The sequence below is a fragment of the Anas acuta genome, chromosome 2 (assembly GCF_963932015.1).
Source record: "Anas acuta chromosome 2, bAnaAcu1.1, whole genome shotgun sequence".
Classification (NCBI taxonomy): Eukaryota; Metazoa; Chordata; class Aves; order Anseriformes; family Anatidae; genus Anas; species Anas acuta.
This window is the reverse complement of record NC_088980.1, coordinates 47,382,882-47,441,154: the sequence shown is the minus strand read 5'-3', so window position 1 is coordinate 47,441,154 and position 58,273 is coordinate 47,382,882. Positions and strand designations below refer to the sequence as shown.

Sequence of the window (58,273 nt, the reverse complement as noted above, 5' to 3'; positions counted from 1 at the left end):
GAGTGGCCTGCCCTCTTTTCCAAAGATTGTAAACCCTCTTTTTTCTCCTAAGCTCAAGCCACAATTCTCTGTTCAGCCAGGCCGGCCTTCTTCCCTGCCAGCTCGTCTCTGGGCACATGGGGACAGACTGCTCCTGCGCCATTAAGATTTCCTTCTTGAAAGGTGCCCAGCCTTCCTGGACTCCTCTGCCCTTCAGAACCGCCTCCCAAGGGACTCTGCCAACCAGTGTCCTGAATTGTTCAAAGTAGGCCCTCTGGAAGTCCAATACAGAGGTTTTACTGGTCCCCTTCCTGGCTTCTCCAAGAATAGAGAACTCCACCATTTCGTGGTCACTCTGCCCAAGACAGATTCCAACCACTACATCTTCCACCAGTCCTTCTCTGTTTGTGAAGAGAAGGTCTAGCGGGGCACCTCCCCTGGTAGGCTCACTAACCAGCTGCATCAGGAAGCTATCTTCCATGCTGTCCAGAAACCTCCTAGACTGCTTTCTCTGGGCTGTGTTGTGCTTCCAGGATATATCTGGGAAGTTGAAGTCCCCCACAAGAACAAGCACTGACGATTTCACAACTTTTGTCAGCTGCCTGTAGAACTCCTCATCAGTCTCCTCATCCTGGTTCAGTGGTCCATAACAGACCCCCACCAGGATGCTTCCCTTGTTGGCCTTCCCGCTGATCCTAACCCACAGGGACTCAACCTTGTCATTCCCAGCCTCAAGTTCCACGACATCAAAACTCTCTCTGATATAGGGAGTCACACCACCACCCCTTCCATGCTGCCTGTCCCTTCTGAAGAGCCTATAGCCAGACACTGCAGCACTCCAGTCATGAGAGTGGTCCCACCACGTTTCCGTGATGGCAACCAAGTCGTAGCCTGCCTGCCGCACAATGGCTTCCAGCTCCTCCTGTTTGTTACCCATGCTGCGTGCATTAGTGTAGATGCACTTCAGTTGGGCCATTGCCTTCTCTCCCAGCCTTGCCATTGTTCCCCCTGGCACAGCTCTAACAAGCCTTTTTTCAGCCCCGTCCCCCTTCTTACCTAGTTTAAAGTCCTCTCACTGAGCCCTGCCAGCTGCTGGCCCAGGATCCGTTTTCCCCTTAGAGACAGGGACCCGTCTGTGGCATCAGGCTGGGTGCTGAGTAAAGCGCCCCATGCTCAAAAAAAAAAACAACAAAATTTCTGTGTTGGCACCAGCCTCTGAGCCACGTGTTTATCAGGTGGGCTTTCCGTATCCTCTCCGTACCCCTCCCTGCCACTGTAGGGATGGACAAAAACACCACCTGCACTCCCACTCCATCCACTAACCGTCCCAGTCCCCTAAAGTCCTGTTTGATAGCCTTCAGGCTTCTCTCTTCAATGTCATCACTGCCAGCCTGGACTATTAAAAGAGGATAATAGTCAGAGGGGCGAACCAGATTGGGAAGCTTTCTGGCAGTGTCCCTGACCTTGGCCCCAGGGAGGCAGCAGACTTCCCTATGGATAGGGTCAGGCCGACAAACAGGGCCCTGTGTTCCCCTGAGAAGGGAGTCGCCCACAGCAATCACCCTTCTTTCTTTCTTAGTGGAGGCAGTCCTGAGGCGGGGAGTTGACTTCCTTGCCCTAGGCATCCTCCTGGGTAGACTTTCCACCTCTTCCTCAGCTACCAGTCTCTCAAGCTCCAGGGCCTCAAACCTGTTGTGCAGGGGCACCTGGGAAGGTGGGGCCAGTGGGTGGGGGCATCGCCTGCGATGTCGAGCAGGGACCTGTCTCCATTCCTCCTCAACTCTCAGGTCCCCTCCCTCTGCCCAACAGCAGCAGGGCAGGGGGTCCACCCCCATTTGGGGTGTCTCACCCCGGTACCTGTCCTTCAGGCCCTGCAGGGAGTTGCTCCACCAGTCTGTCTCCCGCTCACACTCCCTGATATCCCCCAACCTCTCGACCTCCTCCTTGAGTTCTGCCACCAGGCGGACCAGGTCGTCCACCTGCTCACACCTCACGCACACAGTCTCTCTGCCCCCCGCAGGTGGTAGCAGCAGGCTCAGGCACTCCCCGCACCCAGAGACCTGAACTGCTGCAGTTTTGAGCGGGCAGTCGGTCTGGGTGTGTACAGACTTCCTGGAGAGCACTGTGCCCGGTGTACACCATTGCAGCTAAGCTAGCGGCAGACCGCCATTAGAGGAGGTGTTCGTATGGGCGGGGGGGAGCGCTCAGCTGCATCCTTTGACCTCTTTGTGCAGTTTGCCTGACATGGTTTTGTTTGCTTGTGTATTTTTTGTTTGTTTGTTTGTTTGTTTTTAATCTACATAGTAATCTCTTGGTAATTTGTTTTTACCATGAACATCACAACCGTACAAGAGGGTAGGTTAAAAAAAGATAGTTAAGTTTGCCCCAGAATGTATGAAAGAGCTGAGGACAGATATGCACAATTCCTGCCATCCTCTATCACCACTTCCTGACAAACTACACCTTGTGCTTACCCACTCATCAGGAGGAAAAACACTGCTAATTATTTCGATGGATGATGCTCTGTACAGGATGAATTACAGTAACAGTTACAAAACATGTATCTTATATCCGAACAAAACACAGCAATGCTGCAGTTTATGTATAACAGGTTTCTTTTATTTAAAAAGCATTACAACTGACAGAAAATAAACTCGTGAAATGTGCCATACATTCAAAGAGTTATTTAAAGTAATTGATTTATATTTCTCCGAGGTGATCATTGATACAGATACTTCATGACAACTAAGGAACAAAGTTCTGTAACATCTTCTCTGTAAAGTATCTTGCAAGGTGATGTTCAACAGTTCCCAGCCGAGTCCTACCTTATTAAATGCCACATACAGAAGATGACTTTAGATGTGTTTTTACTGGCTTCTCTTCCAATATTTGCACCTCTAGTGTGAATGAGACTGCACACTGGTTTGGGTACTGGTGGCAGGCTCAAGAAACTGCCCACGGGAGAGTCCCATTTGGAAAAAACAAGTTATTTTATCAATAATACCTGTAGATTAAAGCCAAAGGGGTGGCCAAAAGTGTGCACTCCCAGGTGAAGCTGTAACATACAGAAGCGTATTTCTTAACAGCCATTTAATTTTTATATCCCCTTTTCATAGATTAGAAAAGACCACCATATACAAAAATCTTATCATTACAAGGTATTAAAAAAATCAGACCATTAAAACACACAGGAAAGTGTTCATTTGCATACAGTAGAAATACAATCCTCATTAAAGCAGCATACCAGAGAAGCCAGTTGTTAAATAAGTCTTCGATTAAAAAAGACAAAAGCCCAGATGTTCATTTAACATAACCAGAACACTGGAAAAAAAAAAAAGAAAAAAAAAAAAGAGAGAGGAACAAAACATTCATAGTCTGCCATGCCGGGTACATTGTCATTGTAAGGTCACTTCAGGCCTAAAAGAGAAGGGTATCGAACAAGGAGCGTGGAGGCAGTGCCCAGGCAGAGCATCTGTGCCCACCCCCCGGAAAGAGCAGCCGCCCTCCCTCCTGGTCTGCTGCATCTGCCTGGGCAGGAGGGACTTTGTGAGGATGCCCCTTACCTCCACCTCCAGCAGTGTCCCACAGAAGGGAAGGGTGGCCCAGCCTCAAGGGACAACCTCTGCTCACAGGTTTGGGGCTCAGTGCTCTGCCACCGACATAGCAGTGCCAAAACCAAATGGCACGTGCGGCGGGAGCCCCAACGTCAGCCTGGGCTGCCTGGGGAGCAGCAGGGTCACGGGTCTGCAAAGCAGCACAGACCGCGGGGCCAGCCCACTGCCCCCTGTCCTACAAGGGACATTCCCAACCAGGCGTCATGCAACTGCTGCTGTGGCCTGCTGCTTCTTTCCCAACAGAAGGGAGTTTGCCACCAGTGAAGACAGTCCAGACTCAGGTCATGAGATTCCCAAATAACATAGGGTAGGGAAAGTACCTGATTTACTCACTGAAGTTATTAAACCTCAGACTTGCTCCCGTTGATAAGAAAACAAGCTCTTGTGCTAATCTTGGAGAAAAAAAAAAAAAAGTGATTCTCAGAAATCTATCCTAGCTCCAATGCCTTGCCTGCAGTCACACAGGGCTCATCCCGCAGCGGGGAGGGAGGTTCACAAAGAAGAAAGCAGCACAGGCATAAATGCTCCTGGGGCTCTGCATCTTGCTGTAGTTGTCTCAGCCCAACCGTGGTGGCTTCCTCATGGCAACTGGCAGAAGAAGCCCATGGGCTTGGGCACAGCTCCGTGAGGGTCTCACACCATCCACAGCTGCTAGACGTGCAGTGCTCAGAAAGGGCGCAGTGACCTATGCTGGCAAGCAGCCAGTACAGCCAACATCTGTGTTTATAAATATACTCTCTGCCCTATCAGCTTTCTCAGTCCCTCTGTCCAACTACAGACTTTTGATTCTCCAAAGAGCTTGGAAGATCTTAAGCAACAGAAAAAGGAAAAATGTGGACTCCTTCCTTGTTGGGTCAGCACAAGAAACACCCCCAAATACAAACTGCTTCTTGTTTGGCATTAAACAGCGTGAACATGACTCTCAGCTTCGACAAATCAAGTGGTCAGATGCTAGTCCTATTCCATAGGACATGACTTTGTCTCAAACTTTTTCACTTCTCCCTCTAGGGCAATGGAAGTGGACTCACTTCCACCTGTGTGGCTCTGATTTGCTGCCTAGAAGTACCTGCCTGGCAATGCACGTCTACTGGCCCCTGGGACAGGCATCTTCCAGCCCAGTCCTATCCTGTGCATGGCTGCAGCAGTCAGCCCCTCAGCAGTTAGAGCCCCTCACACAATCTCCTGTTCGCTTCTCCTTTTGTCTGACCGCTTGATCGACTGTGCCTGCTTTACACATGGCGCCTGTGCTCAGCCACCATTCCTCACGCTGACATTTCTGCCTGCTGCACTGATTCTGCAGCAGGCACATGTTACAGTTCACTCTTCGGCATGCTGACACTTCATACTGTGTATGACTTGCTCATTTTTGGTTGTTCGCCTCTTTGCAGGGCTTCTCTCCCTTTCTGCCTACCCTTCTTCAACAAAAAAAGAGAAAGCTCCTACATTTGCTCTCCAATACTTCTTCCTACGTCATGGAGATACTGAATGCTAACGTATGCCACAACCTTCCTGCCAATATACAGACTTCATATTATATAAATAGGTAAAAGTCTCAGACAAAATATCCTATCATTTCTGTGGTGTAACATTTTTAAATAGCATTAAAAACACAAAACATCCAGCCCTTGTGATTAATATACAAACCTATGTGAATTGATAAGGCTCATAGGTACATATGCAAAAATAAAGTGTCCCTCCCCCCACCAGGAACCAGTTCTGTACAGCAAAGCCTGAGAACAGAGAGAGCAAGTTATTTAAAATAAAAACCCCAGAGCTGGAAGTGCAGCCAGGCTTTCGATCCTTGTTCTCTTTTCTGCTTTCAGCTCAGCAATGCAGGAGTATTTACAAGTGGAAGAGGAGGTGCCGTGGCTGACCCCACAGCGCCACTGACCTGCAGCCTGTCCTGCCCAGCGCCTCACAGGGCCTTGGTGCTGGCAGGGTGCGCCGTGTGGGAGGTGGGCTTCTGAGGGTAGGAGCTGTACAAGTAAACCTGCAGCAGGATAGCGATGTCCACGAAGACCTGCAGGAGTCCACAGATGGAGAACTGTAAAGGGGCCTGGTTCAAGATAAAGTAAACAGTCTTGAAGGTGTCCCCGCTCGTCCACATCAGCACCATCTTGACACTAAAAGACAGAGAAGAAGGGTATTGGTATTTATGGCAAGGAAGAACTCAGCGTGTGATTAGATCAGCTGTACCAGAGGATCCACCTACATCAGCCAGGGTTTATACTCTACGGTAGGCTGAGGTTCCTCTCTGCTAGGACACACAGCTTAGCCTCGCCATGAGGTGTGGTGCTGTACTTGGAAATTCTCCACCCCACAACCTCCGTTACTCTTACCTCAGCAACTATAGCTTCAAATGCCATGGCTGTGAAGGCACATTTTAGACATCCAACGTTTTAAAATGCCCAGCTAGGATATTTGACTCAGGAGTGCTCTGTAAACACGACTGACACGCTGACAGCACTGACCATGAAACAAAGTAATCCAGTGCATGCAAAAAAATCAGTTAATCCCAGCTTCTTCTTGTCTGTACAATTTTGTGCTCACACCATGTGAAGTAACAAGATATACCTGCTCCCTCATGCATGCACACTTTTTTAGCATCTTGGAGAAACAGAATAGCATCATGTTATTTTAGCATCAGGGAGAAACACATTTCCGATAGATGCAAGAAATCTTTTCTTACTGAAGAAAATAAAAACCTAAAACCCAGAAAGACAGACTGTCCAGCAATAGAGAAAGAGGGGAAATCACGTGTCTGCTGTTTACCAGAAGGCTGAATATCAACAGGGATTTTCATCAAGGACACAGAATAAGACCAATGCCCACCCAGACTTCCTTTTAATTAGCCATCTTTGCTTTTATCTTGCTGTCTCACCAAGACACCTCCTGTCCTGCAACCCAGCTCATGCATCACAAGAACTCTGGGGAACAGAAGCAAGTTCTTCAAACTTCACACAAACTATTTTTTTCTATGCCTTCAACAAAACATGAACAGCTAGCTCCTGAAGGCTGTTTCTGAGGTTAATGTGCTTTAACCACAGAGTTTACAGAGCAGCTGGATAAGCGGCAGTAGACAAAGCTTTGTAGTTCACAGTATGAGCATTGTGCATGATTTGTCGTAATTAGGAACAATTATGTTTTGCCAGCACTGACTTCAATTCATCAAATGCAGTCACGCACGCACAGCAGGTTAGGAGAATGTTCGCTTCCCTAACATTCAGCCAGGGAGCTAGCACAATTTTTGTTTTGGACACAAGTACACAACGCTGTTTTGCAAGCCAAATGCTGCAGCCCACTCTGTCCCCAGATGGGAATGGTGGTCAAGAGCATCAGCTTATATTGACTCAGGGCACTACAGAAACATCAGCTTTTGTGACTCATGTCACCCGACTGACAGCATAAAACAAGGAGTCTGCGATGCTACAGACCTTCCAAAGAGAGGCAGTGTGTGGAAGTGCAAGCAATGACATGGGGCTGAGTGAGCAGTCACTCCCCACTCAAGGTAATTCTAAAAATGTACATAAATGATCAGAGAAGAAGGAAAACAACTGCTGAACCCACAGCATCATCTGTGCTCAGCGCAAATAGCTTGCGCCACCTGCCTTGCATCCATCCCCAGTCTCAACAGATCGCGTTATGTCCCACTTACAGGAGGTTTATACATGTAGGGGGTGGTGGGGATTGTGTGGGATTTTAATTAGGTTGGATGGCGAACTGTGAGGGTAAGAAAACTGCCAATTTGCTTGCAGGCAGCCAAGATTCCTCCTCTTCTGCTTTTAAGCTTGTCAGTGATTGCTGGGCAGCTGATCACCATTGAAAAGCATGGCTGGGGACCAGCACTAGAGGTGCAGTACGTGCTAACCTTGGCAGGCCAGACAAACTGTTATATCACCAACATAAAGTTAATTTAGGCATGCCACCAAAGATTTGAATAGGAATTTAACATACATGGGATGTTTGGCCTATATTCCACACGGAGAAAGCTAGCCAGGTTTTAAAAATGACCCCACAGTGCAGTGAAGACGTGGAAAAAATGCGCTGTCAGGAGGTTTATAGTTTTAACAGTTTCAACACCCAAAGAAGGAATAATCACTGGGTGAAACCTTGCGGATACCTGCAGTTCAGCAGTGCCTTAGGAACTAAACTCTAGACACAGACTTCTAGTTGTGTCACGCATTGTGCTGAGTTTTGTATTGGGCTCACATGGCAAGGTTTTGTTAGCAGAGGGGGCTGCAGGGGTGGCCTCCATGAGAAGAGTCCAAAAGTTGCCCCATCTTAGATCAGAGGTAGCTCCAGCTGGCTCCAAAGGGGACCTGCCACTGGCCAGAGCTGAGCCAACGAGCAATGCTGACTTTACCTCAGTGAGAGCGCATTTAAGAAAGGCTAAAAAACACTACACAACAGCAGCTGGGAGAGAGAGGAGTGAGAAGACGTGAAGAGAAGCAGCCCTGTAGCCACAAGGTCAAAGCAGCAGGAGGGCAGGAGGTGCTCCAGGCAGGCAGCAGCAGTTCCCCTGCGGGCTGTGGAGAGGCCCCTGGTGGAGCAGGCTGTCCCCCTGCAGCCCATGGGTCCCACATGGAGCAGATCTCCACGCTGCAGCCCCCCCATGGGTGGAGGAGCCCCCGGTGGAGCAGGTGGAGGTGGCCTGGAGGAGGCTGCAGCCCATGGAGAGCCCCCGCAGGAGCAGGCCCCGGGCCGGAGCTGCAGCCCATGGAGAGGAGCCCACGCAGGAGCAGGAGGCTGGGAGGAGCTGCCGCCCACCCGTGGGGGACCCGTGCTGGAGCAGTTTGCTCCTGGGGAATGGACCCCATGGTATGGAGCCGTGTGGGAGCAGTGCTTGAAGAGCTGCTGCTTGTGGGCAGCCCCTGCAGTCTCAGTTCGGGAAGGACGGCATCCCATGGGAGGGACCCCATGGGGAGTAGGGGCAGAGAGTGACAGTGAAGGAGAGGCAGAGATGAAGTGTTAGGGGCTGACCGCAGCCCCCAGTCCCCATTCCCTTGTGTCACTTCAGGAATGTAGAAGAGGGTGGATGGAGTGAAGGTGTTTTTAGTTTGGTTATAGTTCTCACTGCTCTAGCCTGTTATCAGTAGGCAATAAATTACCTTCATTTTCCTTACACTGAATCTGTTTTCCCCATAATGATAACTGGTGAGCAATCTCTCTGTCCCTATTTCAATCCATGAGCTCTTTTCATCATTTTCTCCCCGTCTTTTTGAGGAGGGGGAGTGAGAGCATGTTGTGGTGGTACTGAGCTAGCCATCAGTGTTAAATCACCAGAGTTTACTAAAGCAAACTCAGGGTTTTGCTGGAAAACCACCTGTGAACTCAGCAGCTCACAGTACCAACGGGGCAACTTGGTAGGTATTTCATGAGCCTTTGCATGTTCTCGAGTCCCTCTCTTCAGCTGGCGTATCAGATGCTCAAGGAAAGCAGCAACATGCCGGGGATGTTCACCGAGATCTGGCAAAATGCTCTATACACAGGAACATCTCAATTTGTCCTTTTCAAAAATGATTTTAGAAACATCACAGACAGTTTAAAACTCTAACAACAACAATCAAAAAATGTACATCCTTCCTCTGTTGAATAGCTTGAACAAAACCTGCAAATCCAAAGGACTGTAAAAATACAAAATAAAAACACATAAAATATTAGGTGTTCCTCAAACATTTTGTATTGCAGCTGCACCTAGCTTGCCAGAACCCAGGGTTAATGCAGCACAGTGACAGGGAGTGCTGGCTGCTCGCTCCCCTCTGCTTCCCTCAAGTAGAGACTCGGTCTGGATGAAAGGAGCATGTACAGCACGCACCTGAAGGTGTGGGGGGTAACCCAAAACAGCTTGGCAAGGAAACGGGGATGAACAAGAAGTGAGAGGAAATGAAAAGCCCTGGAGGAAAGCTGGTAAGATACCAGAGGTTGGTTGCATGAGAAGGGGAAAAAGAGGCTACAACAGTGCAGGGGATGACATCAAATGGAAGAAAAAGGCGAACTTGTGGTACAAGTCTTTGGGAAGAATGCAATAGTCATGGTCCCGCCCCCATACTTAGGCTGTGCAGTTGCTTTGTCCTTGCTGCATACGCCATTCACAGTAATGCAAAGGTGTGTGCATGATTGTGCATGACCAACTGCACGGTTATTCCATCACTGCTCTCTAATTTCCAGCTACCGTTTCACTTCCAGACTGTGTGGAAAAGCCAGTTTTTGCCTGCAGCTTCTCAACACTGCCCACTTGTTCAGGAAAGGGAAGTAATTTGTGAATTTTTTCTTACTTTTGGAGTAGAAAACAAAGAAAGCAACGAACTCTAGTCAGATCAGCTGCCATCCTACCTGCCTCAGAGGAGAAAAGAGCAGAGTGTCTGTGCAGAAACGTGGTTTTGTTGACCAAATAAATGTTTTTTGTTTTTTTTTTTTCATTTGGTTGTGGGGAAGGAACAGGAAAAAATGGGGAGTACACTTGAGCCTTTCCTCCAGTGTTCTGCTGTAACCTCCACTCCGCTTGCTCCAGTCCCTTCCTGTAAGATGTCTGCAGCTCATTTTTAAAAAGCCACCAATATTCTAAAGGGGACAACCCACAAGTCCCTCAGCTTTCTTTCCCTGCAGGACTCCACATGCCACATGACAGATGTGCAGGATCACAGTAACAGCCTGAGCTGTTACACAGAGCCACGTAATGCAGCAGCAGCTCTAGTGCAGGCTGTCAACAGTGGTGAGCAAGCCCTCTGCCTGGCTCTGCATCTCCAAAACACCATGCACCAGGTGCCACCAGCTGCCAGATCACAGCATCACAGGGCAAGAGGAGCTGCTATGCTGTTAACACAGATGAGTTTTGCTGCAAGAGGCAGGCAGGCCCCACCATCACCACTGGACAGCTCAGCACATGGAAGCTGCACACAGCAAAGCAGGATTTAGGAGTAAACAAACTGGTATCCCTCCAGGAACAGCCTAAAGCCACACCAGAGAGGCATGGAAGGCAGGAAATGTTCACTTTGTTGATATGAAGGATGTAATCATTAGGAGAGCACAATGTCCATTCTGCTCTTGGCACAAAGGAGTGAGTAGGTTACAGGAGTGCAGAACCACAGAGCAATTTGAGGAGGCAGAAAGAAACAAATGGTAGCATTGGGTTCTGCAATAACAGAAGTGCCAACTGGAGGGGCAGGAGGAAGGAACTGCACAGAAATAGATGGTGTTGCCAGAGGCCAAAGCAGATGTGAAGTAAAAATAGCACTTACCTGTAATGTAACGTAACGTAAAAGTAGTAAGTACTGCAGTGCCCAGTGACAACAAACCTCCTAAAAGCAAGCACCTTCCTTAGATCATCATTTCTGATGACGACTAGGGGTGCGTTGCTAAATTCTATTGTTTAATATGGCAATATAAAAATGCCCTACAGTGCTTCTGTACTGTGCCACTGATAGCACGTATCATAAGGACACTGCACCCATATCATTTTCTAAACAAATAAATGGCATGCTGGAAAACAGCATTCATTTTTCTCAAGAAACGAACTTGCCTCATTCAGGTTCCTTGTACTTTATGTATTAATTCTGAGGTGACAGCAACTCGAGATAATGTCAATGAGTACACCATTATCTACAGTCAGCCAATGAATCATGGTTTTTAAAGACTACTCACCAAATTATTCATGTGTAGAGTTTGTAAAGTGTATTAAAAAAAAAAAAAAAACTCGTGTTTATTCTCTGTGAATAACTGTACTAAAGTCTGTGTAATTTACAAAACAGTGAGATTAGCCAGATATTTAGGCTCAACACCCACCCCAGCCCCATTATCCAGGATTAATTCTGCTGGAATCAGAAAAGCTTTTAATTTTTTTTTCATTCCTTCTGCTGAAAACCTGACTGTCACAATCTCAGAGCTTTGATTTTCTGGTGGAGTCTGTTGAGCATACTCTGCTCAACATCAGCCACTTCTTGGTCATTATACCTTTCTTCTGTCTTCATCTGGAAGAGCAAAATTGCGAAGAAGATCTTGTAGAAAAAAATACACAAGAAGCCTCCTCCCTTCCCTCCCTGCTAAACCACTCTGTCTTAAGACTACTTGCAACCACCTATCACAATAACTTACGAACTGTGACACATTAGCAGAGCTGCAGAACAGCACTTTGCAGAACATGGGCTGATATTGGCACCAACCTACACAAAAACAGAAACATGGCAGTGCTCGCTTCCTGTTTGCTCTGTAGATTTTCTTACATCAATGTTATGACTGCATGTTTGTAGCTTAACACACAAACCCAAAAATACGCTGCATTCTGGAAGGCACAAAGAGAATCAGACATTAGACGGTGACTTCTGCTGTGAAATTCTGTAGTGGTTTGAGCAGACATACCGGCACAAATAGCAACAGGAGGTACATGTTGCCCTGATGTAATTGCATCCTGTGACAGCCACCAACTTGGTGCCAACTGTGCTCAGGCAGTCAATGATCACAAAAATCCCAACAGTTATGTTCAATAACAGAAAAACAAATAAGATTTATTAATCTTCATCTACTTCACAAGCTGTTTTTTTCCTTCTGTCTCAGGCAAATGGACCTAAAAAAAGGAGAATTAGCTTAGATTCCTTTTGTTCAAGACTTTTTATTGGAAGGTGACCAAAACTTCCCCAAATCATGGCCAAGAGCTAGACCAAGACACAAGCAATGCTGGATTCAAAGTCTGATTTTTTTAGATTGCCACAGTTTCAGGCATTTACTCATATACTGGCAGCTGGCTTCCATATATGTTAAAAAATGCAATAGTTCTTGGGATATAAAAGCAGAATAAAGTCATTTGAGAGGTGACAAGCAAGTATCCCCTTTGGGGAATAAGGTCCACGTGAAAACAGCTTTTCAATTAATGTTCTGAACACTGCATTTGCTCTTGGGAAGTGAGGGAAAGGGGACAGAAAGTCTCTCTCTTGCAACCTTTTAAGCCATTAGCTCCCCCAAACCATTTGCATGGGAATGTTTGGAAGAGAAAGCAGATTCTGTTACAATACCCTGACTCTGGAAAACTTTCAGCTCCCATCTGCAGCTCCAAAATAAGCTGCTTAGAGAAGACAACAAGTATCCCGAACACTGTACTTCAATCAGAGGCTGGCCTGCCTTCAACAGTGAAATGCAAAACCGGAAAACATGAAATCCTAATGGCGTGGTATTTTTAACACTGCACAAAACAAACAAAAATCAGTAAACACAGCATTTGTTCCTAACAAAACAAACAAACAAAAAGGCTTAACAAAGAAGGAGCTTTCCTGATGCTAGGCAAATCATTCAGCATGCCAAAAGTTGGGGGGGGGTAAGCAACTTTGGGATCAGCTATACAAAGGCTGGAGTTTGAAATTCTGGGAACTAAATGTGTATACTGGTCCTTCTATGTATGCAAGCATAGATTTCTAATGCTCTACAGTCTTAGGCTACATGATGCTGCAGGAAGAAGGGCAGCAGATCTGAACAGCCTCAAACACCCTCAGTCTGCACAGCAGGTGTTAAAATAAATCTCTTCTGTGGATCAGAGGAAAAGACCTGAACCACATCTCACACCAGTGCCCTCCTTGCAGGAAATGGAGAAATGGGCACCAGCCAGGCTGTGAAGCCCAGGGCTGCTCAGACAAGTGGCACAAACATGCGTCAGAAGGACTTTGAGTTCTGCTCCTGATGGGTTTGGAAGTTGCAAGAATTGTCGAGACAGGGAGCTGCTATCCTCAGGTCAAGGGGCTGGGATACAAACCGCACCTTGCACTGCTCACAGCACAGTGTGCAGCATTGTCTGCTACCACCACAGGGCCCAGCAGTGTCAGTTCAGTGGAGATGGTCTAGAGCACACCTGAATTACAGCATCCTTTAGGATCTCCCTCATGAATTTGTTCTAGAGCATTTGTCCCCCTTTACCTCTCTCTCTTTCATTTTATACTTGTAAGTAAGTTGGGACACAATCAATTTAAAGAGGGATGAAATCCAAACGCAATCCAAAAGGGATAGACATCCCCTAGGATAACTTCATCCCCAAACTCTTTCCCATCTCCTCCTTTGCCCAGTATGAATCCTGCTTTAGGAAAATCTCTAGCACAGCATTTAGTATCTGAAGGGACAGTTCTTCCACCACTACTGTGAAAGCTTACATGAAAATGCCAGGACGCCTTTCTTGTCATTTGATTCCATTCCCTTATGTTCACATATACCATTTCCAGCCATCCTCCCTGGAACAAATTATAACCCTACCTTTGAGCACCACCGAAACAGCTTTTTTTTGACAGCAAGTTTCATTTCTTTCATCATCCCACTCATGAATGTTACAAGCACTTCTTTCCCTCTTTTAGCTTTTGGGCAGACCATCCAGCACATCAGACACACTGCTGGCTCTTCTTCTCTTTGTTTTTCCCTCAGTATCTGAAGAGCAGGGACCAGATGCACCATTGCAGGTCAACTGGAAACAGAAAATCCCATCTTTCTGGACCATTCTGCAAAGTCACTTCCCAGCCTAAATTCCACTAACCCGTTTTTTCTGCTACTCAACTATTTACCACTTAAATCACTCGCATTTCACAAATCTTCATCACAATTAATATCACCACTCTGGATATTTGCATGCTCACATCTCAATTTACATTCATCCCAAGCAGAATCCCATTCTTCTTCCCTTCCAGTTTCCTTATCCAGCTTGGTCCTACTGCATGGAGGGGGGCAATTTTGTTGCCACATAAGCAGACAAATCATCCTTCTTATACAACTGGCTGCTGTGAACAACAGCAGAATCATCCAGGTGCTGGAATTCCAAGTATCAAAGCATTTTTGCTCCCAGATTTGTTAGGTGTCAAAGGAACAACGCATTTTTTAGAAAAGTTTCCTCTCTCAGGTTCCTGTAATAAGACCAACTCTGACCTTATGTGATTTGGCAAGACCGGGCCTTAATTATGCAAATAACTTGCATGAAACTTCCTTGCCAGCAGAAAACAGTGTGACCAGATTTAATGGAATGCTTTTGTTACAGAAGTACAAAAATTTTTCTCTTGTATTTCAAATTTTCAGGGCACAGACAAAAGCACTAACCGAAGAGAGCATTGCTTGGACATGCAGGCAGTGCTTTATTCCCTTTAATGTGATGAAGCCTTGAACTATTTGTAAAAGATGAATGCTTTTGGTTTGAAGTCATTTTCTTTGAATTTGCTTTTTGAGCTGATGGGATTAGGTGCCAGGGGAAGGGAAAAGAGAAAGAGGTTCAATATGTACACGAGCTTTAGCAATCCATACCACGCTACAATCTGGATGATGCATAAGGAAGCTGATACTGCTGCTCATACACTGTCAGAAGTGCTGGAAGGGCGAGGGAAGGAAGGTCTCACACTCCCTCCTGTGTTTTTTTTCAACCCGCCTCTTCCTTCAGTTCCTGAAATTCCTATGTGTTGGGTACACAGGGCACAAAGAACTGTCTTTGGAGCCTCACACTGAGTGACTGCAAGTCTCGAGAGAACAGCTCTGGGGAGACATGCCAGGCAAAAACAGAGATGAACATGGTGCTGGCCTCAGCACAGCAACCTGCAGGTAACGTGTCCACAGAAATTCTGCAGACACTGAAGAACAGAAGAGGGAAGGGCAAGGACACAGGACCAAGGGCAGAGAGATCACAGGTTTGCTGGAACTGAAAAGAAGGGGTGGGAAAATAGGAGAGAAGCCCTTTACTTCCAGGGATTGGAACAAAATGGTTTTCATGCTATCTGTTTACCTGCTGAGAGAGGACTCCATGCCATTCTGAGGGCACTTCAGAGAGACCAAGCCCGTTTATTTTCCTGATGTAGTAACTCTTAGAAGAGGCTAGCAATCTTCTGAGGACTTACACTTGCTTTACCCACTTAACTCTAAAGAAGGCAGACTCAGAAAGGGAATCTGATGTTTCTGGTGCTCTTTAGAAACTCAAATAAAGAGGTGAAGAGAGAAGAGGTAAAGAGAGAAGTGCTAAGCCTTCCAAAATATTGTCCATCTTGTCATGAAAACTCTTTACTGGTTGCTCCATAAATTTCTGCAAACCTGGATGTATATACAAAGACCAAAAGCGATAATCCCCAAAGAATAGTTTTTATAAAGGTCACTATAAAGGACAATAGTCACCAGCTAACCGGTGCTATAGTAGTGAAAGAAGAAAAGTCAGCAAAGCAAGATGATGAAAGAACTAAAACCCCCAAAAAAATCATGTGAATTATACAAGTGAACCATACAATTACAATTAACTCTCTTTGTACTTTCATTGGTGAAAGCACCAGATGAGACACAAGGCATTACCAACTCAGGTAACCATCATATTCAACAGTGTCTACTTCAAAATTTTGATACAGGCATCCTTTATTCCTACTCCTATTCTTTTTGATTTTGCTATCATCCATACAAGTTCTGGCAATGAGAAACAAGAGCTGGGGTAAAAATAAACAAACAAACAAACCACAATACTGCCATTGACTGCATTCTCTACTCTTAATTTTCCTTCTTTTCAGCACTTTTTAAATCCTTTTCCGGCTTATTTCTCTTCCTCCTTTACTGAACTGCCCCAAGGAACCACAGATATTAACAAAATTGCTGTAACAGATGTTTATGGTATCTGACATCTCTTTTCAATGGAACTAAATTTATTTATTAGTTAAGATGCTAATGTGTAGTTCATGCCTTAGTGGAAACATCCACAACTTTTGCCAGTTCTCTCTAATTTAGGGTTTTGTTTTCTTTTAAATACCAGAACTCCAAAGATAATAACTGGCTTGAGTTGTTTTACCTACTTGCTATTCAAAAACTCCCTCAGCCTAACTCAGCAGTACCATTTTTAGAGCACTTGCCCAAAATGCCTAAATACAAAATCTCACTAGTGTAGGTGACCGGATACTGGTTAACCAGTCCTAAATAAAGCCTTCTACATGTGTTTATGATGGCAGCTGACCAACCCTAGTGCAAGCAGAAAAGTCTAGCAGCTTTCATTAACCTTCAAGGAATTTGGATAAAGCGAGAACTTGTCTTTGGGACAACCCAAAGAAAAGACTTCCTCAGAAGCCAAAAGCTTACCTTCAAAATGATATAGAACTGCGCGTGTTATAAAGGAAAAAGCTATAGAGCAGTTCTGAATAAAAGCAGCCTACAACAAAATTCTGTCTCCCCCAAAAATACCAACTTGTGTTTTTTTAAACTTGCTAATCACAGCGACCTACATCGCACTCTAATCTGACTGAATGCCATACCGAATTTTTCCTCGTTCAGCCTTTTCAGGTCAGCTTTCTCAAGACAGATTGAAAGGAACAGAAAAGCAGGCTAACCAATTGTGCCAGCTGTCCCTGAGTATCAAAGCTTTGAGCCTTTCACCCAATGTCGGCCAAACTTGGCAAAGGATGTACAGAAAGATCTACCTCTCAGGCAGACTCCAAGATACACAGCCCAGCTCAGTCCTACTGCCAGATCCCCTTCCTGAACCTGGGGAGTTTCTACAATGCAGCAGCTTTGAAACTCCAAGCACTGCCTGGAAAGAAACCACAGCTCCATGGGGCTTGAGCAGCAGTTGACAGGCAAAGAGGGTCACTGCCAAGTGATTTTTATGAGCTTCTGTGAAAAACCTTTAATGGTGGTCAATTATTGTCCCAGAACAGGGCAGGACAGCGGACAGGAATGCAAAAAAAAAAAGACTGCCCTGAAGCAATCCCACGCCTTGTGCAGTACCAGGGTTAACACAGCCCTGCGTAGGACAGCACACCTACAGCTTTTTCGTAGTATACAAAGAGGAACACCCTCCACACTCCTCCTTCAGTACAGGCAGGTCTAATGAGATTATGAAGGGTGCATAATAATAACACCAGTGCCTGCATGAGCCTGAGCCTCCGCAAAGATGAGATTCTTCCCACCAAAAAGCACACAACTCCCACTGCAGGAGTTCTGCAAAAGCTGCTTTCCCCATAAGGGTGGGATTCTCTGTCCTATCGTCCTGTCCAGGAGGTCCCTACCTTTGTGTGCAGCAGTGCTAGACCTAGAACCTCCTTCTCTGGTGCCTCACGTTGAACACTGCCTTTTCTCTAAAATACAGCTTATTAGAAGGGGAAAGCAACTACAAGTCAAGTATGTCAGGAGAGGGGACACAAAAATAAATAAGCAGGGAAATTCTTGTCTGTATGGTTTTTGTCCCAAAGCAAAAGCATTGAGTAATACCAGGAGCATCTGATTGCAACTGTAGCAGAGTTGGCATCGCTGCCTCTATTTTGTTGGTTTACACTTAGGAAAGTATTTTTTTGCTAAAATAGAAATATATTTAACATATCAGCTGCTGTGTCCTATTCTACCCTAATTTAGTGACAGATGCATGTTGCTGTTTCCCTCAGCCAAGCCATGAGGATGTTCAAGGAACCTCTTCTCTGACCTCAGTAAATTTTGTGATGCAAATCAGGGACATGGGCTCCACTTATGCAATGCGGGTGACAAAATTGCTGTGGTTTAAAAAGTTATCATCTCTAACCAAGACATAATTGTCCAGAAGGTCACTAAATACAATAAATAGACTAAACAGAGCAGCTTAATTCTCATTGCCCTCCCCATTGAGTTTAAAGCCACAAAGATATTTGAAGCTCATCTATTTTACTTTGCCACTGAGGACTGCTACGAGAATATCTGGCAGCCAGCCATTATGGCCCAACTGACAGGCAAAGGCTCACCAGCTCAATTCCTTTTGACAGTGTAAACATCCACATGCACACTATTTCTGCATGGAGTGGTAAATAAATCCCCATGGGCATCAGCAAGTTCGGAAATTCAGTCCTGTGAGTAGCGTGGCTGGACTGCTGCATGCTCAATTCTGTCCTTCCAGGACTGGTGTATCTTCTCTGACATGCTTTTAGACAGAGAAGTAGGCACAGGAAAGCAAGTTGAGAAAAAAAATTTCCAACAGCTTCTTCGACAACTGTTAAAATAGTAGCAGAAGTCCTTCTAACAGTAGGAACAGCCTGGTAATGCTTATCATTAAGTCAACTCAGTATTGCATACAGCTAGAAAGTATATGTGGTTCCGGCAAGATATATAAAACTACAGTATAACCTGAGAAAAGAAAGATATGAACATCCGCATTGGCACAAACATAAGTACATGTACACTAAGTGGTATACAGACTCATCAGTACCCAATGTCATACAAAGTACTGCTTTGGGAGTAGAACCCACAGCAAACCCATTGGCACAGCTGATAAGGAGGATGGCTACCTTTGGACCCAGTTCTGTTTGATGGCAAGGGAATGAGAACTTTTATGCTGTTTTCTCTTGACTAAACACAGCATTCTTTTCTGAAGCAGTTTTAGACGAGAATTCTGCAATTCTTTGCTTAATGCTTTACATGAAAACACAAAGATTTTTTTCCTTCTTTTACGGAATAGCATATACAGGAGACTAGAAAACTAAGCTCAGATCTCCAGAGAGGAACTAAGGAAAAGCAAAACACTACCTGGCAGCAACTATTATAATATGGCATGTTGTTACAACTCATAGGTAAAAAACATACAGGGAAAAATCAAACCAGCGTATGAACAAGGTCTAGCAGGTAAATTGTTGTCTGGGTATCATGAGTACAGGCAATACCAAGGCATTGTGTGCATGCAAAATAATCAAATATTTTGGAAGAAAATCCTGACTCTGTGCCAAAGGTTCTCCCAACCAAAAAATGCCTTGAGCATCAAAGCAGATTTCTAAACATTCCCTCAAAAACATTTCAAGCTGGAAAAGAACTTAAGTAGCTAACATAAGTGTTTCCAAGCCAAACAAGCAAGGGAAACAATATCAACACACAAAAAACATAATTACTTTGAACTGAGAGAGGTGGGGGGTGGTTATTTGTTGTGACCAAAGTAAAAATTAGGCTAGAGAGCTTAAAATCAATGAAAGAGAAAGTGTTTCAAAACAAGGAAACAGAAGTCAATCACAAATGACCAAAGCACTTAGTGAATTGAATTTGCAGCTGAACTGTTTCTACAGACCTGTGCAGTGATGCACCACAGTGAATCTTTCCTCTCTTAAAGATTTTACAAGTTGCCTTTGCAATTTGGAAACCTTAGTGTTAATACTGACATAACCAATAAACCATATGAAACAAAAACCTAGTTTACTGCCCCAACAGTCGGCACAAGATTAAAATTTTCTGTCCCACACTTGTTTATGTGACTGTAAACTTCTCATGTTTGAGCTTTTTAAAATATCAGTATTTTTAAATACACTATTACATAAAAGTGATGAATAAATTTGTGAGAAAAAAGTGACGAGCAAACATGTGAGTTACACTTGACAGTGACAAGCTGCAGACTCAAAATACTTTCTCTTTAGTCCATTCCTAATCAAAAGCATGGCACAGCTTGAGTTGAACTGCAATATGTTGCTAATGGCAAAAGCAGTAGTTTTACACATTTATTTTAATAAAACACATTCCACCTTTGAACTGCCCAGCTGGACTTGAACAATGGGTCCAACCTCAGAGGTCTAAGTGAGGTTAGCACCAGCGTGTGCTGACAGAGGACCTACTCCAACAACTGCTGTATTTTCAAGCAAAATTTAAAAAGACGATGTCGCCCCACACAGAAAGTATTATACCCACACTATACAAAAGTTTACCTACACACACATGCACACACTTTATTGTTTTATTTAAGACAAACACCATACCTCATTCCTTCTGTAGACCTGTTCTGGTAGTTACGGTAGAGCTGGGGAACACCTAACATAGCCTCAGTGAACACTGCAAGGAAGCCCAGTGTTTCCACGAACAGAGATGAGTCAAGCCAGAGGTAAGTGATGTAACCGGTGACACCAGTGAAAGTCAGGACACACTGCACGTAGTCTGTAAACTTGCTCCAATGCCAAAAATAGTTCAAGTCAAAATCTGTAACAGAACAGGAATGGAGGAATTAAAACAGGTTTTTCCAACCTAACTCGAAGTTTATCAGGGTGGAATTGAGAACCAGTACAACTGTCAGCCTTTGGGAAGAAGCAGAAATAAGAGGAAATGTATTTATTTTAAAATAAATAGATAAATAAATAAAAATTCAATACATATATATAAACAGAAAAAAAATGAAAAACATGATTTGCAAAATATTTTTTTTGGTGGGGATGTTCAATACGGGAACAATAAAACAAAGACCTGCAAAACCTTTATTTTTAATTTAAATATTACTTTTTTTTAAAAAAAAGTCATTTTTGTTAAGACAAACCTTTGACCTTCAGGTATGAAACATAAACTCTGGAGATGAATATAACAGAGTTGGCACAGGAATTGCTCCACAAAAAACTTCACAATACCAAGCATGGGTCCCAAGCACATCAATGCCAGCGTGCTTTCATTTAGTACCATTATCTTTAGCTTCAAACTGCCTGAATGCAGGCTGAAAGAAGGTCACCTGAAGTCCACAGCTGTGTACCCTGGTGTGGTACTGCTGCCTGCAGCCAAGGGCAAGCTGTGATGCACAGGCAGTACAGGTTTACTGAGGAAGATGCACAACTGTGAAGAGAATCCAACCTGGAACACGACCTCCCACAGACATCACTGTGCTCTCCAAGGGCAAAGTGTACTTTTTCACATTTGTACTTTGCCAGTACAAATGAGTGTAAGGTTTACATTTATTTTTACGCCTATGAGAACACTATGCCACAAAATACTCTCTCTCAAGAAAGAATAAGACAAAGAACAAACCAAGTGTGATGTTTGCTTACATTAACAACATGCCACTGGAAGATACACATTTATTTTATTAATGAATAATAAAATATACAAACCCATAGTCATTGACAGTATAGAAAAACAACAGCTGAATTTCCAATAATAAAAATCCTGAAATAACTGTTCATTTGCAGCTGCTGATCACGTCTTCCTTTCTAAGAGCACTTTAAGTTAAAAAAGCTATTAGTCTGGTGGACGCTCTTTATTAACTACTCTCCCTTTTTTAATACTTGGCAAAACTGTGCCTCAAGACAAGTACTGCACCCAGTTAAATCCTTTCTTTGCCATACAAAGAAGGAGGCAAAACCAGCCAGCAGCCATACCCAACCTGCAGCATAATGCATTTTTGTATGTCAGCCATCACCTACAAGAACTACACTACATTAAATAATCATTACATTGCACTGACAGAGCCACTGTCAATGTAATGTTGACCTTCAGTATTTTATGGCAGTGCCTCCTCAACCTCAGAGTTCACTTCCAGGGACATAAGACTAAATAAAATTAGCCCTGGTGCTGGCACAGCCACCCCAGCATGCGAGCATCACACACGCACTTCTGGAGCTCTGTGAAGGCTTTTGTTTGTGGGGGTGAAGAAAGAACAGAACAGAAAGCAGCAGAAAAAGGACATCACAAGACAGCCATAACCACCAAGGCAGGAAATACATTATTCATTTTACTTTACCGCATTAAGCACAGCTTAGCCAGCTGGGCAAAAGAGATGATTGCCTCAGTGTATTTAGTGATGGCATGGCCTCGCCTTGAATACTGTGTACAGCTCTGGGCTCCGCGATATAAAGTGAATGTTAAGGTACTTGAAAGCATCCAGAGGATGGCAACGAAGCTGGTAAGAGGGCTAGAAGGCATGTCCTGGGAGGAGAGGCTGAGGACACTTGGTCTCTCTAGCTTGGAGAAAGCGAGGCTGAGAGGCAAACGCGTTGCTCTTTACAGCTTCCTGAGGAGGGGAAGTGGAGAGGGAGGTGCCCATCTCTTCCCCCCGGTAATCGATGAAAGGACACGTGGAAATGGCACACAGCTATGCCAGAGCAGGTTCAGACTGGACATTAGGAAAAATTTCTTTATAATGAGAGTGGTTAAACTCTGGAGCAAGTTTCCCAGCATGGTGGTTGATGCCCCATGCCTGCCAGTGCTCAGATGTTTGGACAATGTCCTCGTCAATATAGCTTCACTTTTGGCTAGCCCTGAAGCGGTCAGGCAGCAGGAATCAATGACCACTGAATCAATGACCCTTCCAACTGAACTACTCCATCCTATGCTATCCTTAGTCTAACAACAATTAGCAAGAGGGAGAACAGAGTAAATTCACTGATTTTCCCACTATGCACTCAGCTTCTTGAGCAATCCCAAGCAAATGGCCTAACCCACCAAAAGAGACCTGACACTATGCAACTGTTAAAATAGCAAGAGACCCTCTGGGACAGAGGCATTTGGGCTTACAGCGGGGACAGAAAAATGAACAGTAGAAAAAAAGTGTGCAGAGATAAAATGTGGCAAGATTTAAAAAAGCAACCTCCATTCTAGAAGAGGAGAGCTACTAATGGCTTTGGATTAAGACATAATAGCTACTTTGACCAGATTACTTCTTTAAACCCCGTCTGAGATGTTCTCAAAGAGACTTCAGTTTGTTTGTTTGTTTTTTACAGACACCTCAAGCACCGGCTTTCATCCTTTAAAGAGGCAATTCTTTTATTATAATTCAGACCTCTTACATCCAAACACATTGGGTGGAAAACCTGCGTTTACTTTCCAGCACGGGTCATTCAACTTTATACAATGTTGATCAGATAACTGATTCGGACCAGTACCAGATTAGTAGCTAGTGGCAGCCACAGGCAACAGCACACCAGCCACTCTCCTCCAGCCTCCTAGAAGAGGCCCTCTTGGCTCTCAAGCTGGGCACATAGTTGTTACACCTCAAATCATGGACTCAACAGCTTAGTTTGGAACTTGCTTGCATGGCATCAGGACCCTTGGCCCCTCACTTACTGACCCCTCACACAGCTGCCACAGTTGCTCTGCATACCTTGTGTTTTTCCTCCTGCATTCTCCACATGCTCAAAGACCCTTTTGAAGATAATCATCACTGTACACCAAATTTTTATTTCCCCAAATTCATTATCATAACAGAAATGAACAAAGCACATCTCTAAAATAAAAGAAGCCAATGTTCATAGACCTACCATGAGGCCAGCTACATGGCCTCGTGCAAGCACTTGAACACATGATTACCTCCTACTTTGTCAGCTGTTCGTGTGCCTTTTCAGTATTGCTACCCTGAAGTTCATTTCCATTCACGTAAATACATCTCTGAACCCAGTATTAGGCAGACAGGAAATCTGGTAATGGCAGTAATTTAGCCATCATCCTTTATCTGAAAACCTTGGGTATTATTTCTGTTATAATAACACACACAGACCAGAAAACCATTGTGTGAAACAGGACTTCAGCTGAAGCAATTAATTACTAAACAAGGAAACAGACGGAGATTCTTCTGTTTCATCTTTTGCTCAAAACTATCACGATGCTATGCAGTGTCCATTTTGCTATACTAAGTTATAGGTAAATTCTAGTTTCTGAAATTTGAGTACATTTCTAGTTTATAACCAAGATTATATATTATTATTGAAAATATTTACATCTGAAGAACATTGTAAATGATAAAGAAAATATTGGCACTTCTGCTCCCCTGCAAACATCACCCTTTTTCTTTAAAAGGATGAAACAGGAAATTCCACTGCACCACAGTTTATTTCCATCAGTCATCTCAAAATCTGTCCAAGTTAAGCCCAGATGCATACCTTTCTATTCCCTGAAATAGGAAGGCACCGTTTGCACTGTTCACTCCTCTCACTAGCTCCCCCTCCTCCTCTTTATGTTTGAAAATCCTATTGATGCTAGGGGGGAGGGCAGATGCAGAAAAGCCAACATAGATTGAGGGTGAAGAAAGATGAGATTAAAAGACTCATTTGAGAGGCATGTTGCAGGCTAGATATGAAAAATGTTAAGCAGGCAGATACACTATTGCAAATAGCCGTGGTTGGCATTAGTCAAGACAAACTGACAGCAGAAAATTCAAGATTCTGGTGTGGTGCAAATGCCAACTGACATAAAAAGTCTACAGTGTTGGCTTTCAAGAGAGGGTGAGTGTGACACAGAGGTCCAAATGGTTAAATTATTTTTAGCCAAGAAGCATTTTACAACATCAGCTATGTTAGTTTCTTTTGGGAAGCAAAGGCTTTAACATCCTAAAACTGGTGCCTCACCATTCTCACAGTAAAGTATTTCTTCGTAATGGTTAAGCTAAATCAATCTTTTTTTAGTTTAAAATCATTACCTCGTCCTATTGCTACGCTCCCTGATAGGACATTTAGATGTACTTCCCATCTTGTTCATCCTCGACAGCTCCCCAGTCAGCAGGTGCGTTTCTCCAATCCCCAGTTCGGAAATTCCTGAGCACCCCACTGGGCACCCAAGAAATACCTGGAGGGCTTTGCATGACTCTTCCTAGGTGATCCATAACGAATTCCTTCATGCTCATTAGCAATGTATCCAGCTAGACACTTCTTTTCTTTCAGCAAGAAGAAAGGAAGCAGCATAAGACACATACAGTGAATACTGGTGCATTTAGGATTTTTTTCTTTGTTTTTTTTTGAGAAAGCGATAGAAACCTGCAACATGCTGTGTGAAGCCAGAATTTCTTTTACACTTTCTGGGACTAAAGAGGCACTTGCTATGTTTCACGCAGGGTACAAGAGAAGAAACGGGAGTTTAGCACCAAGAACTTCTGGCTCTGATCCAAACACCTCTCCTTCAGAAAAAAAAAAATATATATATATATATATAAAAATAAGGAATCCTTCATCGTGCACAGATGAAGATGCTACTATCAACACCCTGCGTATCGCCATTCCTTCAGGCTTGTGACCTAGGAATTTCTGCATCTCTGTTTACGTTTCAGTATCTGACAGCCCTGCTACCACAGTGCACAAGCATTTCCCTGTGTCTATCTTACAACATTCCTGTCCTACAGATTCTTCCTATCTGGCCTTCACACTTGGTAGTACCCAAATGCTGTCTCTTCTTCTATACTACTTTTAGGATGGAAGCAAAATAATCCAGGAAGTCTTAATCCTTCTGAAAGTATCAACCAAACCTATACAAAACAAATTTTTGTCATTTAATGAAATCCATTTTGGGGATCCTTTGAAGGCACATATTTGGCTTATTTTTCTTTGCCTCATTTTATGTGTTGTCACCAGCTTTTATAGTCTCTTATACTAGCTCTCTGCTTTGTCACATCAAGTTCATTTCTTCCCCATATCAGGTTGTCACCCACACTTCTTCCTCCTTGTCAACAGAACTATACAGGAGTGGGGTAATATCTACCTCTTTTTTTTCCCAGCACTGTCCCCACCTCAGTGTCACACTCATACTCCATACGGTTCCTCAGCACAGCTCTAAACATCAGCAATTGTTCTGCTGTCTTCCTGCAGTTTCTCTAAGGTCCACTCAACCACCTCACCAAAGGAAATTAGTAATTGCAAGGTTAAGAAACACATTAGTTCCTTAAAAAACAAAACAAAAAAAAAAAAAAAAACACGCAAATGAACTGGTATATATTAAAAGTCGCACAACCACACTATTTCTTAACACCCCACCTTTCCCATTATTTTGCTCTTTTCCTGATTTTATGGCCTTTGACTTAAGGGAAACCCTTGAATATCACTTAGCACAGTGGTCTTTACCAGAGATAATTAGCAGTAACAGCCCCATTGACTATTTTTGAACCTTAAGGAACAGCAATAAAAGTTAGACTTAGTCTGAAAATTTCACCCCCTGCTGCTAACAATACACAAGACAGCTAGGAATGAAAAAACAAACCAAAACACTCTCCCTGGGCAGCTAACAGACAGCCTTTGCTGTGCTAACAGTGTAATTTGCTTTGTACACAAGCTTCAATTTATGGGAGGCTCACACTAAAAAGAATAAAAAGCATTCTAGAGAAAAATGCAGTTGTATAAACCCACAAAATTAATTAAAAAAAAAAAAAGTCTCTGAAACTACCTTTTCCTCATCCTCAGCATTTTATGCTGTTTTTGCAAAAAGATGCAAAATTGCTTACATCACTTGTGGTGCCCGACAACCAGCCTCTGTTGAAATTTTCTTGTGTGTTTCCATAGGTACACATACATACACTTGCACACACATACACACATCTATATTCCTCATGGCACTAGTAACTTTATAAGCATTGAAGAGAAAGCAAAACTATGAAGCAAGCAGAGGAGAAGAAAGACTTTTTGTTTTAATACAGATGACAGATGTTTTCAAGACAATCTTGCAGAGGGTATTCTTGCAACACCCTACCAAGTTACCTCGTGAAACACATGCATCCAAACTCTTTTCCTCTCAGTTCCAGCTGAGAGAAAACACCAAGTCTGTACTCCTACAGCAGGTCAGTCAGATCAGAAGAAAAAAGAAAGATCCACACCCACAGATACATACCGATATTGCTACTAGGGCAAGGCACTTAAATTTATCCTAGATATATCAAAATGAATAGGAAAAATAGGACTGCATTTCCTCTGTGAAGACTGGCCTTCTCAGTAACATTAACACAGAAATAATCTACTGTGATAGTGCTACTTTGGCCTGTTCGGAGCAGAAAAAGGCTCTCTCTTTCTACTCCAATGCACTGACCATTCTTCTTACTCACTGCCTCTATGAGATCATCTCAACGGCTGGAAAAAGCAGCTATTATCTGACCTACAAGATGACTGATGAAGGAGAACAGCTTAATAATTAGGCAGATAATGGAGCTAGGAAAGCCACTGAAATGTGGTAGCTGTGACCCAAAGGAATTAGCGCTGTGGAAAACAAACTATGCATTTGAAAGCCAGAGTGAAAGCAGCACGAACAGCTTTATAAACCACGTGAGACAGCAAGCGTGGACTTCAGGAGGAGCATCTCTCAAGAAGCGGCCAGGAACAAGAGGAATGGCAAGCCCAGGGAGCAACCCAGAAGAAGGAATTTTGATGCCTACGGGAGGCAAACATCCCTGATCCTGCTCACCTCCTGCCAAGAGCATCAAAAATCCCAAAGTACCACGGGATCACAGGAAGTCAAACTAAGCAAATAAATCCCCCAGCCCTTTGCCCACAAGGACAGCCCTGAGGTCAGGCCTTCACTCCAAACAACACTAACGATGGAGGCAACAGATTAGAGCTAAATTCTTCTTTCGGCTAGATACTACGCTAACTATAGAAACCAGCTTCTTTTTTAACCAGCTAGCTACACAGGGATGAGGCGGATGTCACAGCAAGAACGTATAGCACCAAGATGCTATTTTTACAATCATTTCCACAGCATTTTACACTATCCTCAGCACGGCTTATCTAAGTGACCACCCACAGCCCTATCAGGCAGTTCACAAAGGTCTCCAGACAAAAGACTTCTCTCTAAGAGGCAATTGGTTAAGGACTGCAGAGCAGGCTGCCTTGGCTCCAGGTTCTTGTAGCTGGAGTTATAAACTCTATTGGAAACAGTTTAATTTATTTTCAATAGTACCGAGGCTAATTTACTGTCTAATTAGCACAGTCTAATTCTCAAAAGATATTAAGCCTACTATAGTGAGTCTAATTCTCAAAAGATAGCAAGCCTACTACACTGCTAGAAACAATGTGTACACGTCATACTCCATTCCAAGACTACAATTAGACTTACAGAGATGAATAAAAATATAAAATATTACAAAAACAAGTTGTTCATTAGTCTAGATGCAGGCTGTCTCAGTTACCACAGCACCAGAGACTACAATGCCAGGCTGCACACACAATACAGCAAGTTACCCCCAGAAACTCTTGAAGTGACTGTCAGACAACAACACACCCCCCTTTTGAACTGCACGTCGCTGGGGAAAACACTAAATACCAAGTGACTTGCATAAAGAGAAATGATCTCTCTTAATTAACCCTGAGCTGAGGTACCTGAGGCCCTATTTCCTCTGTTGTGAAGACACCACAGAAAGAAAACATTTGTGTGATTATTTTTTTTTGTTTTCAGAAACCAAAGTCAGGCATGCATTTGCAAACATGTATACAACACAAAGCTAAACAGCCTTCCTAAAAATATAAACTCCTCTCTTCATTTAGGATCTTTTTTTGAAAGTTTAGTCCTTGTTGCCTAGGTAACCCACCACCAGGCAAGACAAATTCTAACCCCCAAACTGGCCCTACTAATTTAGTACCCAAACAGAGTCATGCATTGTGCAGCTGCCTCCTCTGCTCAAGTATGCCATGTGGCCTGCTAAACATCTCCTGGCAATTGCCTAAATTAACCTCAGAACGACCCATTTTCAGTATCAGTAGTTTAACACCTCAGAATCCTCAGATGCACGTAGGAAGCTGTAGGAAGCTTTTGGATCTTTTTTTTCTTTCACGTGCTTCTCTCCTTCTGTCCATTCTCTGACTGCCATATGACAACCCTAGACATTTTCTTTAATAATCAGAACTCATTACAAAGATGCTAGTACCTCAAAGTGACCGCACAGTCTGCTCTGCTTCATAGTGTATCCTTCTAAATATCAATTGCAGATAAGAACAAAAAGGGAGGGTGGTGAACAAGATTTCTGTTTTGAAAAAACAAATGGATATTTCTGGATTTTTGCTGTATAGCAGAACAAAAGACTTTGAAAACCTTGTGAGGAGGAAGAAAAGCAAACATACAGATGGGATTTGGGAAAAAGATTCAAATTTTTTCCTTCTATGGTTTGAAATAAGGACCTTCAGCACAGGTTTTTCTACATCCTAAGGGACCACCAAGTCACTAGACCTATTCAGGTCAGAAAGCATCTTCTCTCCGCATAAATCCTACCCTTTACAGATGAACAAATCATGATGATGAAACAAATTCCTTGAAATCATTTATGTGTGTGTTTGTGAACATGTGATCATCCACCAGTGACAGCCTTTTTCCCCAACAATCAATTCACAAATTTCTGGCCAGCACTAACAGAAAAATCTCAAACATAATTTCTCATTTGCTAGCATAAACATCAGGTAAGCATACTGGCACTTGTAGAACTAACTGTGGAAAATCATTTTGAAAAAAAATATATTTTTTAGGTAGATGAAGTTAGAAATAATTTTATTCTCCCTATGATTTTTTAAGGAAAGGAAAAAAGGGCCTTCTGGCAGTGGAAGGTTTTCCATATCCTACATAGCCTGCAGTGTTCTCTTACAACATTTAAACCAAAACTTACTCTATTTACCACATGTCTGCAGAGATCTAAAGTACTGTATGCGGTGACCAAACAGGAGAAATTTCCATACAAGTGACTTCATTACATTAGCAGGAGGAATTTATAGGGAGGGAGACCCATACAGAGTTTCACTTGAGTGCTTGCAGGCTGCTTTACTGATTACAGCACTTGTAACTGGAGGAGCCAAGTGAAACAGAGCCACCCTGAAACAGAATTTCCCCTTCAACTTCCCAGCTGTTTAGTCTGACCGCAGATAAATCCCTGCTTTGACAGGAGCAGTGATGGTTAAGCAAGATGCATTTTTGAATACCACAGGGTTTCTGAACACCTCGTGTCTACAGTTTAATGTTGCATTAGTCAAGGTGTCTTCAAGATCTGGAAAGAAAGGTAGCAGTAGTGGATTTAAGATAGGTTTGGTTGCAATGCAGGTCATGCACTCACAAACTGTTCACATTTCCAAGCAGAAGTTTAAGCCCCTCTCACCCCCCTCAAGCTGCAACAGGACAACTGTTTAGTTTCCTGAAGCAGCTAGTTCTTATTGAAGATGAAGAATGTGGGCTTTTTTTAAATTAAAAAAAAAAAAAAAAAGCCTGCATCATCAGCCAGATCTGTTCTTTATTTGGTTCGAAACATAATCCCAGGAACAGTCTTCTCAGTACCACTGCGAGAGCAAGAAAGTGGGGGCGAGGAGGTTGGGATGAGCAGGAGGGGGAGTATCGGGAGGAGAGGAGGAGGATCAGGACTATCTTAGGCAGGCATTGCTGCCAAAGGGTTTGGCACCCAGCCACTGCTGGAGGCAAAAGCCTTCGGCTGTTATGCCCCATTATAAATATAATTAGTTTTTAAAATGACAACAACAAAAAATCCAAAGCAAACAGAAGACAGTACGCTGTCAGTGTCTACCAGTTAGATGACTCTGTCCCCAGGTTACAGCCTTCGTTCTCCTGACCAAGTGATGCAGGAATTTGCCTTCCTTTGCCACATCCTTTACACATCCCTTATTCAGGAGTGCAGGGGATGCAGAAATGACAGCTGATGAACCATAAATAATTGACTGCTGAACAACAGTCTTACCCACAAGTTCCTGTTAAATTTCTGTGTGCAGTGGCTGTCAAAGGCTGTTCTTTGACAGCCACTGCGCACAGAAATTTAACGAGGAACTTGTAGATAAAGATTATCTTAAGCCATTTTGATATTAAGTTTGCTATTTTCCCTCAGTGCACAGTTACATGTTCTGCTACATCCTACTCCCAACAGGGAGTGAAGTAAGGCATAAGAGAGTAAATAGTGTCTCTGAAGACAAAGTAAGGAATTTAGAGCAAATTAAGTTTTCTGAAATAACTGCTTTGATTTTTTTACATGCCAAAGGGTACAAAGATTAGAGAAAGTACAGCAATGTAAAACTTCAACATAGGCGAGGAGTCATTCCCAGTTTTGGTGGTTTGTATAAATGGACAAGAAAAAAAAAAAAAAAACACATGTGAAAGGAAGTAGAGAATTTTTAAAACCATCAACTGTTTGTTTTGTTTTGTTTTCTCCAAAGGCTATACAGATCGGAGATAAGGAGAAAATCCTTTTTCTTCAAGTTTTATGTGGGGTGGAGTGTGGGCGGGTGTAAATAAGTAAGTAACCCACAGAGGGCAGGAAACCCACAAAGGCTAGTGCTAGTGTGTATAGAAACAGAGCAGTCTTTCTAGTTTAGAAACAGCTATATTGTCCTGGTTTTGATGAGGAGAAAAAAATCCTAAATCTCATAAACCTTCATTGAAGAAGCAGAGATATTTTGAATATTTAAAATGTTTAATCTCCAAAGTTCCTATCAGGCTTTTCAGCTGCAATAAGTAATAGTAAAAAAGACAGCTTTAAGCAGCTATTAAAATTAAATAGTGTTTCCCTGAAATTATGAGGATCTGTCTTCATTTCTCTAGTTCCTATGTCTCCAAGGAATCCATCCAGGTTGAACAAGGCCCCTTTTTTTTTTTAATCTACAATGCAAGTAAAACTAAATGTCAGAACTGAATTCTGGGTTTGGGATTTTTCCCCTACCCTTGGGAGGGAACATAGGATCCTGATGCAATACGTGTAATGCATACTGATCACAGAGCAGCGCAAAGAGAAATTAGGGCACATAATAAATGCATATAAAAGGAGACATGAAGAACTTCAGGATTACTGGTGGTAGATTTCCCTCCACAAGGAGTAAAACATGCTGATTACTAGCCATCAAAGTATCTGAAGGGAGACTGCGTATGCCCTGACTCTCACCATAAATTCACGATTTGCAGAAAAAAAGCTACCTTATCTTACTGATTCAAGAGGATATAGGCAGCACCTTCTCATGAACAGCTAGGTTACATTCTTCCTTCCCCAACCTCACTCAGCATTGTCATCTCCTCACACAGACAGAGTGTATGTAATTGTTCTAGTAACATGATAAAATGAAATTTTAACATTTAAAACTTTTACTCTGAAAAACAGAACCAATTAAAAGTTTAAAATATGATTACAAACATTAACTGAGGCCTGTGATTACCAAGCTATTATATTACTTAAATCACTGTGCATCTACTGCATAGCTTTAAAGAGTCAAATACTAAACCCAAAAAATTACCAACTATTTCACTGGAACCAGACCTTAGAAAGCTTTGTTTGCTCCTGCAAGAACATATTTTTACTTTTTAAAATTTTTCTGTAAAAATACCTCATTTATTCAAATAATGGGAAACAACAATTGGGAACTGAATGAACACGTGTTTCCCTCTCTGTCTTTGAAGAATGACTGAGAGTAAAAAGAATGAGATAAGAACAAAGATGAGCAAATTAATTTTATTGAAAATTTATCAAAAATAGATACTTAAAAAATAGTCTTTTTTTTTTAAAGTATGTTCCCACAAAATAAATATGCAATATACTGTAGCTTATTTACAATTTTTTAAATTTAAATCAATTTTTCTGCAGTTCAATTGAAATCTGTTTTTAAACAAAAACTGTTTGACATAAGTTGCAAGTAAAAGCAGTCTAATACATGAACATCTGATGCATTTCTAACATGATAAAAAATGTAATTTCTCACACCATAAGCAAAAACTTGTGTTTATTTCATTATGCAGGAGATGGGCAAGTTCTTCTTTCCAGACACATTACAGTGCTATTAATTTGTATATCTCAACTTGAACATTCATTTTAACTTTTTTTTTTTTTTTTTAACCATGCCTCTTAAAAATACTCATTGCTACATGTCTAAACCATTTGTCCTGATATCTACTGCAATTCTCTCTTCTAAAATTGTTTATTCAGGGTGCATGTAATAGTAAAATGTTTCTTGCCAGACGGGAGGGAAGGGAGATGATAACGTACTGCGTTTCTTCAAAAGTTGACTGTCATGCTGAGACGGAGTACAGGCATAGGAAGAAAGTATTTCTTCTAAATTCACTAAATTCAGAAGAAATAGATTCCTTATGTTATCCAAAAGTACGACAAACCAAAAGTTTAGCTATCAGCTTCTATGTGCCAGCCAAGTCTGTGTTACCGCAGCACTCCCATCAAACAGCCACTGCGCTGAATGCCTAGCTCTGTGCTGTTTTCCTTAGCGATGCCTATCTCCCCAGCATTTGGGAACAGAGCCTAGGACTAATTCCTAAACAAGTTTCTTCTTGTCAGCATATGTAAGTTGCTCTTCGGGCAACCTGTTAATTTGCCAGCATCAAAAGTGACAATTTGGCACTTTGTACCAGAGGGGTGTTTGTTTGCTTTTTGCTCTTCAGTATGCCTTGGGCCTGCAGGTTCATAAAAAATAACACAAAAAATAAACATTCATAAAGACAACTGGGAACTCACTGTCTTAAAAGAATAATTAGTAAGCAAAACTCATTAGTAGAGAGGGGGAAGTTTTATACAAGGTGCTGCTGATCCTCAATACCACAGAGCACAGTCACTATTCATCTCACCAAACCTGAGCAATATCTAGATAAAGTCTAATCCACCGCTTAGTTTTCTGGTTTCAGACCTCAGGCATAACATGGAATTTCCTGCATCTCCTCCCAAAAGCAAACAGCCCAGGGAGACTGGCTAACTGGAGCATACCAAAGATTTTTCTTCTTACTTGAAAAATCTACCTAGGGCTTGTAAATCCTTTTCTAGTCAATGTATCTTTGGGAAATCACTGTTTTTAAAGTGGGAGTGCGTAGGGGGTGAAGGTGGGAATCTTTCAGTAAAATAAAGTTATTCCTCAACAGTTTTCATTCAAGGATAGTTAGCGTAGTCCATTACAAGTTAAAAACATGACACTTGGGTTTAAATAGAAAAGGTCGTTTTTTCTTTTTTCCCCTCTATGAAACAGCAACAATGCTGCAGTGATACGTGCCTTTCAATACCCAGCAAGAGGAAATGCCTTATTAACACCTTTATTTATATATAAGAGCTTCTGAATGGCAGTCTTATTAAATGTGTTCCCTATTTCTAGCTTAGCAGAAACTATTAATTTTACATTCCTGGCGCACTTTAAATGACAGAAGGCTAATACAACGTAAAGGACACAAAATGCAGTGGAAAAAATAAATCAGGCTGAATGCAACAATAAGGATGTTTCTTTGCCATCAGCTCCACACATAGCTCACTTCATAAAGTGCATTATGCCAGCTCAGACATCCTACTGTCACACAAGCCCCCATAACATCATTGCAGTTGTCCTGAGTATGTATCAAATGAGCAGCTTTCCAGAGTGACAGCATGCCTACCTTTCCTATTGAGTCTATTTACAAAAATCAGCAGCAGAAACTGGGTGCAAGCTATCCCTCCATCTCTTGTACAGGACGTAACTGTTGATGTGTTGGCCCAGTTGAGGCTGAGAGTTGAACTGCTGATTCTAAATCGCTTATATAAATGCAAAGACAGCATTCTCTAGAAATACATGAAATCTACAAAATATAGATGTGCCAGGATCTATAACAAGATCCTAAAAGCATGCCGCAGCCAGATTTTTTCCCTAGCAAGCTGCCCAGCCAATCCATTATGTCTGAACAAAGTTGGGTAACAACACTTCCTTAAGCGCATTTCTTGTCATCCAGTGTTACAAACCACTGAAAAAACAGAGCTACCAACATATCTGTACTAAGAACTAAAAGTATTTCACCTTGGAAGATTTTTTGGAAATCTGCAGGGAGATTAGTGTCTGTCAACTTGGCTATCATATAGAAAATAACAGTTTCTTCTCACCTGCCTGCTTTGCTTAGAACTGAAAGACACGAGACAGGCAGCAAAGCAGGGTATCACAATGAAAGCTAGAAAACTAATTCTCTTGGATTTAAACCTATATTCATCTTTCTTGCATTAATAATAGTTTGATGAGCTTTCACTGGCAAGGACTGCCCTCTACAGTTCCTGAGCCCTACTAACAGGGTTGAGTGCATGAAGCATTACCCACAGATGATGAAAGTATGAGTTTGGAAGCACTTATGTTAATGGATACTTCTAAGGATGTGAAAGTGCAGGCTTATGTCTTTCAAGGATGTTTTCAGTCACCTCTAGAAGTTCATGGTGATTTGGATGGGTTCTCAATGATAGGAAAAAGGAAAAGGAGAAAAACAAACAAACAAAAAAATCACACCCATCTTCAATGAAGAGTATATGTGGAACCAACATGCCAGTCACCCTAACCTTATCGCTAGGAGGATTATGTAAGAAGTATGGAAGAAAATGGTTCCTCCGATCCATTTCAAAGCACATGAAGGACAAAAAGGTGACTAGTAACAGACAACACAGATTTACAAAGGGCAAAGTGCATTAGAACAATGTGATTACCTTGTGCTAGGAGATGACTGACTTTAAGAGAAAGAAGAAAGGATTGGATATTGTTTATATTGCCTTTAGCAAAGCAGTTGACAGTCTCCTACAGTATGCTTATCAGCAACATATCAACTGGTAAGTAGAGAATAAAGAGTGCAGAAAATTGTCTTGGGACACCAAGCTCTATGAATTTTTCCTCTCAATGGAAAAACATACAATTGATGGTCAGTTACAAGGCAACCTACTAAGCAATCACTACGAGGGCCAATACTCCCTAACATTTTATTACCAACTTGGATAAGAAGTTCATGAACAACACCAAGTTATGGGATGCTATTCAAAGGGATAGAGATACAAGCTGACAGGAATACCATGAAGTTCAGTGCAGTTGCACACCCGGGGAGCAATAACAACATACCACAGTACGGCTATAAGGGACTGCCTTACTAGAGAGGAGGCTTGTGGAAAAGTGGAGGGGAGCCTGGCAAACCGAACATGAGTCAGCCCTTGGGGCAAAGGCAACCAATTGCATACTGAACTATACAGTTGAGTAAGCGTGCGGCCAGCAGGTGGAGAGAAGTGTTTATTCCTCTCTGTTCAACACCCTGGAGACCCTATTGGGAATACTGTGTTCAGTTTTGTGCCACCAGGTACAAGAAAGACATTGCTGTACTGAAATGAGCCCAGGAGTGGGTCACCAAGATGACTAAGGAGCTGAGGTACATGGCATACATGAAGAAACTTAGAACTGATTTTTTCAGCCTCCAGAAGAGAAGGCTTCGAAATCTGTTTATTCACTATTTCTACAGGTGGCACAACAGGCCTGAAAGCAGGATCAGTCCCTCACAGGCTCCAGGTGAGTGGCTCTGCTGAAGACTGGGAAATCCGAGAGCACCCTCATGTGGTTCGATGTTGCTAAGAGCTTTTCTTCCATATATTTTAAATAAGATTCTACAGCTATCAACGTAAGTTTTTTTTATAACAAATTGCCACTTTATCCTTCGACTCTCCATTTCTGATTTTATTTTCAATGTCTTCTGAAAAGGATTAAATAATACTGCAGAGAAAGAAGGGGGGAGTAACTGTTCCCAACACACAAAACCACAGCCAAACTGCGGATGCAGCTGGATGTCATTCCATCAGGCAAACATCCTAGTTTCACACAGAGTCGCTGTTACAATCCCCTCTCCTAGGCTCCCATCCTAAAAGACCAAAAAAAGCACTTCAACACGAGTCTAACAAGGGAGTGTGTACTTCTGGCAAGAAGGTATTTAACTCCCCTCATGTCTACTTGCAGTTATGCACGGACAGAGGCTGTGACAGCTGTGTACCAGCAACAACTGTGCTTTTATTACGTATTTAACTACCCAACAGTCGTATGGGGATTCAGTAACTAGAAACTATGGTGTGAAAGACAAACCTTCAATGAAACCAAAGCGATGCCCACGTAACTGGCAAAGAGAAACTGTGTCTGTGACTCTGCTCAGGCTAGTGAGGCCTGGATGGAGCAGCATGCTGTAAGCACCCGCAGACAACCGCATTGCACATGTGCTTGTCTGCTAGCTGGACGCTCCTGTTTGACCCAGACAAATTGAGTACTACGACCTGAGGGAGCCGGAGAGCTGACTGAAAAAAGTTTACAGCCGTCACAGCGCACGCGATGTGTCAGCTGCGTCCCAGAGTGTGCCAACTCCCAATTTATCATGAGCCAGCTGATCCCCTGAGTGAAGCGAAGGGACAAAAGAGGTGAACATGCAAGTTACTCACAGGGCTGCCACGATGACTGTGCAGTGGTTTAACTCAGCAGGCAGCTCAGCACCACACAGCCAGTCGCTTCCATCCCCGTGGGATGGGGGAGAGAATGGAAAAATGGTAAAACTCATGGGTTGAGATAAAGACAGTTTAAAAGGAAATGGAAGAGGAAAATATTATTACTATAATTATGATAAAATAATACACAAAGCAATTGACATTCCGTGCAATTGCTCACCACCCACTCACTGATGTCCACCCAGTCCCAGAACAGCAGCCAACCTGCTCCCTGGTTAACCTCCCCAGTTTTATTTTTCAGCATGACATCGGGTATTATGGAATGGCCAACGTGGGTCAGCGTTCCTGGCTGTGTCCCCTCCCAGCTCCTGGTGCACCCACCCCCATCCTCCTCACTGGCAGGGCAGTATTAGAAGCTGAAAAGTCCCTGGCTTAGTATAAGCACTGCTTCCTGTCAGCAACTGAAAACATCAGCATTATTCTCATCCTAAACCCAAAACACAGCACCATACCAGCTACTGGGAACAAAATGAGCTTTATCCCAGACAAAACCAGGACAAAGTGGAAACAGCACAGAGTAGCAGATGTGCCTATTTCATTCACGTTGCTCTTTTGTCTTCATTACTATGCAGGTTCTAACTCTGAACTTACCTGCACAGACATTTTACATTTTTCACCCAAAGAAAATAAGTCATTTTAAATATTAATGCAACAGGGAGATCATCTGCATTTTAGTTATCACTGTTGCTTTAAAACTCCTTACTTGGATAACTTTCTGTTTGGGCAAAAAGCAAGGTTCAGGGTTCAGTAGCATGGAAAGTTTTAAACCCAGCTTCACATAAGAGAGGAAAACTCTTGTCATCTACTGGAAGCGTCCTTCAAAGTGTTTAAATATTTACTTGGAAAATCAAACAAATCACATTCACTTTGGGATTCATCTGCCATGTCAATGAGACCCTTTGAAACAGTTTCACACAATACATCTCTGGAGCAATGTCTTGCTTAGTGTTTTCCTACTTCTGTGACGACAGCCTCTAATTCTTATTTTACCGCAATTTGGTGAAACAGATTAAGACATTTATCCACAAACTAGATGACCTTTAGAGGACCTTCCATCTCAAATCATTCAATGATTCTATGATTTGTTCTAAAGCACCTCATCAAGAAAAAATAAATTAATCATGTCCTTAACTTTCACAGTACATTCTCAGATTAATGCTTCAACATCTACACTGATAGTTTTTGTGGATAGCCAATCTTCATCTACAAAAAGAATAGGCTGAATGTTTACTACATAACAAGAAAAAGAAAGTAATACAATGATCTCCGGAGTCTGAAAGCACATTGAAGAATATTTTCAGAAAACCAAAATAAACAGGGAAAAGGAAGAAGCCAATCTCCCCTTGAACATAATTTTCGTTAGAACTCATTAGAAGACATTGTGAGAATGTCCTCACAGCACAGGAAAATACGGCAAATATTCCCCTTAACTACTCTCTAAGTGAGCTTTCCAGAGCTGTAGCAAACAGAGCACCTGAGGACATAGCTCACTCAGTTTAATAACCCCCTGCCAGTCAAAGTATGACTTATGCTGTGATGTAAAGCACTGTATAGCCCACTTGTACGCCCGCTTGGGCATACTTTTGCACACAAATACCTCAAAACATCTCTTACTTTGTTTGCACCAGTAAGAATTACGCCATTTGAACAGAGAACAGACGCGCCAACCTATCATTAAACCTCTGAGCATGAGACTACCCTTTTTCCTTAGTGATAATGCAATTCATCTCATTATTTTGCTAAGCAGCTCCAAAATGACCTTCAGTCACCATTTATTAACCAATTGTTTCAAATTTAAATTAGTTAGACTAAGATTAAACGTTTTTTTTCCTTACGAATGTCAAACTTTTCAAGCACTTGAACCACGAAGCAATAATTTTTAACAAAAAAAAATCAGAAATGAATAAAAGGTCACATTAAGTTACTTTTTTTCTGTTTAATTTTAACCACATGAAGCATTTTGAAATAATCCACTCAGTCATATCTAGGAGCAGAGGCAGCTGATTCTAGCTCTGCCACTGTAAATAAAACATTTCTGAGTACCAGTAAAAGACAACAGGAAGATAGGCGCAAAAAGGATAGAATTGTTCAATGTTTACTTTCCCTTGGTTAGTGTTGCAAGCCAGTGAAAACCACTACAAAGTAGAAAACAAACAGCAAAATAAAACAGTTTCATATGAAGTCCAGAAAAAATGTTTTGAAAGCACACAACAAAAAGGTACTTTGCAAAATACTGCCATCAAACCAATTTAAGATGCGTTTTTGTCCCTAAATCTGAAAGGAAAGATCCAGAAGATTAATGGTAGAATCTATTTAACCCTTACAGGTTTGGTTTTACGGTTTCAAGACAGTACTCAGGTTAATGCTTCTCTTTGTGTTTCTCAAAGCTTACTCCAGTTTAATTAACTGTTGATAAATATAGTAGAGACTTTTTTGCACCAGGAATACTTTTCTTTACCCTGTATGTCTTTAATTGATCCCTTATTAACTTGAGAATTGCAATAGAAAATAACTAGTATCAATGTGAGATTCTTCATCAATTCATTTTAAACCAATATAAAAGTTGACTTTGGACAACTTTTGTGTCTGTGGCTGCTATAATTACCTTAACATGATACCCCCAACTAATTAAAAAAAAAAAAAAAAAAGACTTCACAAAAACTGTCTCCCTAGCTACTGAGAGCTGAAAACACTACAAAGCTTGTTTGCACCTAATACTTCCTCTTCCTCTTAGGCAAATTAAAAGAACATAGATTCCAATTCTGAAAGTGATTACAGTTGGAAGCTCCCAATTTAGAGTGTTACTAATTACCAAGAAACAATTTTGAGGCTATTCTAATAAAGAGAGGAACAAGCTAGGGGGGAAAAAAATCGCAAAGATGCAGGCATTTTGGGGAACATCAGATGTTGTAGGAAAATTCTTATCTAGCATTCTGAACAATGCTGAAAGATACTCCTGTATTTTCCATTGTTTCCTCCAGAGGCAGGGCTAGAAGAGGAGGAATATGACTATGACGATATGGATCCCTGTATCACACAGTATTTTGCTTTTCTACCTTGGGGAAGGAAAAAGAGAAAGATGTGAAACACACAATGCAATGAATTCAACTGCCTTCAAAAACTGATTTCTGAAGTAGAACTGTAAGCACGTTTTCCACTATGTAGGTTAAAAGTGAGGAAGGGAAAATTAAAACGAAACCATGCACAAGGCTTTAGTATGTCACAAAAACTTAATGCAAACATCTAATATAGTAGTGATCATGCAATTGTTTCTAAAAATGGTTACAAAAAGTGGCAAAGCATGAAACAGGTAGTTAAAAAGGCAACTTCATGCAGAGTGAGTTTGGACAGTACATACCCAGATAGGATCTCTTGGGAGGTGCTTTAATTTCTTCATCCTTACTATCTGCAGCTACATAAAAAAAGTTGAGGGGGAGAAAAAAAGGAAGGAAAGACAAAATAGACTTGTATGATTAAATGAAACAGTGGGTCTTTTAGTTCAAGTTTAGTCAGTTAGTATATTTTGCTTATAAAACATACAAGCCAAAAAAATATATGACAAATTTTAGTCTCCATGCTTTCTATAATGCTTCCACCCAGTGACATTAAGATAGGGTCAAGCAGCAGGAAGGCTCAGAACAGCCTCAGTGAACATCCCCAACAGCAATTTACTCAGGGGGAGAAAATGAAGACTTAAAAACATTGGAAGAGAAAGCTAAACTCTCACTTCATATGTTTTTCATGATCACAGAAAACAAGTCGTTAGCCCAGCAACATTGAATATGTACACACACATGTATAATCCGTTAAGACAATACAGGTGCATTACCTCCTGGAAAAATGCTGCTCTAAAATAGTTTCAAAAAGCCTCAGCTCAAGCTACTCAGATCAACAAGGACAAAGTAGACCCCATCTGCAATCATTCTGCATCCTAAAATTTTTAACTCTCCTTTTCCTGCCATCTGAAAACCACATATCGTACAAGAGTGTTTTCCAGTGACAAAATCAGAGCTCTTCAAGAGATCAAGATGCTATAATAAGATACAAGTTATAAAGCAGTTTAAGAAAATAAGCAGCTGGAAGGAAGATAAAACTGGACAAATGACCAGACATAATCATCTTTGCGTAACACCAGATAACCATGTAAGGAGCCTTCACTGTACTGTAAGAAGAAGAGATGTCTAAGAACCTGTTTTTAACAAAAGTTGCCCGCTGGCTTTCAGCATAGTTCATGTACTCAGGGTGCTTGACATCTGGCACAATGCCTTAGGCATAACTGCAACTGAATCTTTGTTGAGAAGAGAGTGAAGGCTTATTTTGGGGAAGAAAAGGAAGACCCTTAGTAGAGTGCCACTCCAAGCATATGAAGACTCTGTCCTGGCCTGTCAACGTTTCCAAGAGTGACTAGATGTATTTGTGAGCAACTTGCTTCAGCCTCCTGAAAAGGCCTTGATTCTGGAGTCAAGAAATGAGTCAGGCATGTGGATTTTGTTCTTCTGTATCTAGCTCTCTAGCATGGTAGCATCATTATGACCCAGAAATAATACAGCATTTTGAACAAAACCACCTTTAACAAAATAAAGCAGCACTGAACCTTGAGCCTTTCTGTATTGAGTCAACAAGACAGCATAAATACAGCTGGACTGACACCAATTTAAATACCGGCAATGAATAAGGCGAGCTGTTACCACAACAATGGTGCCTGGATATCTACATGTAAAACATTCAAGATTGAATTAAAATGGTGTTAAATAAAGTATAAAAGATGGTAAGCTATTATTCATGCCTGTTGACTTCATCTGAGGACTTCTTCACATAAACACTACCTTTCATAGGTAGTCACATGCCAAGAGAAAACTGGCCTATCATTAGAGGGTTTAAAATAAAGTTTTTGTTGTTCTCTTGATGTTTTGTTTTTTTTTTTTTTTTTTCTTTCAATACAGAATAGTTCAGTTAAAAACTGGCTATACAGTCAAGTGTAAAAAAAAAATACAACAATTGGACATATAAAGAGGGCTTATTCTCTTTTCAAGCAGTACCTGCATTTTAAGGCTAAATTTATGTATCCAGAACAAAAAGACAGAGAAGACAGCACCAGCACAAGATGGGCTCTGGCACTTTCAACTTGCTTTCTCTTTGCAAGACTATTATTAAGTGACCTTACTTTGAGAATAATTAAAATAAAAAAAAAAAAAGGAAAAAAAGGAAAACCGAAAGGGTTGTTAGACACTGGAACAGGCTGCCCAGGGAAGTGGTGGAGTCACCATCCCTGGAAGTCTTTAAAAGACGTTTAGATGTAGAGCTTAGGGATATGGTTTAGTGGGGACTGTTAGCGTTAGGTCAGAGGTTGGACTCGATGATCTTGAGGTCTCTTCCAACCTAGAAATTCTGTGATTCTGTGTGAAAAGGTAACTCCGACATAGTTCAAGATATACCGATAAAAATATATACTAATGTGACAAGGGAGGAACCACAGCATTTACTAGTAATACAAGAAAGCAGTAAGAACAACTTCACTTTCTAAATATTTTGGATTGTTTTGTAGAAACATTCAGAGGGAGGATAGAAATTAAAGAAAAAGATTTAAATCGAAGACCAGCCATCTGAGGGATTATAAATGACACTATCATACAGAAATCTTGCACTTTCCACTCAGGATTCTGAAAGGTTCATGAAAAACACTGACTTCAAACCTAGCTTCCCACTAACCTGGTGAACTATGAGGAAAGAAAGTAAGTACACAGATTTATCAGTTTGTCTGAATCACCATAAAACTTAAGATAAGATTAGAAGTAGGATTAGAAATGCAAATCTCACTCGACATGCTTGAAATATAAACCCTCTTCTGCCAAACTTGAAAGGAGTTTAGTATGAAATTAAATGTTCTGAGACATCCCAGTAGAGCTCGCAGAGGGTCAATGTCCTCAGTGTGTCTGTTCTGTCCAGTCTGATGACATTTGAGATTGATTTTTAAGTAAGAGATGAAAAATTATCACACATAAGAAAAGGATTTTAACTTGTCTCAAAGTCTGTGGGAAGATGCAAGCATTCCAACAAAAAGAAATAATTAATGTCCACAAGTAAAAATCAGTCTCTTTAGCTACTAAAACACGTAGCAAGCTGAGTTTCAGGAAGAAGGATCAAATGACACAACACAACCTTGAGGAGTTTCCACTACCTGGTATAAAAAACTGTATGTCTTTCAGGAAGGGATGTTTAAAGAAGGCTATATGCTAAACTGAATAGCCTCCCTTTTTGTCCAAAGGTTACTGAGGAAGCCTGCAAGAGCGTGCATAAACGTGCACAAGGATAATTTCACCTCATAAAGTGCAAACAGAGAAACCTTTCTGCCAGTTCATGAAACGCAAGCATTGAGAGGCAGAAAGCATACACATCCCTCCTAAATACTCCCCGGATTTACCTGCTGCTAAATATGGATGAAACTAAGTTTTTAAAACATTCATCCTGCCAGACTAACAATAGTAGAGGACACGGCAACTTTTGTTCAGGAGGTGCAGTGCAGTCCCCCTTCCACATGAATTTACTTAACTGAACAGTTTCACACTACACTCCATAGTAAGCAGGGATAGAAGTAGTTTCCTCAAGTATTAGATACATTACCCTACCGCACAGTCAGTATCCACTGCCTTGAAGGCCATGAATATGTGGAACTAAATCAGACCCTCAATTTTTAGGGAGTGAAGGAAGAGAACAGATGGAGAGAATAAATTATGCATCCATATTGGTAAAACAACTGCCAAAATTTTAGCTGATAGTATTAATTCTGATCTTGTTGGTAATAAGCTGTAATATAAAATGTTGTAAGTCAAAGTCATTCTAGATAAAAAACAAAAACTATCCCTTTCATGTCATTATCTGGGGGAGGGGAGAAAAACAAAGACATTCTGCAGAACAAGAATATTTGATTACATAAAGGATAATAGTCTGGTCCCAGCTGGAAGTATCAATGCCTAAAAATGAGATAAACAACTATATAAAAATATATGTGAAAGTTCCCAGAACTCCCACACTAAAAAAAAAAAGTATACAAAAAGACAGTTTTGCATCTAAAATATGACAACATCTGTTTTTATAGCCAATAATTTATTAAGCAGAAAATAAATTCTGTGCAAAAGCAAGTGTTGGCAACTGCAAAATAAGATCTCAGATAATAGCGTATGATCAGGATCTAACTCCCACCTAAGAACATGGTAGAGAATACAATAGAAGAAAATTTCTTATGCAGGACAAGATCTTAAAAAATATCCAGGTTAGCATAACTGCATGACAGCCAGCTCTGTGTCCTAGGGCATGATGTGAAACATTAAGAACTCCTACTTCCAGACTGAACCAAGACCCATTTAAAATAAAGTTAAAATGTTAAACATTCATCTGGGAGGAAGTGGTTTCAAAAAAAAAAAAAAGTTGAAGTAGCGCTACACTGATTCATCAAGAAAGGAGACTGGGTTGCAATTCAGGCAGAACTTTTGTCCAAAACAAGTGCAATATGCTTTCAAAAAGGTTCATTCTGCAACAACTAGTTCCTGTCACTAACCTGCAAAAGAGCGGCGTTTTATGTTTAGGTCGTTGGACACACGAACTTCAGTGCACAGTTTCAGCATCAGTAACATAGTAATGATCATGATAATGCTTTGCCACAAAAGAGGGGATTCAAAACGCCTTCCAAACCTAAAAAACAAAAACAAAAAACAAAAAGGAAAGGAAAATATATAAAACATCTCAAAGACGACAAATGTTGCATTCAGTTACTTTCATTCTTTCACCCTAAGCACCTGAAAAAGTAAATCCTAAACTACCCTTACTGTAACAGTTGTGAAAGGCCAGGAAGAAAAAGTCACTAGCTAAAACCAGATGCACATACAGTAGGCTCAGAGTCACAATCCCCTTACAGGAGTAACAAGGTTGTTGGATAAAACATCCTCCCTGTGGACTGATCCTAGAAACTGTGAAAATAGAAGCTTTAGTTTTTGTTTCTCAAACCAGCAGCAAACCTAATATATTGAAAGGACAGGCAGATTCAACAGCAGTTGAAACAGCACAGAGATTGGAGGGTTGTGCTGCAAGAAGACCAGCTACATGTTCTTTCTATATATTTAGCCCATTGATTTCACAAGGACATCCGTGCAAAACTTCTCTCTCTCTCTTTTTTATTGTTGAGGACATTTGTCCCATAAAAAATACCCACAGCTCTTAGCTTAGTAGGATTAACATAACTTCCTCCTATAGAAAAAGAAAAAAATATATAAGCCTCATGCTTTGTCTGCCTCCAGATATCTGAGCAGCAGGTCAGCAAAGCACACCAACTCACTCATCAGGTTATATCTAATTTGGACCAAGGTTTGGGAAAGAAAGAAATCTAAAAGGTACCAGAACTGAACATTCACACTTTGTCCTCTCTTGCCCTCTCCTCCTCTTCCACCCCCAGCCCCAAATTCAATTTCCATTTGCTCAGAGATGATGTGTGGTGGGGCCTACTGAGCTTTCCTGAACGTAATACAAAAAGAGAAATTTGGATTGTGGTGAGTCTCTGCTGAAGGGCTTTCTCTTCTATGCTTGCATAAGGTTCTGCCAGGTGAAAACAAGATCCTTCAGTGCAGACTCGTGGCTCCAAGTTTCTCTTCCTGCATTGCTTGATGAAGTTCAGCAACCCTCACCAGACATGTTCCCTAAATGGATTAGGGGTAAAGGGTGGAAGCTTTACACATGCAGCCCTAGAAGGATATTAGATTAACAACAGGAAGGCTACACAACACATGGAGCTGCCTCTCTCTGCTCAACTCTTCTGGGTTTTATGCCTTGAGGACAGAGATGCTGAGAACGGAGAAGATGCATTGCTGTACTCCCCAGCTCCTTCAGCCCACACCATGTTACACGGACCTTTCAAAAGCATTTATTGACACCTTTATCCAAGCACATCAAGCTGCCGGAGACCTCAGCTACACTGCCATCTGCAGCCACGTCCAAGGCCATGATAACCGCCTCTAGACGGTGCCTGCTCTACGGTAAGAAATAATTTTTTATGCCTGGGCTAATTCAGTGGCAGAGCTCTGTTGGTAAAAAACAGGTTCATCATCACACTCTCTTACATGATACTGAATTTACAGGAATTACAACCATTCCAACAGAGCTATATTTTTTTTCTTGTTATGAATCAACTGATAAGGGGCAGGAGACCAGCTTCCTTGGAAATCTTCCTGTACAGAGCAGCCAACCAGCCCACACCAAGGAAAGTGTATAAGTATTCCCTGCCTAATGGCACAGCCAGAATACTACAACACCTTGAACCTCCACGTCATTGTCAAAAACACCACTGGAAGAGTAACAGTGACATATACTTCACTAGGATATAGAAGTCCTACCCTTCTTTCTACCATCGATGGATTTGTGGTGGGCCACAACAGCCAGTATCTTAACACATTTGGAGGACATCATGAGGAAGGGAGTAAAGAACACAACTGATGCAGATAACTGCAAGCACAGCATGCTCTGACTTTCATTGTGCTGGGAAAAATGTAAGGCAGAAGGACCAAATTTGGCCCAGTCTATGTCCCATGCCCGCGATACCAAAACTCATGCAGCCTCTGTTGCTGACTGTGGCCAAGGTCCCCTGAACCACTGCAATCTGCTGCTGTATGTGCCTCCTATTCAGGGAATGAGGAAGAAACAGCTAAAAATTAGTTAGAATTAACACTCAGTTAAAAATGTTTACACCAAGCTTAAAAAACCCTCTCCAATTACAAATACGTTTGCATGTAAAGTCATAAGGTATTCAAGAGGGGCTGAGCTAGCAGTGCAATAAGCTAGAAACTATTATGACAGTAAATCCAGCACAGGTTGCTGCAAGGTTAGTTTCTCCCCGCTGATGAGACCATCGGTGATTCAGTAATGGCTGTGTGACAAATGGATGGCTTAGAGTACAAACATCCACCCACTACAAACACACATAAGCAAGGCCACCTGCTGTCTCGTCGTAACAATTTGCCATCACTACAGCCTTAATGTAAATGAGACTGGAAGTATTATGGCAGATTTTTTATCTCTTTGACAATTAAAAAAGCACATCAGAACGCTCAACACACAAGAATTGTTCTGTAAACAAGATTTGTGAAGATTCTTAAAAAAAAAAACAAAAACGAAAACACAGTGGTTTCCTAAGAACTAGTACTAGTTATATGTGTGAAATAAAGAAGAGGGTAGGGTCTTACATTTTATCAGTATTTCAACAGCCTTAAACTAATTATCGTGTGGTCAGGTGATGAAGACAAGAGGAGGAGACATTCTGGCCACAGCAGAAACTGACTAGTCATTGGCAAAACTATGTAATTCCATCAGTACGCCTCAATCCTACTGCAACAATCCTGCTAATCCAGTCCTGTGAAAAAGCAGCCCAAACTAGACTAAACAGTATCTCTTTTCCTAAAACATCTCTCAAAAGAAGTTGGTTGCTGTTGGTGCAACCAGATCACCACCATCCCGACCGCATGGTTTCCTCCTACGCCCACGGCCACCATTCCAGTGCTGTCTGCTACCCCCAGCAGTGCCCAGCCCGGGGCAAGGCTTTCTCTTTGTGCTGTGCCCCTGCACAGGACCATCACAGCACTGCCTCAGCTCACAAAGGCAGTTCTGCTCACTGCGATAGTAGAAACCACCAAGCAGCCAAAGGTACCACAGGCTTCACCACCCTGGTTCAGCTTTTCCAACTCTTCGGGAAGTTAAAGATCCCAAGCAAGATGGAAAGCGTGCAGGACACTGTACGCCACCACCTCGGCCCCAGGAAAGACACACAGTGCCTTTCTGAAAAGACAGCCCACACAATCACAGAATGTAACCAGCAAGAAGCTCAAGAAAGAAACTAGTTTAACAACAGGATTTCTTTATGTGAGCTCCTCCTTGAGATGTAAATTTCCGGGACACTACAGAGCACCCAAAACAAGCATCTCGCTTGGGCATACAAAGTCCTACTTTACTCTTCGTACAGAACAGCAGTGCACTTTGTACTTGGTATTTATGAGGAGGAGGAATTGCATAGCACTTTTGCTCTCAGTACCTGAGCAAGACTCCACTAGCAGACCACAGGTAAAGCAATCTCTCAGCGTTACATTTCCAGCATCATATCACCCTCCCCGTGTAGAAAAAGCTACCAGTATTCATTTTAGTAACAGAAGTCTTAGAAGTTTCTCCTTCCCACAGTACGTCCTGCAGACCCCACTGCACTACTACCTGAAGTCAAAGCAACACCTGATATCAGGACCAGATCCACAAGCGGCACCATAGGTGTTGCAGCAAAATAAACACGTGTAGGAGCCTACCCCGTCCAACAGCAAGTCCAACACCTTCCTACACATCACCTCCCGCTGCATACCTGTCTCGGTAAGCCTGTTACTAACAGGCAGCTGATTCCACAGACTCCAGCACAGAGAGCTCCCAATTCTACTGGCATTAGCTTTCAGAACCAAGCTTGTTTCAGATGAACTGATATGGAACTGGTAGTAGGGTGACTTTGCTCAGAAATAACAAAATCAGCAGCTTCCACCGTTTCCCTTACTGTCAGAACTTGTTTCCAGAGCTTGCCTCAAGGCAACAATTTTGCAAGAACTCAAAAAATGGGAAGGTTGTGTGTTACTTTCTGTTGCTTGGATTTCTCTGACGTTGCTGCATGATGCTTAGGCCACTGGCCAACAGAACTACATCTCAAAACTCATGGAACACAGATCATCTTCCTGAAAAATATACAAGTCACGTTATACTACTATATGAAGCATTTTATTAACTGCACAACTGAAAAAAGTCCAAAGCCCTCTGGAAACAGCAGGAAGCTTTTGGCTGAACTTTCCCTAGATACAACTAAAATGCCTACTGCTGACTTCTAATGAATCTGTAGTTCTTTTTCCTCCAGCTATTTATTTATTCTGGTTTTAATAATATAAGAAACCATAATTTATTATAAGCTCTGTTTTAAACAAAAGAAGAGGGCAACAAGGGCAGGGAGAGAACTCTCACAAATTCTTCTGCATGCTCCACTCCCAGCTGATTGCACAACTCTTCACCTTCTTATTCCTGTTCTCGATCACAGTAATTCGAAGCTAGGCAGCTGGCAAACTGAAGGGCAGACGCACCAAGAAGGCACGTTCATCTTTGTCACCGCTCTGAGCTCTGAAGCTGGTTTAGTAGATAACGTGTTACTGTCACCACTAGCAAATGTACACTCTTCTCTTTGAACATGCCATGAAACTAAGGGTTTAGGTGGGAGGAAGATGAGGAGAAGAAGCAGTATGCTAAGTCCTCCAACTTTAAAAATTGCTTAGCATTAGAAACAGTGTGATCAGAGGAGAAGAAATTGAAAAGAGGAATCAGGATTGTTATCTTTGCTGTCAGAAGTACTTTGTTCATTAGCTGCCATCACAGTGCTAACACTCCACCTACAAAAATATGCCAAGAAGAATGGGAAATAAATACCTTATTTGGAGAGGAGGTCAAACTCCATGACAACATCAGGGGGAGAGGAGTAGAGTTCTAGGAACGCGTGGAATCTGCCCATTCACAAATAGGAAATGAGGGAATTGTCCCAGAGCTTAAGTGAACAGGCAGAGTAGAGCCAGGAGGGGAGAGTTGGGACTGAATGCCTGGACATCTGTTACGACTGACACAGATACAGAAAGACCAGCACACATAAGGATGAAAACACATAGCAAACATGGCACAAAATGCAGGAATTGTCTGTTCCTGTTGTGCATGGATCAAAAAAATGCGACATTCCGCTCTGTGACCCTTGTATTTAAGAAAAATATATGAAATTAAGGAAAATCTGGAAGTAACAACAGAAATGATCGGCAAATTAGAGAAATGTCTTTGAAGTTGAAATAAACAAACAGCCTTCCTAAGGAATAATTAGAGCCTGCAAAGCAGCACAATTAGAACCTGAGAGTTTTTAAAGCCTACAATTTTAAGTACTTATTTTTGGATCAGGATGGAGGGGAAGTCAGGAAGGATGAATCTGGCACATACGTGATAACAAAGTAATGAAGTGAAACTAAAAATAATTGAAAATAAGAGCCAAATGTCACTGAAGATTTCAAAAGAAAGACCTGTGTTAAGATCTGGATTGATTTGCTAAAGAAAAGGGGAACTGGTCTTATCAACTGGTACTTTGAAAGTCAGATTGGGGAAAATTATATGCAAAACAAAATAAACAGCTCTGTTCCAGCACAAGAATGGATCAAATTATTCAATAAATTTAAAATCGAATACACCACAACTAATTCCTTCCAATGACATATATGATTAAAATAATTCTGCTGCTTATGTCACATTAGCTAGAGCGCTGCATCCCAGATAAGGTACATAGTACCATCAGCTATAGATGACATTAAGCAATTAACAGAAAAATCATTTTGCCAAGTTGCTCTATGGGTGCATTTAAAACATGTTCCAGTAAGTCTGAGGCTCTTACTCTGCTATCTTACTCTAATCAACCATATGGCCAAGAACAATATCCACCCTCAATACTGTATTTGTGACTTACTAGTGTTTATTGTGGACTAGTAGGGATGCCTAATCTTTACAAGTAGAGAAACTAAATATTCCCTCTCCGTGAACACTGAATTATCATTAAGCAAGTCTTCTTTCCTGTCGTTTAGCTAATAGAAACAGAAAGAGACACTTCATTACAAGCATAGATAGAAATGTTTCTGCAGGCTCATGCCTACAGTATAAGCCTGTGGAAGTGGCTGTATCACAAGCCAGCAGCATCCCTTACACTCCTGCTGTAGCCATGCCAGATGTGTCTATGTATATGATGTATGAAGCCATTCAGCGTCACTGACAAGCTCTGAGATGACCAGAACTACTGTGTGTCAAGGAGTAATACTTTTATATAGCTTAAATACATACAGCAAAAAATAAAATAAAAAATAATTAAGAAAAAACACATAACCAACGTAACTGCATTTTCTCTCTTTTCAAATGCTGACAAAGCTTTTAAGGTTAATATCAAATGAAATTTTTCACTATTCACAGTATTTATTCTTCCACACATCTCTTAATGAGATATACTTAAAATCAACTCAAAGTAAGATTTTCCAGCTCTTCCATCCTCCATATCTCATTTAACAGATGCACTCTCTTGGGTTACCTAGGAACTGCCAGCATCTCCATTCGGCTGTAAATCATTTGTATATTTCAGCTTCCTTAGTAAAACAAAACAAAAAAAAATCTTTAATTTCTCCCCTCCCATCAGCTCCTCTACTTTCCTTTTGCTTTTTCCAAAACCTGTCCCATACACTTCTCTTTCCAATGCTTTCTCCCCAAGAAAGCAGAGTTCCAGCGCAACAAGTAGCTCTGATCCAGTGATGATTCCCCCGTTCAACTGCTGGCTATAGTCTCAGGAGAGGGTCCACAGGTTTCCCTGCTATACTGCAACACTGATTTTGCTGGAGAAGAATCCAGAAAGCTGCATACACTTAAGGAAGTAGAGAAGCTTTGAAAAGAAACTGGAAACCAACAGAAGGAAGTGGCTTTTTACCTATCAGTCCTTTGCAGACTGCAAAGCGCTATTTTAAGTCAAAATATTCTTAGAATGACTGTCCTTTGTTGCAGTCATTTCCCAGACTTTCTCACCATTGGTTTCTCAAATATATTACCCATGCTGCAGCATCTACACTATTAGAAGTAGCGAGGAATGTAAGTTAATAAAATTTATTCAGGGAAATCATGCACGCCCTAATAAAACGTTATTTGCTCAACAGCACCAGATCAAGCTACGAAAATAAACACGCCTTTTAACGCTGAGAAGCGTGCTGGAAACAGGAAGAGCGTGCTTTGGGCAACAGCCCACCATTTTCCTGCTTATCAAATGACGATGCTTTCATCTGTGGAGCTGCGGAAGCGAACCTCCCCTGAAGCCAGCTGGCATCGCAGGGAAGGGCGAGCACATCTGGGCAGCGTCCCAGCAGCTTTCAGACCTGCTGGAGGTTACAACGAGCGCGCAGGACCAGGGCCTTCGCTCAGAGCACAGAGCTGGAGGGAAAGGGAAGGATAAAAGAGGAAGAAAAGAGGTCTGACTTAAAATAATTCTTTTTATTTAGCAGCAAGTCAGAAAATGCTGTTTGGAAGGACGGGCGGGGGCAACACGCAGCGCTCCTGCGCCCGGCTGGTTCCACTCGGTGCAGATTCACCCACGAAGCAGCTTTTTGGTGTTTGCGAGAGGGGCAAGAAGCACATAAAAACGGCGTTATTTCCTCGGGGATTCCAAATGAAGGCTCGGAAGCGGGTGCTTACCAGAAGAGTATCCGCAGGATGTTGGCCACCAGCAGCACCAGGCACACGTAGGTGGAGAAGCCCTCTGCGTTCTGCGTGCGGCGGATGTCCCGGTACTGCGGGATGTAGGGCACCACGCCGCCAAACACCATGGCCCCGGCGGCGCTCCAGGCCACCAGCTGCCGCACGGGCACCAGCAGCCACTCCAGGCCCTCCGTCTCCATGGCGGGGGCAGGCAGCAAGGCCGAGCCGAGCCGAGCCGAGCCGCTCTCAGCCGCACGCCTCGCCGGGACCTGGGGGGGGGAGACGGGAGGGCGTGAGCGCAGCGCCGAGCACGGGACGCGGGCAGCGGGGCGGCCCCGCAGCCCCTCCGAGCGCGGCCCCGCCGCCCGGCCGGCTCTCGGGCGGGGCCTCCCCGCTCCTCCCGCACGCCCCAAGCTCCCCCCTCCACCCCCCGGCTCCCGGTTCACGCCCGCCCCGACCTGTTCGCCCCGCTGCGGCCCCCGCCATGGCCGCGCCGGCAGCCGGCGGGGCCCCGGCGAGCTCCGTGACGCCGCGGGGACCCGCAGCGCCTCCGCCAATGGGCGCCGAGGCCGCCCCGCGGCCGCCGTGAGGGGAGGCCGGGCCGTGGAGGGAGGGCGGGTGCTGTTAGCGTAAAATACGAGTGGGTTTGGGAGAATAACCCCGTGGAATTGTTAAAAGTCGTTTGGGTTCGTTTCAGATGAAGAGGAAAATGTAAAAATCATAGCTCATCGACACGCTGCTGCTTGAACACAGCGCAGATCTGGTCCCTTAAAAAGGCCCTCCTTGTTCAGGAATTAGTCACACAAGCTAAAATGATTGCCAGTGCCAGGCTGGCTGGCAGGTGCGGTGACAGGTTGGCTTCAAGCTGCTGAGCCGCACAGCAGCTTGTGCCAGCACGGGGGGCACTGCTCAGGTGTCAGAACAAGCAGCTGAAGTGACATCCTCTGGCAGCGGTGCCAACCTACGGTGCTCCCCGGCTGACCATGACACACAGCCTGGCATGCGAACATCCCACCACAGAAAAACCCAGCAAGGCTCTGACAGGAGAGCCCTGCAGAGAAAATCTACAGCTCGGGAGATAGCAGCTGGTTTTAAACATTGCCTCACCGAGGAAAAGTTCAGCAGCCTACAGGCCTGGGTTCAGCCAGGTGAACCCTTGTAAGGGTTTACATCCAGCTGCTTTTCTGAGGGAGCTCAGGAGGACCACTGCCCTGCTGTAAAAGTGGAGGCCACCATGGAAACAGTACTGCTACACTGCCAGAATCAATCCCAGTAAACTACAGACAAAATAGGTGTATTTAGTTTTCCCTATGGACTGGCAAAGTTCCCCCTTTAAAATATCTATCTACCTATGTATCTATGTATCTATCTATCTATCTATCTATCTATCTGTCTGTCTGTCTATCTATCTATCTATCTTTCATTTGGTAGAACTGTGTTACCCACTCAGAAAACAGCAGCAGACAGGACGCTTCACACCAGGTCTTTGAAGACTAACATTAATCTTCTATGATAACTGCTGTAAGAGCATTGAAATTGGGTACATGAGCAACTTTAGTCGCCTAGTTACAAACTAGCTCCCAGCAGTTAGTATTTGGGTAACAGCACAGGACCTAAACTTCTAATGGGAACATGAACTTTGATTTATTCCAGATTAAAAAATCTGATAGAGATGGTACCTATCCAGAATTGCCCTGTCTTTGGATACAGTTTACACAAGATGAACGTGTTGAATAGACATGGGATGTTTTCAAATGGGTTTTAACATTGGAGAGGTAGAAAAGTATTATATAAGGTTTTGCTTTGTAGATAGGTCTACTGAATTAGGAGAGTTAGAAGAGGCTTGTTTCTACAATTGTATCCATGTAGCCATATTTTCAGCAGAAGGATGCTAGGGCCTTCTGGGACACTTGGAATGCAGGAATCAACCATCCATGTTCAACCAGTTTCAAGACCTTAGCAGTCTTAGCAACTTCTCTGCAGTTTGGGGTCATTTGTTCATTCATCTTCTGGGGGTTGGGGATGCTTCACAGTTCATCACTGCAGCAGCAAAAGTAGCAGATTGCTGCAAGTCTTCTACCTGGTCTGTGTTCTGACAATTCATTTTAAAAGATGAGTATTAAAGTAATTTTATAGTCTACATGAGACAAATGTTGTTACACTGAAGCAAATGTAGGAAGTCCCAGCAAGACAGTCTAAAGACACAATGCAGATAAGGTCTGAGCCTTGAATGCATTGCACAATAAATGCTGTCATAAGGCTTATGTGAATTCCTGCAGTAGCCAAAATTCCCTTCCGTTATCACATTTTATCTCATCCTATAAATAGAGTCACAGTGAGATTAAAAGGAAATATTCACTGTACCGTTCATAAAACAAGTAAATGAGTCTTAAGTACATTGAAATTGACCGTTCCTACCAAGATATATTATCACTAAATCAGCTGTCCTCTTCACTCCACACTTGATTTTTTAAAGCAACCCTGTTATAGCTGGTGGCAGAAGCTACCTCCTGGACTGTTCAAAGCACAGGTGAGCCCCTGTTTTTGTGACTGATAGAAAGAATTAAACTAACATTAATGGGAGAGGCTGTTTTATTGCTCATCTTCACCACTTCTTCCTCCTTCTGTACTGTTCTTTGTAAACTGATCAAAATCTCCACAGACCAGTGAGTATAAACGTGGGTGCAACACCCACTGGTATGACAAGGAATTCCCTCTCCATTTTCACGGCAGACCTACAAAACATGTGCCTGGCATACAAGCCCATCTCTCTCTCACTCCACATAGCGGTGGCATGCTCCACTTTGCTGTGCTATGTCGCCGTGCCCCTTGTCTGCAGAATCACCTCAGCCAGCTCCCGGTGGCAGAGCAGCCAGTGGGCAGCCCCCACTTGGCACCAGTGACCCCTTCACCTGAGTGGCCTTGCCTTTATCTAACAGCGCAGGAAGGAGTTATGTGAACAACTTTTAGGAATGGAGTTGTTCACTTGTAGGAAAACTATTTAATAGCTCGAAGGACCAAAAAGAAGGAGCTTCTCTCTACGGACAGGAACTGCACAGCATCCCCTGGGAATATCCATCCGGGGTCCATCTGATGCTGCATGAACATATGGTGCCCAGCAGCTGAAGGGGCTATAGATTTACTTGCTATCTATATTCCCCTTCTTATTCAGTCTTATAAAAACAGCTGTTTTATTAAGCCATTTGTTGTCATCAGGCCTTCATTATTGAGATATAAAAAGAGCCCTGTACTGTCTCTCTCTCCCTCACTTCAGTCCCCAGTGCAAAACACTTACTAATTACAGGATCACTGCATTCAGCAAGGGGCTTTTGATACCGAGGAAAGAGACAGCGTGGTGGGCTGACCCCAGGCAGCAGCAAAGACCCTACACAGCTGCTCACTCCAACAGGATGGGGGAAAGAATCAAAAGGGCATAAGCAAGAAAAAAAAACTAATGGGTTGAGATAAAGACAGTTTAATATATGGAGAAAAACGAGTGATGCAATGGCAATCGCTCACCACCTCCCACCAGCAGAACTATTCCGTCTTTTGCCCAGCTTCCAGCCTCTTCAGCACAGGCCTTTTCAACAAATTTTGTACTCTTTCCATCACATCCCTGCCCACACCCATACCACATTTAATCTCTGCATATCAAATGTACATTCTGCAGTGGCCATGAGGCACCTAAACAAACAGGCAAGGCTATGGGATTTGAGCAGGGGGCCTTTCCATGTGAAGCTGGATCGCCATCCCTGTGCTGCAAAAGCTGATTTGCCTCACCAGTGTGGTGGGACACAGGCAGATCCTTACCTGTCACACGTGTTTTTTTTCTTCAGGAAAGCTCCATCTGGCACCTACAACATCCAACTAGGTTGGAGCAGAAAACAGCACAAGTAGCATCTTTTACCAACCATACCTGAGAAAGAGCGCTAGAGATTTCTGGATTACAGCATAATAATTTGGTCAACAGCAGCTAGACAGGTGATTCCACACAGCTATGAGTTATACAAAACTCTTCACACAGCCAAAGGACACTACCACTCCAGTCTCCATACCCGAAGCATCTGCAGGTGGGCGTTCTGCTCCTCCTACAAACGCACATTTATCCCCAGTGCAGAACACTTAGAGAGAAAACCATACCCTGTTTTCTCTTACAGTTACTTGGTGATACATGACACCCTACTTCCCACAAGAAACTTCTCATAAAGAGTGTCTTTAACCCTGACAGTTTTCTTTCTGGAGAAATTTGTAGACTGAACAAGCTTCACATTTAGGGCATTCACATGAACCAAAAGCAGAACCAAAAAGCAACAACCTGACTGAAGACAGAACGTGGCAATCAGGAATCAGGTTTCCTGACCAATGGAATTACCTCTTTCTCCTCAGAGACGCAGAATTTGAAATTTGAAACAAACAAGTTTTTAATGTTCACCTTAAATGACTCGCCTTTCAAAGAAGTGTTAGATCTGTCAGACACTGCTGACCTCAACTCCTCTTCTCCATGCCTGAAGCATTTGCATTTCGCTCACCACACCTTTTCATACTTTCAAGTAACAATAACGTAACTTCTACTGATATTACCAGATTAAAGAAAACTGATGCCTTTGCCAGTGAGTATTCTAGTGGAACAAGTTTTCAGTGAACTAGATTATGCCGAGTCAGGAGAAATAAACATTCACAGCTTGCAGGAAACACCAGCTACATTTAGGATTTCAACATACAAAATCTGATTACCTAGCAGTGCCAGATGCTTTTTCTGCACATTGTATCCTTCCGAACAATGACTGCAAACTGTGATGTAAGAGAGACTTCCTAACAGACAGGGAAAGACCAAGCAAAGCATGACTCAAACACCCAACTGTACAATTTGGTAGCAGAAATAGCACATCTGTGGTGCAAGAACTAACTTGTACCTGGACCACTTCTCTTTACAATAAAATTTTAACAATTGTTCGTGCCTGTGCCACCCTCACAATAAAAAATGCAAAACCCCCAAAAGCTGCAGCATGATTTGCATACCGCCTTCTGATCTACAGTATGACAAGCTGCTACCACACCATGGTGTCCCAGGAATGCTTGCCTTCCTGTCTCCTTCTGAGATTAAATTACCTGATCTCTTTCTTACCAAACACATGTTTGGGTTGTTTTTTGTTGTTTTGTTGTTGTTGGGAAGCTCTCTCTCCATCACCACCACTGCTCCATAGCAGCCTTCAGCCAGACGTGCTCCAAGTATACAGCTGAAGGATTCCTGACCCCTGTTATATAAAACCTCATTTGTCAGCAAAGAGGAGAGGGAAGGGACTTTACATAACATCTGAACAGCAAGAATAGCACTTTTCTACAAAACAATTCCTTTCTCCACACTGCAGGCTTTTACAGCATCGTGTCTTATAGTAATGGCATTGATAGAGTGTAGAACTGTAAATGCTTAAACATATTTTTAATTCCTATCTTGCTGCCCTGACATCTCCTTCCAGAATGAGAGGGACTGGAATTTCCCTAAGAAAGAGCAAGAAGTACGCTCTGGCTATCATAAAACCACAGTTTGAAGGGTTCACAGTACAGGCCTGCAATTCTGAAATAGGATGTAAGAAGATGGCTCCCCAGTTTCTAGGTCAACCCATTTTTATTTTTACTTCTTGTGCTTCACACCAAGGACATTTTTAAATTGAAAGAGACTAAAGTCCAAGACTTTTTTCTGAAATAAAGTAACATAGAGTCTATTTTGGATGGGAATTGAATTTACATTGTCAAATCTCTTCCTCTC

The 58,273-nt window shown here is 42.5% G+C and overlaps 1 protein-coding gene across 2 annotated transcripts; it reads right to left on the bottom strand.

The window, feature by feature from the left end:
- Positions 1-2,576: 2,576 nt before the first annotated feature.
- SLC66A2 (solute carrier family 66 member 2) lies at positions 2,577-53,122 on the bottom strand. Of its 2 annotated transcripts, XM_068674687.1 has the most exons (6): positions 52,965-53,122; positions 52,504-52,775; positions 44,762-44,895; positions 40,565-40,618; positions 20,258-20,474; positions 2,577-5,716 (listed from the first exon to the last, which is right to left on the bottom strand). In XM_068674687.1, the coding sequence occupies exons 2-6, from the start codon at positions 52,704-52,706 to the stop codon at positions 5,509-5,511; spliced, it is 816 nt and encodes a 271-aa protein (XP_068530788.1). In that variant the 5' UTR covers positions 52,707-52,775; positions 52,965-53,122; the 3' UTR covers positions 2,577-5,508. The 2 variants fall into 2 exon arrangements, with proteins under 2 accessions (XP_068530788.1, XP_068530789.1); XM_068674688.1 differs by lacking the exon at positions 40,565-40,618.
- Positions 53,123-58,273: the final 5,151 nt, after the last annotated feature.

What these genes read in the sequence shown, in the direction of transcription:
- SLC66A2 (XM_068674687.1), bottom strand. Translation starts at nt 52,706, where the DNA reads ATGGAGACGGAGGGCCTGGAGTGGCTGCTGGTGCCCGTGCGGCAGCTG. An exon ending in AAAACGCCGCTCTTTTGCAG is followed by an intron (nt 40,619 to 44,761) that starts GTTAGTGACAGG and finishes TTTTTTATGTAG; the next exon opens with CTGCAGATAGTAAGGATGAA. An exon ending in TCCCAAGAGATCCTATCTGG is followed by an intron (nt 20,475 to 40,564) that starts GTATGTACTGTC and finishes GTTCTGTTACAG; the next exon opens with ATTTTGACTTGAACTATTTT.